General features: G+C 41.0%; 2 protein-coding genes across 5 annotated transcripts in view; both read left to right on the top strand.

Annotated features, from left to right (window-relative positions):
• The first annotated feature begins 590 nt into the window (after positions 1 to 590).
• On the top strand, positions 591 to 49,845 carry dennd4b (DENN/MADD domain containing 4B). Of its 4 annotated transcripts, XM_080425600.1 has the most exons (31): positions 591 to 870; positions 18,268 to 18,606; positions 23,138 to 23,393; positions 24,361 to 24,430; positions 24,656 to 24,825; positions 25,763 to 26,004; positions 26,363 to 26,429; positions 29,026 to 29,084; positions 30,467 to 30,611; positions 30,964 to 31,139; positions 32,170 to 32,270; positions 32,823 to 33,038; positions 33,680 to 33,825; positions 34,154 to 34,287; positions 34,643 to 34,757; positions 36,307 to 36,510; positions 36,796 to 36,924; positions 37,614 to 37,758; positions 37,986 to 38,141; positions 39,388 to 39,628; positions 40,326 to 40,617; positions 41,062 to 41,166; positions 41,349 to 41,524; positions 42,003 to 42,159; positions 42,904 to 43,146; positions 44,133 to 44,229; positions 44,406 to 44,444; positions 46,392 to 46,560; positions 47,642 to 47,700; positions 48,070 to 48,248; positions 48,959 to 49,845. In XM_080425600.1, the coding sequence occupies exons 2-30, from the start codon at positions 18,287 to 18,289 to the stop codon at positions 48,213 to 48,215; spliced, it is 4,575 nt and encodes a 1,524-aa protein (XP_080281726.1). In that variant the 5' UTR covers positions 591 to 870; positions 18,268 to 18,286; the 3' UTR covers positions 48,216 to 48,248; positions 48,959 to 49,845. The 4 variants fall into 4 exon arrangements, with proteins under 4 accessions (XP_080281726.1, XP_080281724.1, XP_080281727.1 ...); XM_080425598.1 differs by having other exon boundaries at positions 48,070 to 49,845; XM_080425599.1 differs by lacking the exon at positions 591 to 870 and adding an exon at positions 10,610 to 10,734 and having other exon boundaries at positions 48,070 to 49,845.
• A 6,300-nt stretch (positions 49,846 to 56,145) lies between these two features.
• Positions 56,146 to 60,858, top strand: part of kiaa0319 (KIAA0319) — a gene marked incomplete at both ends in the record, with an annotated part of 11,564 nt that continues 6,851 nt past the window's right edge. Inside the window, 5 exons of the mRNA XM_080425878.1 lie at positions 56,146 to 56,850; positions 58,018 to 58,183; positions 58,555 to 58,653; positions 59,318 to 59,395; positions 59,668 to 59,763. Coding sequence (XP_080282004.1) covers positions 56,146 to 56,850; positions 58,018 to 58,183; positions 58,555 to 58,653; positions 59,318 to 59,395; positions 59,668 to 59,763 — 1,144 coding nt within the window. The remainder of the gene's footprint in view (positions 56,851 to 58,017; positions 58,184 to 58,554; positions 58,654 to 59,317; positions 59,396 to 59,667; positions 59,764 to 60,858) is intronic.

Below are 60,858 nucleotides of genomic sequence, written 5' to 3'. Positions count from 1 at the left end.
GTTTCCGCGGACTTCTTGTTCTTGTATTGTATATGTTTTACTGAGGAATGAGGATAAGGTTAGAAATACGTTTTGGGAAGTTGGCAACTTGGCATAGTTTTACTGAGGTTAAGTTTAGGGATGAAGTTAGGTTTAACTTTAGATATAGTTTACTGAGGTTACTTTTAGGAATAAGTTTAGGTGTACCGTGTAGGCATAGTTTACTGAGGTTACGTTTAGGAATACAGTTTCGCCAGAGTTGCCCCGGGGCGACTGTGTTTTGGGGCGAGCGTTTTGGTATTCACCACGACACATCGATACATTACATACATGCACGGTAACCGCTAGGATAAGTGGGCACTGGGGACTTATGGGCACCTCGATGTAAAATTGACTATTTTGTCCAAAATGTAAAAAAAAAAAAAAGAATTTATTTTATAGTAAAATCTATGACTCGAATATGCACGCTACTTCTGGGCGTAATGAAAACAAATACTCAGCAGTTTCCTTCCTACTGTTTTTAGTTTGTCTCCTTTCCTTCAATATCGTACGAGCCGATGGGTAAACAATTATCACGCATTGTGAGCTTGTAGATTTGCTATTTATTTACTGAGTGAGCACGACACCGGGCACACAACTTAAGTATAACTGAGGCTTTATAGCTTGTAGATCTGTTCTTTTTGGCAAGCGAAACTCCTCCCTTCCCTACGACGAAAGCAAGAGAGAGAGAGAGAACACGCTTCAGTACAGCGACATCTGCACTGGCTCTGCTCACACAAACCTGCTGGTTCACCACAACTACACAACACAACCATGGACGTCGTATTTGTGAACATGACCTAAACATGACACTCCCAGTGTGCTGTCGGAACTACCAGCAAAGACTACAAGGTACGGTCGACATTATATTCAGATGTTGTGCAGTTATTTTGGTGCAAGATATCACCAGCTAAGTTGACGAGCTAACGTTGACTGACCCCCATGTAATCACAATTGCGTGCAGTGCGCTCCCCGCAATGGTGGGACATTTTTAAATACCCAACAGCTAAACAGTGAAGCCATCCCATTAACAGGGCGTTTGGTGAAGTCAATATTTAATGTGGTGATACTGATGTGTTCCTTTTTAGATAAGGACACGAATGTGTATTATATATCTAACACCAGAGCCGTTATCTGCATGTTAAGGTTAGCGACGTTTGCTAACGGGGGCAAGGAACGGAGCTGAATGGGGGTGTGTGAGCTAGCTGGAGTATTTTCTCAAGCTAGCGACTGTAACACAAGAAACTAACGGATTTAAAAATGCGTTTGTTGTAGTCCTTGTCGAACCAGCGTTCTGAGATGCTATTTCTATATTGACCCACCAACACTCTCCTCCAGAATGCTCAATGCGTTTCAGTTGATTGAACGTGACCGCTTCTTAAGGGCCTGATTGCTGCTTCAAATACAACAAATGTAAACTAATGTTGAAAATCACACAATTTCCCCGATAATGTTCCCATCTTGTGTACAAAGCAGCTCTGGATATAGTACTGTTATTTGAACAGTGGTGTCATGTGTGTGAGACTTTATTTTTCCTGTCTCTTCTGTGCTCCACTTCTCTCGTCTTCACTTTGACAGTTCTGTGAAGGCAGTGATGATATTGTTATGTTATTTCTGGCTAGAGGGAATCTATACCATAGGTTAACCTTCATTTAATTGTTGAATCTGTTAAATTGGCTGCAAGGCCAAATGCATGAGAACGTCTATTAATGCTAGTTTGGATTGCAGATATTTAGAACGCCTTCTAATTTAGTATTATCTTTGCTAATATGGTTGCTTTTAGAGAGTCAAGAGTCTAGATTCTAGACTCTAGATCGATAGAAGTGGGGTCGGGGAACGGGGGAAGCCCCAGGGGCCCTTGTGAGAGTTCCAGTGGGTCTCCACTTTTCCACCAAAATGAGGAACGAGAGGAATGAGTATTATTAGCCCAATGACACAATGCGCAAGATTGACTATTCAGATCACAGGTTGGTTTCAATACCCCACCTACCGTGCAGTATGCAGTGGTATTCTGTACTAAAACATTGTAAATGGGGTGTATGTTGTGCGAAAGTTTCCTCAGATGTTGTCATGAGTGAGACAAAAAACTGCATGTGCCATGAGTATATTGATTAAACTTACCTACTATATATATATATATATATATATATATATATATATATATATATATATATATATATATATATATATATATATATATATATACTTGTATAGCTAATGTAGACCTACATGCTTCACATGAATCCATTCTTTTTCATCCATTTATTTTGGTCTTTTTACCACTGAGAAATGATTTATCTCTTAGACAGTCGATCACTGTCAGCCACCCACTGCTGCAAAGACAGTCTTTGAATTTCTATTTTTCTTCTGTCACAACTCACAAAGTATTTCTATGCAGGGAAAAGACAGAAAATAATGCTGCTCTGAGTCTGAATACGTTTCTCACAAATTATGCATGGCCTTTGATGATATTGGATTTAGTATTGGGGGAAATACTATTCATTATTTAGGCTAAACAGGCCCTGTATCCAACACATTTTAACACTATTATTGAATTTGTTATCATTTACTCAAGTATTAATTCTCTGTCAGTGGTGAACACAGCAGTGCACTACTACTATGAATTATGAAATATGTCATCTAGAAGAGAATAGCTTTAGTTTTTTTCTTGGGGCCCTTTTGTGGCATAAAGATAATTGACAGCAATTTAGTCAGTGACTGCTTTTTAAATTTCCATCATCAATCTCTGGGAGGCAAGGGGCTTAAGCATAATCCATGGCCTTGTGCTACTATGGAGCTCATCAAAACCAACAGGTCACACTTTTTAATCCCGAAATTGTCTAATTTGTCTAATTTGACAGACAACCAGCTTCATTTGTAACCTGAAGCTGGTTACATTTGTAACCAGCTTCAGGGTTCCTACTTGTAGCTGCCCCTACACTCTGAACCTTCTGAATAATTGTGCATCTTGGAGTGATAGCCTGCATGAAAAGGTTGTATACTTTGTGGAATATGCCATGGCTATTGAATGTGCTAAATTGATCATTTTTTTCACGTGCTTCGTCTTATAAAAACTATACTGTAAGTCCACCCAGTGAATTTGCCGGAGAGTAGTTTTTCCAACATGCAGGCCTACTTCTCAGTGTCTGCTAAATATACTACTCTCTGGCTGTCACTAGCTTTTATTTTATTTTTGACAATTTACATGTCTACTGATTTGTCATGGTGGCACTGGTGTGAGGACACATGGTCTGCATAACTGACATATTTTCACAGTACAGCACATGGTACAATAACAGGATCTCATCTGCAGTGCATAGGGACAATACAAGACATGCTTGTTTGAGCAGAGTGCCTCTATTGCATGTCTTGGTGCAGCTGAGAAAGCTGTCATGCTGGGACTTGCCATCTCTCTTTTTGTTTTTTGATACCTATCACTTCTCACGGGGGAACTTCAGTTTTCAGCTTCACCCAGTGCTGCCCACAGAGGAGCATGGAGGGGGGAGTTCAGTGTCTTGCTCAGGGACACTTTGCGCTGGAATCGTACCTGGGATCTCCATGGGGGAATGGGCTGAGCACAATAATGTACGGTATGATCAGGAATTGTTAGGTGACTGGGTTCCAAAACCAACCAATACCAGCCCCTAAACAAATGCTGGACGGTAAAAAATATTTACTGGTGAGTGTGTCTGTTTTACCAGCCACTATGAAAATTGACCACCAGTTATTGTTTGGAGGCCATCTTCGATTCTGAAATAAAAGTTTAGAATCTAGCAGCTACTGTAACTGACGATTGTTAAAAGTTACCAAACTGCAGCCAACAGCAGTGTGACAAGCCAGGTGTCTGTAATATCAAAGGCCAAGTGTGATATAAGCTATTGTTGGTTATCTCAGTTCCACAAACAGAGTTTCTGTTCAGGTATCGAACATCAGGTTGGTTCGGTTGGATGGTGGTGGTGGTGTCACCTCAGGCTAAATTGGTATTGACCATAGCCTTGCCACTAGTTGCCACTGCTGCTCTGTGCTCACCACTGCTGCTCACCAGCTGTTGGGTTTCAGAATTGTCATGCAAGGAGATGGTCAAGTCACTGAAAGAAGGATATCTAGGACCATACCTTTTTCTTTCACCACCAGTCATAATGCATTACAGAAGTCACAATTTTAAACAGCTGATTTATAGAATACAATAGGATATATAATAGGATGCCTCAATGGTAGTTTTGTTACCTGCCACAGAATCCTAGCCCCCCCACCCCCTTTCATCTAAGTTCCAGTTGCAAGGGGTTAAATTAAATGATTTATTGAATGCTCAGTCATGAAATAACATGTCTAGTCTCTGAACCTTTCCTCTTGTCTGTTGTCTTGTCTCTTCCAAACTAGTTCCTCAACATTCCACTTATAGTATTTATTTACAATGTCTCTCCTGCTACAGTGCTACAGTAGTTACCCCAATCTATCAGAATTTTGTTCTTTGGATAGATGTTCTTAGGAATGTGCTCAGCCTGGATGTTATGTAATTGCTGGATATTCAGCCATTGGACCCTCCACATTCCACCCCATCTGATTGCTCAGGGGTTCCCCAACCAATCAAATGTTTGCAGCTGGTTAAGTTTAGGCATGGGTTTTGTGTGGTTAAGTTTCAGATTAGGTTCTCAAAGGAGTTTTTAAGTTGGCTCATAACTTAAATTTGCAATTGAAGTTACAAAGAAATTAGACATACATTTAGCTATCAAATGTTGATCTCATTTAGGAAGTAAAGTCTTCACTTCCACAGCACAAGTTTAGTTTATTTGGAAACTGTCCAGATGCGATTAACGAGAAAACAGATGTGTTGAATGAGGAACTAAGACTTTACATTTCACACACATCGGAAAGTTCAACAATTAGGGGATTTGTCACAGATGTCATTTTTCTAGTCAAAAGGACAATAAAAATGTTTGTGCAACTCATATTTACATGCAACATACTTTAGATTTGATATTAACAAAAAAGTTTAAACCTACTTTATCTAAAATGTACTGACATCAATATTTCTGTGATTCCCTCTGCCTGGGGATGTTTCAGGTCTGTCTGCAGGCACTTACTTTTTTCCTGGATAATTACTGATCAGACACAAGTACAGTTTAGTTGGAAGTGGGCACACTTAACCCTGGTTTCAAGTTAAAGTTGAAGAAATACATTTGATTTAATACCCAAAGTGTTTGTATATAGATGTGGATTGGATTTTCATAAAGTTCTCAATGTGGAACAGGGAGTAGGCTGACCGACCTAAAGCTGACACAGCCAACAGTAAGTTGTACAAAATGATGTCACACAGCAGAGACCTGTTTTCATCATTGCCATGACCTTTGGCACATTTTCTTTACAGCTGTTACATTCCCAACCCCCCCACCTTTTTACATTTTTTGTTTATTATTGTTTTGTTTGTAAACAATTGACCTGCCTGTATGTTAGCAGACACAGTATTTCATGGTGCCTTAATATTGGTGACTGAGTATGTATGCAGGTACTGCAGAGTGACAGCCTGTTTATGTTTGCCCTGTCCCTTTGTACTGTGTGAGATGCTGTTGTCCTTCACATGGCACAAAAGTAAATATATTTAGTATATAGTGTATATTTGTGCACTACAGTGTCTGTAGTGTGGTATTAACAAACTAAAGTCTTGCTCCATTGGCTAAAGACATTTAGTCACCATCCATCTTTGGCAAAAATATTTGTACATTTCTAGTCTTCAATTTTGCCTTGCTTGCAACTTGGCTACTTGTGACAAATACATTGTGTGGAATTATTTGCAGCTACATTAATCCTGTATTGTTCACATGTGAATTCTGTAACACACATAACATGCCATCATGACATTAGTTGCCCCAGTGAAAATGGAACCCATATCTTAGTTTTTAATGTTAGTGCGGTCCTTTAACCATGATGCTACAGAAGAATAGAGCCCGTAATTAAGCTAGACCGAAAAGAGAGATGTATTATTCAGAGAGTATGTTTGTGTCTGTTGTTGGTAGGAAGTTAGAATTGGGGATCCTGTTTAGAGTGTTTAGAACTTCAGATCTAGCAATTTATGTATACCTGGATATGTTACACACACAGACCGACAGACACCTTGGTCTACGGTTATACTTGTCTTTTCAATATGACTTTTGTGATCGATTGCACCAAATCAGAATTATACGGTGTCCTCATATTGCTTCCTCACTTGACCCATCACTGTCTTCAGATTTGTGATATATATTTTCAAGGGAATGGAATGCAGTGGGTGCCATGGGGCTCCGCAGAGGAGTTGCAAACCACCCTGTCTGTGGGGGTCACGAGGAGGCCTACTAGTTAGGTCACGCAGAAGGGGATCTGCATCTTCAGGAGTCTCCAGTCATGTTGGCTGACTCCACTATTTATGACAGTCAAATATTTTAGTTTTCTCTCGTTTCACATCGATGTGTGAACCGCTTCAACTCGGTTTTAAGGGGGCAGTCGGAGATGATCTCCTCCATGATGATTATGATTTTTCTATTTCTATTTCTATTTCTATTTCTATTGTAGCTGCTAAGTAACGTTACATTCCATTCCCACGAGTATAGGGATCACAATAAACTACTGAAGCTGTTCCAAGCGAGGGTCTGTGACTCTGTGTTTTCTAAGCAGGCTTTAAATAGATGTGCCTGGCGTAACCATTTCTGTGGCGCAGCCAACAAGCCTGTACCAGGCCACGTGGGCCTTTCAGACACAGCAGAATCAACACTTTTCAGGACAAGGCTAAAAGGGATGGTCCCGGTGGCAGCATGTTCATCACAGCGTACCTGCCCGCACTGCACCACTGGGGCTTTGGTTTTGCCAGAATGTTCTGTCGTCTTAACTCTGGACAGCGGTGTGTCACACTTTACTCTGAGCCGGGTAACGCGAGGGTCGGATTTCGACACCACTGACAATATTGTGGCACTGCCTTAGTTACAGGAGACTGACGATGCGGTCTGTCTGGGATTTGTTCTTGACCTCCCCTTTTGCTTTTACCAGCCTTGGGAAGTGAGAGGGAGAGACATGGCTAGGAGGAGAAAGCACTGTGGATGACGATGGTATGAAACTAAATAGTGGTCTAAATAATCGATTTAATCGTTTATTAAACGGTTATACATTTTCATAAAATCTAATTTGAAAATACTTTTGCTTTTTTTTGCTAATGAAAAGGAGTGCTATGGTTTGTGAAATTAATTGAAAGCTTATCATAAGCACAGTCATTGTTTAGTTAAGTTGACTGTCTTGATTGATTAAAATAATTATTATTCAAACATTTGATTCTATCAGTTTTGTGACTGCTGTACAACTTTTTCAGTACATCTATATTCTTCCTCAAGTTAAACAACTTTCTGTCTGGGGAAAATGTAACATCATTGACTGTGCCCCCTGTCTACACGACAAAACTATCTCTGTACAGTACACACACGTAAACGCAGAAACGCATTATAAATGGGAGCGCATTCCCGATCAGAAGCAGGTCAGGAATGCTCATCTGTTAAATTCGGCACAAGCTGTCAGAAAACCAGATTTTAAAAGTTTTTTCACAACCGTTCTTTAATTTATTATGCTGTCTTTACTAAAGACGTCGGAACAGTCTTTAATATTTTTATATAACGTTAGGAAACAGGTCAAAAATAGACTGTTCCGCCCGTCCCCCCAATTCTGGATGGCAATGCTATGTGACGGAGTCCCAGAGCTGCGCGAAGCTACAGTGAAGAGGGAAGTCACAGATGGAGCCATCGTATCTGGCAGACATTAAACAGCGAACGCCGTGGACTAAGTAATATTGGGTGCAGCAGATGCTTTTGCTCACCTGTGAAGTAGTGCAGTTGATGCAACAATGTTAAGATATGAACGTGTAAATGGTCCTAACAGCGCTAAACAAACATGAACAACCCGATAGATATCCACCATCGTTGTTGTAGTTTCCAGGCACAAGCAACAATGGCCAGGCACAAATTGAGCTGTGACATCATCATTTGGAAATTATTCACTTTTTTATCCATTTACAAAAATGTCAGTTTTAGTGTCGGATGAGAGGCCCAAACGTACACAAAAATTTGCATTATTAGAAGAATATCCATATACGTGTAGCCCGGGCCCTATTTGTTTCATTTTCGTAAGAATGACTTAACCATAATAGGCATTAGATTTCATCATCAGAAATAAGGAGGGTTGTTGGCTGGTTGTTTCCAGGTTCCAGTCTCTGGATGAAATTATATGATAGGTTTGCCTAGTCTTGTTTTCTGAAGTGAGACTTGTCATCAGGGACTGTGTGGATGTGGAAGAGAGCTGCTGGTAGCAGCTCTTTCTGCATTTCTGCATTGGTGTCTAAGGTTATGGACACATTTTAATCCATTCTTTATTTAGGCTTAATCATCTGATCAGTGACATATTAAGTGACCAGTAAATCTCAGACACTGCTCACTCAGATATCTTACATTTGTATCTGCTCTTCAAAACTAGATATGGCATTGATGAATGCCGGCAGAAACCGTGGTGAGCATTTGAAGATGAAGTGTGAATGCACTATGATGGGATCTGATAAAGTCTTTTAACTGTTGCAAAGATAATATTTTGGTGGTTGCGCACAAGGATACAAAGACCGATGTGTCACCATGTTTGACACAACTCAGAGAATAAGAGCCAAGCTTCACTCCAACAAGTGATGCCTGCTGCTGTCAGAGAGCGAGTGCACTTGTGATCTGCTCATTGGCTGACCACATGGAGTGGTACTACCATTGTGTGTGTGTGTGTGTGTGAGTCAATGTATGACCCTAATGTGGTCATGTGCTGTGTCCCTCAGACCAAGGGGAAGACAGAAGGACATTGTGCCTGCCCAGCCAGCCCCTGTGTTTGGGGGAGACATGGTTGGTGGCAGGGCCTTTGGCCTAGTGTGTGACACTGTACCAGCTAGCACATCTCTGCACCAGTGGCAGTGTGTGGCACACACATGCATGCAAACCTTTAGACTGTTTCGCAAAAGCCCCAAAACTATACCTGTCCTGTTAATGCTGTTGGCCTCATTTATCCTTTCCGCAGTACCTGTGGAAAGTCTGGTTTCTGTTCAGTGCTCAAATCCAGTCTAGAGCCTGCCTACTGTATCTGGTAATTTGCATACACATACACGCATGACTGTTTCCATATCGGATCCGCCAACTGCAAAGTGAATTGATCTGAGTCAACCTCATTTAGTCTAGCCGCCCTCAGTACAGCAGTAAAATCCACAGTATTAATGTAACATGTAAACATTTACCCAAATGGACTCTTACAGCAACTGGAAATGGTTAGAATGAATGTAAGCTTTTCAGCAGCTTTCTCCCCCCTGGCCTGTCAGCACTTTGTCAGTGTCTTTCCCATTGCATTCAGGACAGGAGGGTCACTCCCTCTCTTCTGTTACATCCTGACAAGAAATAAATGTGCATATTCTCCCCTCTCTAAATGACATTCTTCTTTCCTCTACATACCTGTACTTTAGTTAAAAATGTAGTTCTACAGGGGGTGAGGGTAGCCAATGTCTACGCTCCCAACAGGGACTCTGTAACCAGACCACTGGTGAGATTGCAGAACCCTTATCTAGAGCCAGCACCAGAAGTGTAGAAGGGTGGAGGACTCCCATGTAACAGTCTCCAATGACACTTAGGAACACACACACACACACACACGCACACACACAAATCATTAAATTAAATGATTTGTTTATGTCCATACACAAGTATGCCAAGGACATAAACACGTGATAAATAATGCAATTTGACATTGTAGGACAGTCGGTTGCAGAAGTGCCTGATTGGCAACCAGGAAGTCAAATACTGACAGGATGATGGCACACATGATGAGAGATAACATACAGTAACCACGTCAAGAGTACAGATAGCGGCGTCTCCTACAAGTTGAGTGGCTACCAATAATAGCAGAAACTGAACAGTACCTCACTAGCTGTTTGGCCTTCCTCTTAGGGCAGTGTTTCCCAAACCTTTTATCTTGAGACCCAAAAGAGACATTTATTGTCTCCCTGGGACCAAAATGTACAAAAATACATTATAAGCCCTATTTTTTAATAGTTTTTTTTATGGAGGAGGCAGGGGGCTAGTAAAAGTTGGTCTGCGACCCAAAAATGGGTCATCACAACAACCCAGTGTTTGGGAAACACTGTCTTTGGGAGAACAGCCAATCTGGAGTCCCCTCACAAACAGTTTGTGTACATGAACCACGCTGCCAAAGATAAAAACTAAAGTTTACACCTGTATGTATCCCAGTTGTGAAATGGTCTGCACCAGCTGTTGGTTAGAAAAGTACAAACAACCTCACGCACTAGTGACTCACACATACACACCTTCACTGTCAAATACAGTACTTGCTAATCTCCCCATGAAAACCAAACCGTAGACACCAACCGGTGAACAGTTGGTTTTCTCACAATCAGAATAAAAATGAAACGTGGTGTTTTTTCTCTCATATGCCTGTTGACTTCCTGTGACAGTTACCACTTCCTGTCATAAACCATGCCTCTTTATTCAGAGGAAGATTAAGGTAGGCCTCCATAAGACAAGACTTACCAAAAAGAAAGATTCCTCATTCAGTGAGTATGTTTGTTTCTGTTGTTGGTAGGATGCTAGAATTGGGGACCCGTTAAAGCTGTGTATCCCTTTTCGACATGTAGAAAACACTGTGGTTGTGGTGGATCCGTGCATACAGGTAAAGCCATATAAAATTATTTTTTCACTGAATTGCCTTTAATCTCTTTTCCTTTTGACATTGGGTTCTAAACTTGAATCCTGAGTGACAGCAACTGGACGCTTTAGCCATGTATTGATGTTTGGTTTGCATGCAGATTTGACAATGGATGTATTGGTTTTGACATAACTCTTTTTAGAAAAAGGCTGATGCACAGCACACCTCAAAGGTTGGTGACAGGTGCGTAGGACAAAAAGTGCATATGTTCAGAAGGGGATCTCTGATAATGACATCAAAGAAAAGGACCTGCACACTGTCTGGAACTTGCAAAAAATGTTTCTCTTTATACAACGTTTCGGTCGTTAGACCTTCATCAGGACAGACATGTCTGCTTATTTGCGAGTTCCAGACATAACTGTCTTGACATATTAGTGTAACAGGTGACACCTGCGGGGAGGGAACTAGCTTTCTGCACACTGTATACCATTTCAGCAATGGGCTTATGAAATCTTCTTATCATTTTGGAAATAAATTGTAAAAAATCTTTCCCCTGCAATCTGCTCAAGCACGTGGGTCCCATGCCATTAGTCTGACGGTCCATTGATTCGATTGAAGTACCATTAGTCCGATGGCGCGCATTATAACTTAAGTCTAACCCTAACCGTAACTTCACAAAAAAGTAAAACTATGCCCAACCCTAACCTCACACTAATTGAACATTTGTCTCCACTTATCGGAATAATGGGTGGCCCTGGTACCCGGTACGGTACACTTGCATTAGTGTTACATTATACACATCTGTGTGATCCCCCGCAGGATCTAGCTATCTATGTACGCCTCTGGATATATTAATGTGATTTACAATTCAAATGTACGGCGTAGAAAGGAATGACGCTTATGGTCACTCTTGAGGGAAGTGAGATAGAGGATGTTGTAGTACTGTACCATATCATGGTTCGAGATATCCTCCTAGATTGCAAGGTTTTGAGTTCAATCTCAGGTGACCCTTCTATAGATTTGCTTTGTTGAGGTGTCCTTGCGCTACTGCTCGTCTGTGTCTGTCCCTGCAACTCCCTGTGGAGGAGGACAGGAGGATACACTGATTTCCTCTTTGGACATCAGGAGAATCTCACTAAAAGCACTGCATCTCGACCTCGTTTCGAGGCCTCTCACTTGACACTCATCTGTCACACCTGCCAGTCTTTCAGATCAACAGCGAAATATGTTTCCATAACTGCCATGTGTCTTTTCAGAGTGTCCTTGAGCAAGACACTGACACTACCATCTCTCTTATTGTTTGTTGGTCTGGATTATGACCCCCCCACCCCCCATGACAACGGTCTTTCGCATGTCACAGTTTGTCTAGTGTGTCAGGATGTGTGCAGAGAAAGCTGAGTTCTCTGTACCATCTGACAGAGAAAGCTGAGTTCTCTGTACCATCTGACAGATTGATTCCCTGCTCTGTTTGGCTGACTGTAGGCTAACTGAAACAAACATAGAAACTGTATGTCCAATCCATGGGTCAATCTAGTGCATTTCAAAGGGGTTTTCCAGTGTGAGTGTAGTATGTGAACGCGCCTTTGCACACGCATGTGGACACGTGTTCATCTGCCACCCAAATTGGCCACTCTCAAAAAGAGGAACCAACCATGATGACTTTAGCAAATTCAGCTCAAAACATGACCTTGCTAAAAGTCTATTTAACAGTTTATTAGACTCCCTGACTGTATCCTGGATGAACAGTTCAGGAATACACTGGATGCTGGATAAATGGCCAGTAGGCATAGGTTACAAGAACCTCATTGGCGATATGACGTGATAAAATAATTTTTTTAAGTGTATCCTTTCAGTGTCTTTCTGATTGTACATGTTGACAGTTGAACAGAATAGGTTTTAAGTCTGAGCAATGTTTTTTATTTGAATACAATTTCCCCCCCGTATCTGTGCCTAGTATGAGCGATCTGCTCTGTACCAGGACTGGACAATATGGACAAAATCTAATATTATTGTGGGGGAGACTATTGGTGCTTCCACAAAATATTTACACATGAGACATTTGTTAAATAATCATCTGTAACATCTAGCTAATAATTAAGTGGGTAAATGCAAATGATAGCTATTTACAGTCAAGGAAGCTATACAGCACTATATTTATATAGCATACATATTTACAGCACTTTACTATAATAATGCAGCCTTTTAAAACCAGGAAAAGACAACTCTCATGCCATATCACAATATTACAATATCCAAAATCCCAGACAAGATCTAGTCTCATTTCACAATATCAATATAATATAGAATCATTGCCCAGCCCTACTCTGAGCAGAGCAGATATGATTGATTACTCAAAAAGGTACAGATTTAGAGGAAGAGACACCACCCAAAGACAGAAACAAACTGTCTGCGTTCCCTCATAAAAACAGAAATAAACATCTTTGAAGATAAGCATATACAATAGGTACACTTAAGCATTAAACTTATTTTCCATGCTTTAAGTTAAAAGCTTCGTCTCTAAATTGCCATTCTACCATGTCTTCATCCTTTAAAGGAGTAGTTCACCCACAAAATTACTTATTTTCTATCAATTACACACCCCATGAAGCCTTGAATTCACTGAGATTATTTAGTTTTTATTGCATTCCTAAGCCAATAATTCGATGACCAGCGGAGACTCGTTGAGTCTCCTACTGGAGAGACCACCGGTCATCAAATTATTGGCTTAGGAATGCGATAAAAAACAAGAAATCTCCATGAATTCAGTGCTTCATGGGGTGTGTAATTGATAGAAAATAAGGGGTGAACTACTCCTTTAACCAAAATAAGCAATAGTTCAGTACTGTACTCATTGTACAGTGTAATAAAAAGTTTTTTCAGTATGTATTTATGTACATAATGTGTATTATTGTACCGTGGCATGTGGTTCTATGCCAACATTGCTGCCTGTGATATCAACACTGTCTTCTTAGTACAGATATTGTAACGTACCTTCATGGAGGTGTAGTTTAATATCTCAGGGACCTGTGTTATTGCCAAACTGTCATCTGTTCCATCATGTCACTAGGAAGTTACCGAGGACCACTGGGAATGGAACAGGAAACAGGCTGCATGTACATTTCCTGTTTGCTGATGATCATTGAGTCCTGTGCCTGGGTAGTGGGTACACTTCCTCCCCTTTCACTCTGTCAAAATACTTTTTAGCAGCTGTTTAACTTTCACTTTTTAATAGTTAATGTCAGTAACTGTGAATGACTTACTGACTCCCCACTGGCTGCCCCACTTCCTCCTGATTCTGCATCCTGACAAACTCAACATGGAAACTCTCCATTATCCCACCTCCAGCCATGTCCACGCAGTTCATACAGTATTTTTTTTAAGTTCATTCACATCAAATGGCCCATTAAAATCTATAGTTGACCGGAGTCCCATAGGGTTGTAGCTCCGCTCCTTTTTTGGCAATGCTAAATAAATGACATCCGTCTGTCTATTAAAAAGTGACCACAGGTGGCAGAATTGATCAGTTTGTAATGCAGAGGAGTGGAGAAAGTAGCTAGTTGTATATACTGTATTGATTCTACTTGGTACAATATTGGGCCTGTTGGCTAGACATTGTAAATGTATAGCATTCAAAACCAGATATATTTGCAATGTTCTGGAAGCCTTCTACTGCTAAATATAACATTAAATGTATATATTGATTGATGATAAAAGTGCCCCTGTATTTGTTGTGGTGTGGTCAGTCAGCAGCAAGGTAGTGCTACTTCCACTCCTGATGAGAATAATGGGATTGGGAAATGTTGGTGCAGGGAGGATTTAGCTGTTCAACCACGATTTCCTAAATGTACTGCATATAATATAATATATATTATATTATATAATCGTTGCTGTCCGGTGGAAACCTTGTATGTCTAAAACCGTTCCTTTTTTATTATTAAATCAAATATCAAATCAATGGAATCAAACTAAAAACAAATGAGATTACACAGCATGTCTAGGTCCAGTGAATCACAGAACATGGCATCCCCCTTTTAATTTCCCCCAGATGTGCCAATGTGTACAACAAGTACTGTAGTGTCAGAGGCACAAAGATCATAATTGACCACGTGTCTCTTTAGTTTGACTTCACTGAGTCCAATCAAGCAACTCAACAGTGGACTATCACCAGCCATAGTGGCAGATGGAATAAATGTACCTGCTACAGCCTGTGCAACAGAAATTCCCTGCTAGTGGTCACTGTTCATTTCCCAGCTCTTATGTGTGGGCGAGCAGTAGGGATTTACATTAATCCAAGGGTATGTACTTTAGACAGGATGTAAAGAGATTAGGGGAATGGCACATACATGGTCTTCATAAAGCAGGAAAGTGTATTTATTTATTCATTTGTTTTAGATTATTATAAATAACACCCAGCAGTATCCGGCAGCAGTTTGACGTAGGTTTAAGTTTTGGTTCCTCATCTTCCCATGTTCTGGTCTGTTCAATCCTAGATATGCTCATACTGCGCTAAAACATTTTCATAATTGATAAAGGCTAATACATTGATTGGTCAGTTATTTGTCAGATTTGTGTGTGTGTGTGCGTTTGTGTGCGATGAAAACGGATGAATTACTAGGATTATTTGATAACACATTTTCTCGTTAAGTAGTTCTGGTAATTGTGTTGTTGTAGTCACCCGGCACTGCTGAATGATTTAGAGTGTGTGTGCTCCTCTGATACTAAATGGCTTTTAATTATTTTTAGTCCGCTTGACACTTTCATCCTCCTTTAGTTCATGATCTGCAACCCACTGTCTCTCTGCTCTCCCCTGTGTATCACACCAGTCAGTCATTCAGTCTCCTAAACTCTCAAACTCTCTCTGTGTCATTCTCAGTTCCTCTGTCTCCTCACTATTTGCTCCCATTGATCCTCAGATCTAGCCTGGTAAACCACCCGGTCGTGGGTGGTTTACCAGGCTGGCTCAGATCCACTGTAGTTTATCAAAGAAGAACTGAGCAAACCTGAGGTGCGTATGTGCACATAATGTGTTCCCTGAGAATCTGGAGCTGGAGGCTGCTGAGTGAGAGAGTGAGAAAGAGATGGAGAGATAAAAAGATAGACTTGAACATATAAAGATATGAACCTCGAACCTCTAGTATCTTTATAATAGTTTCTCTATTTTTCAGTACACAGTGAGAGAGCACCGGGAGATGACAGACACACCTAGTTCAATTCCGACTGGAGCCCAGAGTCCTTCCCCATGTTTTTCTCCGCAGTTTCCAGTCTTTTTCTAAATAAAGCAAAGACTGGCAAACAAATAGAGAGACCAGGAGAAGCCGAAGTTTTTTTATTAATTTTTTTACAAATAAAACAGAGAGTGCCACTGAGAAAGAAAGTGAGAGAGTCACAAGGAAAGATAGAGAAATGAAATGTAAGTGATGGGTGAGAGAGAGTTAGACTGAATGAATGAGGGACTCAGAAGGAGCAAGAATGTGAAAAATGTGAGCGGGGGATATAAGAGAAATTGTCTAAAGGGAGATAGTCTTCCACGTTACATAAGTGTGCTTTTTCTATGACGACAGCACGTTTGTGCTCACACACCACTACTACTACCATCATTCTTCTAAGTGCGATCCCAACTGACCTCTGCTCTTCAGTTTAATTACACATTGATTTGTAACACAGCAATGTAGGGGGAATCCAACTCACTGTCCCTTATCTAATTTTCTCCCACCTCCTCTCCATCTCTTTCCTCTTCTTTTTCTTTCGTCCCCTCAGCCTCAACACCCTCTTTCTGTGTTCATTGTGTCTTAATGTCCTCATTTCTGTTTTTGCGGTGTTCGATCCATCATATAAATGTGTGTCCTGACAGTTTAGGTCCCATTGGGATGGGTGGAGGAGGTTAAGGTTAAGGGGAAGGGAGGAATGATATCAGCTTACCATACAACCACTTCCTTTTTGATTGGATGAGGAGTGTGTGGGTGGTTAATCATGGGATGGACAGAGCAGGGGATGCGTTGGCTGATGGCTGACCTCCAGGCTGACTTACTCGCCAGAGTTGCTTAGGGGCGGAGCGGGGTGGCAGGTGCAAAAAATGAATGACTCATGCTGTGTGTGTGTTTGTCTGTGTGATACTGTATTAGTGGAACTGCGATTCAATCAGAATCTCCATTACTTTGCCACCAGTCATTGTTGCAAAGCAATCAGAAACAATCAGAAACAATGTTATGTTGTGTTCAATCAGAAGACCAATCAGCTGTTACAAAGCAAGATTCACAATAGTTAATGCGGATTCATGCTAGTCTGACAACATGGAAATATGTCTGCTTTAATGCAGTGGAGGTTAGGTTAAAACAGCCAGAGATGATGTCTTCAAATATCTCATAGAAAAAGAAAAGGGGGCACAACACACAAAATATGACTATTTGCAAAATATGCAAATCTTTCTTTAATGTTATGATGATGTTACAAATACTGCTGCTACTGTACTGTATGTGTATACCAGTAGTATAAATACAAGGAGGCTACATTTGCTGCTATAGTATATTCACAAGGTTTCTGCACCTAATGATTGTGCCTTACGTTGCACAATTAAAATATACTTTTTCTTTCTCTCCCTTCATTGTGTTGTGCTGATGCTGCTACTGCTAAAGGCTTCTTATTTTGTCTTAGCTTATCTTAGTGCAGTTTGTCTCTATGGCTGTTTTGTATGTCTCTGTGAAACCGTGTTTGATTGATGTTAATGGTTTGTTTCATTGACGTTTACTCCTGACCCAAACCACAAGTCAGGGCTGAGTCTTTGGACTATACATTTTGTCTGCCTTTTGTGTGCATGTGGCAAGTTACCAGGTGATATGTCTGAGTGTGTGAGTAGTCAATTTAGCCGATCTTTCCTGTCGTACAGTTTTTAAACAGCGGTTTCTTGTGTTGAGATTCTGAATCCTTAGTTTGTGCCCCCAAAAGGCCAAGCGGCCTTACCCCTGAAATGAGGAAATTCCAGTACTGACAATCTCACAATGCTACACATTGTGAAAAAGTGATCTACTATTTCTGTTAAACTGTTTGCAGAATATTTTAAATGATTTAGATTTTTTTTGTTTTTGTTGAAAAATGTTTACATGCCCAAAATAACCACGTATGGCTGAAAGTGGTTAAGATAGGTGGCCAGAGGGGACGTTACATGCTCCCTGTGCAGGCAGACTAAGTGGCATAACTGTCATGTTGAATTGTAGAGGGTGGCTGAGGCCAAACCCATTTTTAACTCTCACTGATTTGCTCTAAATGAAGTAGAGCTTTTGTGGTTATATGAATTTAGAAGCTTATTTAGTTTGCCATCTGCTTATACAGTACCAAGCACCTGGATTTCTAAACGGATCTTGAACTAACTGCAGTAAATGCTAAGTTATCACAGACCAGCCACGTTTTCCTCCCTGTGAGACAGAAATTGCCCCAAATTACAAGCTAAGCTTTGTAACTCTCCTTCTGTTTCACTTTCATTCTATCCTTTCTGCCTTTTGACTCCCAATCTCTCTTTCTCCCTCCCGTCTCTATTTCTTTATCTGTTTCTCCATCTCGTAGTGGTTTGCAGACAGGCGGCATGACAGAGGAGAAATGCCCGCAGCTGGTGGACTACTTTGTGGTGGCGGGGCTCGACCCGTCGGGCTCCTGGACACCCCTGGACGAGGATGGAAAGAACTCCTTGTCTTCCTCCGGTTCGTTGGCCAGGGCGGTGGACTCCATCACGGACCTGGCTGTGATCGCTCGTGGCCTTGGAGAGGAGGTCCCAGAGGGCTTCACCTGCATCGAGAAGACCCCCAATGGACACCCGGCAGAGCTGAGCGCCGGCCTCATAAACAACCCTCATCTGTACCTCTGCTACCGACGGGGTCGAGACAAACCACCCATATTAGATCTGGGGTAACAACAATGCACCCACACACATTATTGATATCGTATTCAGATGCATGCAAACAGGGCAGTTGGATGTGCTTGGGTAGGGTTATATTAAAATGAATTATTGCAGTTGTAATATAAAATGAAATGCACACGTAATAGAGGACGTAATTCCTTCTGCAGCACTAAGGATATCTGTTTCAGCTTGAAGATGTGGAAGAAATAGATAAATGATATACTCTTTGCTTTGGTCTTGTACACTTTAATTGAGGCATGTGCTGTTAATCAGAAATCATTCTCAGTGATCATATCACATATCATATACCTAATCAAAATAATATTAAAGAGCTAATTTGAAGAATTTGCATTCGGAAAAAGATATCAATGATTGCTGGATGCTGTGTAATGAGGCAACTTATAGTAAGACTACGCAAGCCTAGTTCAGCTGGACCTTGGAAGTTGAGTCATTATTTTGACTGAATGAATTAAATATTACGTTACAAGTAAGACGCGCGAACGCGGGAAGCGAACGCAGCCCTATTATTTTTTTTGTCTTTTTAAAATTGTTATGTTGTGTATTTACGGACTTGTAATCCGTGTTATTTCACCGTGATGGGGAGAGCGTAGAGAGAAAGTCACGTGACTGCCTTCGCCTCGTATTGAAGTTAATGGGGGGGGGGGATATGGTTCTCCTATGCACGGAGTTTCGGAGTTCCTAGTCATCTATGCACGGAACCTCCACTGTGAGATCTGTCAGCAGCCAATGAGAGCGTGAGTCACATGGGGGGTGCGGCTGCACACATACTGCACACACACAGACAGAGCCTCACACACACAACCCGAGCACGGTTTCATAGTAAGCTCCACTTGGGCGGAGGCGCGGCGAAATATTACGTTATGAACAAAGCGTCTATCTTGCCAATGCCAAACTGCCAATGACTTCATTCTCGTGCAATTAGACCGCTGAATTCTCTGTCAGGCTAAGATAGAGAGAGAGAGAGAGAGAGAGCATGAGTGGAGCTCTACTATTTTATTGAGGCACCAGGGTAAGAAAAGGGGACTAATTACACATTTGACTGACACATTGGAAAATCGAATGGCAAAATCTGACCAAATGAGAACATTCCAGAGCCCTGTCTCTGTTCTTTCAAGATCCAGGGAAATGTAATGTGGTTTAATGCTACAAACACAGGCTTAAGTATATAACCTAATATAACCTAGGGCTACTTTGGCAAAACTACAAATATGTGCCATGACTGAATTAGGTGTTGCCATTGTGGTTGCTGTAATGTAATTACACAACTAACACAACATACAGCCAATCAAGTGCGTATAAACCACACAGCTGGCTTGAAAGTACAGTGCAAGGCACACAGGCAAAACAGGAGTAAACTCAGAATTGGAAAGCAAAGAAAACCTTTCTTACTCCCCTTTCATGGCTTTCATTTTGTTTACCCTAACACACTTTAAAACATGGAAATTCAAGGAAAAGAGTATGAAAACTGTTTTGTGAGAGTACTGAGGCGAATGCCTCTTCTACTCCTTGCTGTTGGATGCCTGCAGTCTTGGTGGTGTAGGAATTTAAGCTCATACATTTATGCTAATTGAAGTTGTTCGATGTTTTAAGTGTAACTTAAATGCTTAAAATGTAGGTGCCTTGTGTCTCAGCCAGTTAATGCAAATTTTAATCCGCTTGGACCCGAGTTTGAATCTGACTCGTCATGTCTCGCATGTCTCTCCTCTCTCTGCCCTTCCAAGGCCTGATTTTTTTGGGGAATTGCGCATATTTCAGTTGATTCCTGCAAATACAACAGTCATAATGTGTGAGCACAAATGTACTGTACAGCAATGTAATTAATATAATTGGCCAATGAATGTGGGAACGACTGGCCAGAAGCACTGTATCATTCCAAACCATCTTCCATGGCACACTCTCTCTCCCTTGAAAGCTTTGCCGCAAACGACAGGTTATTCCTCCGGATCCTGGACCCCGATTCATACTTTGTCACGGTGTAGCATAACTTAGGCTTCAGATAGATGAAAAGGAAAGTAACTGGTGCAAATTACAAGTGTAGTTGTAGCCTAGTTGTAGCCTAACTGGGTCAGAGCATGGCAAGTGAGCAAAGACTTAATGTTATGTGAGCAGTTTTATTTTATTATATTTTATTTATAACATGAAGCGGTCCACAGTGGAGTAGACGGCATATTATAGTATGTAGTCCATACAATTCTGTCTGATGTCATGTTGGTGCACCGGCCTACTCGAGAACGATGCAAGTCGGGAACAATGCATGTCCAATACCCATTGTGCCCGTTGTCAGAGTACCCCTTGTACCCGTCTGTCTCTCTGTGTCCATATATTCCCATATATGGATATGTCTGTATCCGTCTGTCTGTCTGTCTGTCTGCCTGTGTACCTTTTATGCCCATATATGGAGATCCCTGATGTCGTCAGTATATGGCCATATAATATGGGAAGCTCCGCACCGCACTCCCTCGGGTCCTTGCCGATGCACGTGCCGTTTTTGAAGTTGGGCGGTTCCATATATTCCGAACTGTTCTCGAGATATGCGAACAACAGAAGGACAGACGGAAACATGGACGGATAGAGAGTTTGTGCATTTATAGTAGGACAATTATTTTCTAGAATTAATGTTGATGGGAGCATTATCCAGTGTGCTGACTCTATTATGATTTTTGTTTTAACAAAGTTGTTAATTGGAAAGACATGAAGCAGAGGAGACAGAGTACAAGAATAGAGCGTGGAGACAAGAGGGAGCTACGAAAGACAGAGTAGAAGGAGAAAGAGACGGACAACAGCATAGTTAGAATCCCTTAAGTTGGAACAGAGCGACAAAATGCAGTCTGAGGTAAGAATAAGACAACGTAAGACCTTTAATTAAGCTCACAAGTTGTATCTCCCCCCGCCCCCCCAGTGTATAACTCCCCCCTATGTGAAGCATATAGGGGGTGGGGACAACAAATATTTTAGGCCCTGACTTGGTTTCTAAATAATTAAATTCCAAAAATATTACTTAAAAAAATAAGAAACATTTTCGATGTTAGTTCAAACTAAAACGAGGTTAATTTATATAAGTAATAAGCAGAAGCTGAGGCTTCTGAACTAGGCTGTCTCTGACTGTGTGTTATTGTGTCATCACCATTGGGCTTGCTGGTACAGTAGCTAGCTTGTCACACACATTACAAAGCCTGCCCATTGTGTCAGTCATGCATAGCATTTTGGCATCCTGCCCTCTACATGTATGGTTAAATCTATTCAACATTGTAATTTTATACTTATAATCACTGGTTTGATTTAGTGGCCTGTTCTGCCCTTTTAACGTGGCAATGCATTTATCTACAGAAATCGAAGCAAAACAAATCTCATACAAATAGTATGCCTCTTTTACCGATATATTGTGTACTATCCAGTTATGTTCCCCTTTATTTTAGTTTACACAGTAGACTAGAGCATATGCATGTTATGTTATTATGTATGTTTATTTTAAATGTGCATGCATATGTTTGCCTTTGCATGTGTGCAAATGTAATCTTCTCTTTATAATATTGCCAGCTCAGAAGGCAGTCAATATACTGTATGATATTTTCCTTGTTCTTCACAAAACAGTCCCAGTGTGTTCAGTTCATGCAATGCATAATAGAGGTTTGAACTTACGTAATATTGGATTATGTAATGCTGGCTGCTATGGAAGAGAACAGTGCTGGATGCTATCATTCCCTTCAGAGTGCAGATGTTGCCTCTGACTGCCATGGTTATATTCAACAGCTATACATTATGCTCACTAATGGGTATCTATCGTCAACCATCATACACTCTTGTAGCTTAAGCTTATAAATAGGCTGAGCAAACTGACTAGGAATCTTCTCATAACACTTATCTCATCTTATTAGTAATCTCTGAACATGTGAGAACGTGATGAAATGAGGCAGTGTTATAACAGCCATGTTCCTCCCTACGTACAGTATAACCTGACACCTTTTGTTGTGATAACGTAGTCGCTTCCCAGATCGATACAAAGTGCTTTCAGGAGTAATGTAGTGCAATTATCCTGCTTATAGTGTTACTGACTGAGAGACTATCTGTAACTGTAAATGTCTTTTTGATTATAAAAACAAATATTATGGTCTAGATAGAATCCCTGGAAACCCTTTGTGAGTAACTCAATCCAGTTAAATAAAGTAGGCAGGTGGAGTCTTGTAGTCACTCAGAAGGCTCAGTCAGCTGCACACCATGTAGTCAGCATGGCGTGGTTCGATATTATCCATTGTTGTTCCCATGTACGCACACATTCTCACACACACACGCACACGCGCACGCGCACCCTCACACATTCTTCCTCTTTCCCCTGCACATGGTTTAATTAAACAGAAATACCATACAATACAGGTATTGCAAAAACTGAGTATGTTCACAGATGATGGGTAGATTAGATGAGGACTGAGCCTGGCATACAGTAGATATATGCACTGACAGATTAGCTAAAAGAGGTGATGTAGCTAAGTTACAGAATGTTAACCAACGTTTCCCTCCCAGGGTGCTGTATGAGGGTAAGGACCTACTGAAGCAGGGCTGGTACGTCATTGAGACCACGCCCTACAGCCGCTCAGCCAGTCTGAGCACCGGAGGGGGTCCCGCTGCCCACCGCGTCTTCCTGACCTATCGACGTGCCCCGGAATCCCAGGCACTACACACACTGGGGGTCACGGACATCTCACTGCTGCTACCCAGCAAGGGGGAGGTGGCCCCGCACACCTTCTGTCGTGTGGACAAGAACCTCAACACGGGCATGGTGAGATGTTCTAATTTGTGCGTGTTCTTTGCATAGTTTTTGAGTCTTTTGTTGGTGCAATATTTCAGTATGTTTTTAACGTTTATCACATTTCATTTTCATCACAGCATTTTTTGGTTCGTTGTTCATGGCATTAGAGTCGGCGTGTTTTTTTATAATGACTTGTTACTTGCTAGTGTTAAGGCCGTTTCAGACGGGGAGCGATTGACGTGGGCGTTCTCGCTTGGATCAGCGGGATCGCGGTGTGCCCCTCATGTGCAGACACAAACACACGCATAGCGTGGAAAAATAAGCTGATCACAATTGAGCTCTTGTCGCCCGCGGTGTGTCCATGAAACGAGCGCGAGAATTTCACGGGACCGCGCCTGCTTTCTCTGAGCGCAAATTATCTGAGCGTCCCAACTAATCGCCCGCCTCTCATTGAAAAGGAATTACTAGGCGTGTCAATCGCTCCCCATCTGAAATGGCCTTAAGACTGACATAAGATTTGAGCTTTTGCCTTGTGCTCTATCTATTTTTCCCTCCTCTCCCATTCAATAACTTTCATACATTGTCTGTGCTATCCTATCACCTCATATCATTTTTATAATAACATTCTCGGTGTATTTTCAATCACATTTCTCATCTGCACATATTTTCTTCTCCGTCGTCTTCTGCGTCGTCTCCTCTCTAATTTCATTTTTAATTTTCAGGCCTTTTAGATCCCTGGTCTCAGATGATGATGAATATCTGTAGTGTGTAAACTGATGCTATTGCCCCTGATGTGATGAAACATTAGCCACATTAACTCACAACGTGTTGCATTGTGAGCTTGTAGATGATCTGCTATTGTCGCAATTGAAAAAAAGATATGACATCGAAATATGGACAACAAGTTGAAAGTGGTTAAGGAGCAATGGTGAAAAAGAATTAGAAATCACAGAACAGACCAGATGATTGATTGTGTTGTGTTGTGTTGTGTTAACAGTGGGGACCAGCTTTATACTTGTGTTATAAGAGAGCTGTGGCTAAAGCTAATGCCCTCGTCTATAAGGCAGGTGAGTTACTATGGATGCCAACTGATACAGATTCATAATTGTAGTACATCTTCCCATTATGCAGAATATTATTGTGTGCATTCAGGATTTGTTTACAATCTATACATGTGCCTATCTGTGATTTGTAGGTCAAATCAAATCATTCCCATAGTATCTTTAAGATTTTAATAGACTGTCCCTTTTGCTGTGTGTGTGTGTGTGTGTGTGTGTGTGTGTGTGTGTTAGATCTATTAAGTCGGTATCCAGAGGAGGACTTGGAGTCGTTTCCCTTGCCAGAGTCAGTGCCAGTCTTCTGTCTGCCCATGGGCGTCACCGTGGAGAGCTGGCCTCTCAACACCAAGTACCAGCTGCCTGTCTTCTCTACTTTCGTCCTTACCTCTGCCACGGCTGAAAAAGTGGGTTCACCAGGTTAACCCCATCCCCCTGTCATGAGATTATTTTCTCATGACCAGCTTTTTTCCAGTCCATTAACACATTCCACGCCAGAGTTTAATATCATAATGTACTCACCAGTGCCAGCGATTTATTGTAGTCTTTTAGTTTTTTTCACGTCGCCGCAGACCTCGCTAAATACCTTAAGATCGCGCGTTAAACTGTTTGTAGACACACAGGGTAGCTGTGTGAGTGGCCCAGAGAAGACCGTTTCAATCGGCGACATTCCATTTTGCAGTAGTCGCGGTTTATGTTAAACAGCGTTCAGCGAGGAGAAAAAAAAGTCAGAGATAATGGCGGATTAGGGGAAGATTTAGAGTGACGGCGGGTGGGAACGTAAATCTCCGGATACGGATATTTCCATATCCGGGTGTGCTACAATGAAATGTGTCACTGCGAGGGAGGCCTACAATTAAATGTGAACCTGCGAGAGAGAAAAAAAAAAAAAAAAAAAAAGACCACTTCGCGTAGATCTACGCGACTGGCACGCTGCGCAATTATTTAGGCTCGCGTAGATCTACGCGATTGGCACGCAATGTGTTAACCTGTGGCTTTTATGGCTGCAACTATTGATTATGTTCTTAAGGATTATTCTATAACGTTTTCGATTCATCGATATGTAATATATATATATATATATATTACATATAGATTTTATAAATCAAATCTATTAACCACTTAAGCACTATTTTATACTTCATCGGACAATGGTGTGAGCTTGTAGATCGGCTATTTCGGCAATTTTTCTCCTAGAATGACTTGACCAAAATAGGTTTTGACTTAATTAATCAATTATTTTATTCAATTATTTTTTTCATAATCGAATAAATCAATTACTTCGATTAACTGTTGCATTGGCTTTAAGCGTCCATCCTAAATCCTACTGGTTTCCTCCCTCAGGTGTACGGAGCAGCCATCCAGTTCTATGAGGCCTTCCCCAGGGAGGGTCTGTCTGAAAGGCAGAGCATCCGACTGGGTCTGCTCAGCGTGGTAGACCGACGGCCCATCACCAACCGCACCCTGCAGGTCAAGAAGAGCATCTGTGTCCTCTCATCCTGGCCCTTCTTCACCGTCTTCCAGAAGTTCCTCACCTTCGTCTACCGCTACTCCATCTCTGGACCCCACGTGCTGCCCCTGGAGAAGTAAGTAGCTCTGTCTATGCTGCCACGTGTTCTATGGAGAGGAAAGAATGTATTATTGATCTTAGTGAGATGAAGAAGTAGTTTGAAATAAATAATTTCTATCAGTGAGCAGGAAACAATCAGGATCCTGTTGAATAATCAAAGAAGGGATATTTTTTATACTTCATGTCATGTAAGTGGCCCTGTATACAACATTCATACATACATTAGTATATACAGTTTATGTAACAAACCTCAAATTAAGCGTAACAGAAGAAGTCATGAATTATCCAGGCCCTGACAAATGTGTTCTTGCCATTTGGATTAAACATAATGAGTGACATGTTTTGTTCATCCCAAATCTCTCTTGTCTGTCCAGACACATCTCCAGCTTCATGCACAACGTCCCGTTCCCCTCCCCGCAGCGGCCTCGCATCCTAGTGCAGGTACTGACCACAGCACTGACCTCCCACTTGTCCAATTTAACCCATTAAGACCTGAGGCCAATTCAAAAAATTTAGAATTGAAAAGTTTTTTTGGAAAAATATAAAAAATATATACAAATATGTTGTTCCAGGGAGCCCAGAAGCAAAGATTTGAGTTACAAATGTTCGCTTTAAAAGAATATATATTGAACGATTTGAAAAAAAAAATCATGATTTTTTTTAAATAGCAGATCTACAAGCTCATAGCACGGCACTCGGTGCCGCGCTATGAGCTTGTATATATCTGCTATTTTTGAATAGCCAAAGAAACACAGATGTGTTTCTCGGTCTTAATGGGTTAAAACAAATGTACAGGCATTTACTGTAGGCGACGCTTTCATCCTGACTGACTTACAACAGACACGGTAGGAAAAGTTTAAACTCTTAGGGGGTGATCACACCGAAACGCGTTGCTACAGGCACAGACTCTTCAAAAGTGCATCAGGCAAAACGGCATGGTGTGGCTGTGGAGGGGGCCTGCGTGCGTAACCGAGTTATCAAATAATGAATCACAGGGAAGAAATTGATTAACCACTTACACCCCATATGGTTGAGCGGAGTCCCTCTGGGCTCTATGTTAGTGTCTTTTCTGTTTCCGTTCTTGTGGGGAAAGGTTTTGCTGGAAATAGCCGATCGACAAGCTTACAAAGCGTCAATCTGCTATTTTCCTGACAAAGCTTTCCCCACAATACGGATGCTCGGGTTTAAGTGGTTAAAGCAGTGTCTATCAACCTTTTTTGTGCCAAGGCACACCTGGCATAGCCAAAAAATCCCAGGGCACACCTAGATATATGGTATATATATATATATATAATTATATATATATATATATACGGTATATCTATACACACACTAGGGGTGTGCCGATACACTAATTTCACGAAACGATACGATACGATATTGGGCACACAACTTCAATACGATTTCGATACGATACGATACGCACTTTTTTATCATGAAAATATATGGGGGAGAAAAAAAGCAAATGCAAACAAATATTTTAGTTTTTGCATTATTCAGACATGCAAACTTGTAGCTTTTCAGCTTCCACTAGCCGTTTTGAATCCAAATAGGGCAATAGTGTGACACCTGACCCGAAAAAATACAGCATTTTGTCACCCTTTTCACCTCGGGGCTGTTTGCATGCCTGATTATTATTATTGTTTATTTTTATTTTTTTTAATGATATTTTTTCAAACCTTCTTCAAACGGCGCGGCACACCTCAGCAGTAGCCCCGGCCCAAAATTGGGACGTTTGCCAGGGTTGATAAACACTGGGTTAAAGCATTGAGTAATATTTTTTGTCAGCATTTGCCATTTTCACATGGTTCCTACCACATGTGTACAGGCAGTAAAACAGAGAAGGAGGAGCAGTCCGAAAATGTGAGAATATTTTAACTTTTATCCATCTGCTGGCGATGCGTCTAACAATGCATCTATTAGTGTGATCACCCACTTGGATGTTTGGTTTTCATTAGAATAATAAAAGCCCATTTAACAAGTACATTTATTACTGTATCTGTTTTACTGTTTGTTCTGTTGTGCTGTGTTTTGTTTAATTGTTGTTGTTTTGTTTTTTGTTTTTTGTCAAAGAAAAATCAGACCTTTTGTTTTCATGATTTGAAATTATACCTTGTCTTTACTGTCTGAAAAAATTATAAAGAGATTTGTAAAAAAAAAAATAATAATAATAATAAAAGCCACAGTCCAGACAATAGATGTGATATAAAACAAACAATGCATTTTCACATCCATTGTCTGGACTGCGTACGTTTGTTTTGCAACATCCACCTTTTGCAATGGTGCAGGGAAAAGGTTGTAGGGTAGATTTAATGCAAACTATTAGGCACAAATGACATCATTTAGTTTGTCACTAGTTTAACCACAGTCTAGTGAGTCAAAAGTGAATGAAGATAATGTGATACTGTACTACGCACTTAAATGCTCCACTTCCTCCCTCAACAGGAAATAAATGGGGTGTTGCAGCCTGAAATGGGTAACACAGGCCTGTACTGTCATTTCACAATTGTGGACATAATCTTTGCAATAGGAAGTAGAAATGATTGGCTAATGGGGGATTTTCTACTGTGATTCTACAAATCAGTCACTGAAATCAAAAGCATGGGTGAATTGCTTTTTCTTCTGACCTGTACTTAATTGTCTTTCTGTGTGTGTGTGTGTGTGTGTGTGTGTTTGTACTTGTATTACTATACTTTTGAAGGCCACATGTCCCCACAAGTATAATAATTGTCCTTGTCCTCAGAAAATAAATGGTGTTTTTTATGATTATTGAGTTAGGTTTACAATTAGGAAAAGATTCAGATTGGGGTTAGGGATTAGGCATTTAGAGGTTAGGTTAAGGGGTTGGGGTTAGACTTTTCCCTATTTTGTACTTAGTTTTGTGCCGATGTCACACACTGAAAAATGGCCAAGCTCTGAGCTTGAAGATTGCTATTTTCAATGCCATCCTAAAGCGTTGATGTCCTCACAAGTATAGTAATACAAACGTGTGTGTATGTGTTTCTCATACTGACTCCTTCTCTTCCTCCTCTACTAGCTCTCCCCATATGACAACCTGGTTCTCTGTCAGCCTGTCTCCTCTCCTCTACCACTGAGGTCAGTGAGACCAGTTTATGTGGATCATTTGGGATGTCTTTCTTTGTGTATATTGGTATTTGCAAATCAAGGACCATGTTTATGACAGCATTTCACAATTTTAACCATTTAACCGTACAGGGATTTGGTAATCGGCGCAGAAACGTTGTAGGTATCGTTTTGGTATGTGGTGGGAAAATGGCCCCAGAATCACTCCTGAGGGATTATTCAGGGCAGGGGCTTTTGGATTTGAATTGATTGGGATCAGACTCTGAGAGATTCCAGCGTGCAGTATGTAAGCATATCAATTATTGACATAGTTGGGGAGCTCCATAAGTGAGCAAGATTCTTCTGTAAACAACTGCTCTAATAGAATTCATTCATTATTCAACCCTACAAGAGCATAGATACACATTCATTCATACGCAAACAGTTCTTGTGGTCACAACATGTTGTGACAAGTTAACGCATTAAATAATCCTTAATGATACTGCTTTTTTCCATAATCATCCTATAAACTGTAGGTTATATTCATGGTTTAAATGGGATATACAATATACAGAAATGTAAAGTCCCACGCACATTTATACACATGAGTTGTAGTTTTTTGTCCAGAATGCTGCCAGTCAAGCAAAATGAACAGTTAACTCATTCACTGCCAAGGATGTAATCAACATAATTTTTTCCAATTACCAATTCTGCCACAGACGTAAAAAACATATATATTTTTTAATTAGATTTTTATAAAGGATCGCACTGTTCTTTATCATCCGCAGTGACTACTTTCACTGTAACTCACCCGGATACGGAAATAACGTCATTTGAAGATTTCCGTTTCCGTCCGCTCCCTGTTTACCTTCTTCATTAGAATGTCTCGTTCTTGAGTGCCTTTTTTTTTGCCGTGTTACGCAAGGCGCAGCTGTTTTGAAACTGCTGCTACGGGAGAAGGGAATGTCGCGGATGGAATATTTTTTCTCTGGGCGACACACACACGTACTGTCTGTGTTTGCAAACAGTCGGACACACGATCATAAGGGATGTACATTTTCTGTGGCGAGCTGAACAAGTACGAGAACCGTGCATTTTTGTCGAGAAATTGTGTGTTTACACAGTAGCCGATCCAATTGGAATGTTTGTTGTCTGGGCGACGTGCACGGATAGCGTGTGTGTTTACAAACGATTGGACAGGGGATCATAATGAATATACATTTTTTGTGACCTGTTGAAAGTAAAAAAAAATTAAAAATTGCTGGCAATGGGCAAACACAGCCAGAAATAAATCTGGCAGTGAATGAGTTAATAGATAAACGTGACGTGAAGTTTTTTGCTAACAATACATTGTAGAGTTAAGCTCTAAAGTGCAAAGTTTGAGGAATCATCACATTTGGTTTCCTTCCTCACAGCGGTGCCAGTTTCCTGAAGCTCCTCCAGAACCTGGGTCCAGAGAACGCCTGTACGCTGCTGCTCGCCGTGCTCACTGAATACAAACTCCTGCTACACTCCCTCAGACCCGACGTCCTCACCTCTGTCAGCGAGGCGCTTGTTTCTGTAAGACTCTTTTCACAAGCTGACATTGCTTCTGTTTACGCTAAGTGAAAATACAATGAATCGCAATTGAATTAACCAAAAGGACTTTCCTATTATTTTTTTGGTTAGGGATTTTGCTTTGGTTCAGGACATTGTAAGGATACTCACTCGCACACAGTAAAATCCTCTGTGTGTGTGTGTGTAATGTTGCGACAGGTTGTTAGCTTGTAGATTGGCTATGGCCAATTGGCTATTGGCTAATGTCCACCCCAGAATATGGATGCTGGGGTTCATGTGCTCAATAATATCAGTAATAATCTTATTTATAATGGGTTGTTGTTGATTGTCATTATATAACTCCCTCCTCCTGCAGATGACCTTCCCCCTGCGCTGGCCCTGCCCCTACATCCCCCTGTGTCCCCTGCAGCTGGCAGACGTGCTTTTTGCCCCCATGCCCTTCATCGTCGGCGTCCACTCCAGCTACTTTGACATGCACGACCCCCCGACCGATGTGGTGTGTGTAGACCTGGACACCAACACTATCTTTCAGTGAGTACTGGCCTGGGGCTGCACCTATCGTTTAATTTTTTATATAAAAAAAAAACGGATTAACCACTTATTAAGTGTTATTTTATCAGTTTGTATTTATTTATAGTGCAACATCACCTAAGGGGTCTCTGTACACTTCACAACAAATCATGTATGATAGCAAGAAATACACACCTGTCTGTGGGTTTTATGAGTGTTATACTTTGTCGCACAATGAAGTCATGCAAAAAGTTTAAATAGCAGATATAGAAGCTCACAACGCGTCTCACTGCATCACGTAGTAAGATTGTAGTTTGGCAGTTTTCTCTATTTTAGACTTTTTTTCCTTCTTTTTATCTCAACTATGTTGACATGAGCAAAATAGGGATCTATTAAATCGATTAGTTCGATTAACTGTTGCACCACAATGAGTACCCTGCAACAGAGGAAGTCTAGTGGCTTCAACGTTCAAACAGGTTCAAAGCATCTGAGGTGGTATTTAACTGAACAGAGGAGAGGAGGTCTAGTGGTTCCTTTATATTTATAATTAAATGCAGTAATGGGCCACTAACATGAAAAGGGCAACCACCGTTAGATTAACCATGAGACTAAGTAGGCCACCACAGATTCTTTATAAAATGTCTGTTCCTACTTGTGTGTTCCTACTTCTGCATAATTCAAACGGCCCAATTGTACTTGTGTAAATACATGTCATACTGTGTAATCATGACACACTATGACATGTATAGTTGGACATTCAGATACTTGAAGGATATTTTAGTGTGCTTCTTTATCAGAAATCACCAGTTTTTGGCGTTAAAGGACGAGTCACTGTGTGTGTGTGTGTGTGTGTGTGTGTGTGTGCGTGTGCGTGTGTATGTGCGCGCGCGCGATGACTGCCACGGTGTGTGTGTGTGCCACTTTATGCTGGCCGTGGTCCAATAATTTAACTGAATAGAGCATGCAGCAGTTGATAGATGCACTAGTTTGATATTGACAATTGTCAAACATGTCACACACACATCTTACTAATGAATTCTTTATCTCTCAGATCAGAGGACAAGAAGCCGTTGTCGTGGCGATCTTTACCCAGGAAGCATGGCAAAATCCTGTTCAATTCCCTGACCAATCTCCACAAGACCCTGGAGAAAAGTGAGTGATACTTCATGCTGTCCTGTCAGAAAAACAGACTAATAGTAAACACACATGCATGCGCACACACGTCACTGTCGGGGAGAAACCGAGTATTTGATCTTTTTATGTTTTTTCATAAATGAATGCCCTATTTTGTATGACAGTGTCATGCAAAAGTAGCAAAAATAGCCATCTACAAGCTCACAACTCATCGCAAAGCTTACAGTATCTGCTATGTTCACTATTATTGTAAAATTCTGAAATTCTTTAGTTTTCACCTTTAATGACATGCCCAAAATAGGGACGCCATGTTGAAAGTGGTAAATATTGAATCAGTGAAAAGTTTTAACAAGAGCTCATGACTAAATAATTACATTGGATCCATTGGAACACAAGTTCCCATTTCCTGAAAAGTAATGATCTTGGACATCTTGGATTTCTGCCCACCAGCAGTGACATGCAAATTGATGTAGATTTGTCACATCTTCTCAACCTCTCCTCCCCGGCCTCTTCCACCCCTGTTTGCCTCACTGCCTCTGTGCTCTGACCCCTGTGCTCCTGTCCTCCCAGTCTGTACTCCCGGTCAGGAGGAGGCCACCCTGGAGTTCCTGCTGACCGACTACGACCAGATCTATGGCCGCCAGAAGCAGCTTGAGCTGGAGATCCAGGAGGCATTCCTGCGCTTCATGGGCAGCCTGCTGAAGGGCTACCGCACCTACCTGCTGCCCATCACACAGGCCCCTTCTGACAGGACCACTGACTGTAGCTCACTGTTCAACCTGCAGGGTCAGTAGAATGGGATTGGATGGGTGTGTTATATGACATAATGCAACATGTGTGTTGATGTATGTTTGTATTGAGGAAATCCAGTAGATCTAAAACATATTGTCAGGAATAAAAATGTGCATCAAGGGAAACCACTTGGATTAGATTTTCATGGGCATTTTTACGTTGTGGCTCTGGAGGAGTCAAGCCGTCTAGAAATGGGTCTTGTCTATGAGTGTAATTGTCTGTCTGGGGCTGATCAAACATCCTTCCATTATAACATTAAAGTAAAATATTTCCCAAAATATACACTATATGGAAACAAAACCAAACCTTCCTTTGCCTACTGGCAGCATGCACACGAAACTGATCGGTACAGCCATTTGAGAGATTAGCCCCCATGTAGTGGTGATTTTCTTTTTATTCCTCCATGGTGCCTCTGGCTTGGCCTGGAGCTCCAACGGCCATACATAATACATACACACATTCGTTATGCCCACATTCATTTTTTTCTGTATGAGTGCTTGCCCTTATATTTACATTTGTCTCAAGGGGTCCAATCACGCATACTGCACCCTGTGTTGTATTATCAAATTCTAAGCTAATAACTCTCAAATTATAGTTTCATATTATTTCCGTGGGTTCTGCGTGTCATCCTGCAGGCTTCCTGAAGTCTCGGGAGCGGACACACCAGAAGTTCTACAACCAGCTGACCCGGACCCAGATGTTCACTCAGTTCATCGAGGAGTGTTCCTTCGTCAGTGACCGCCACGCCTGCCTGGAGTTCTTTGATGAATGCGTCCAAAAGGTAAGAACCAGCCTCACTCTCCACAGTCAGTCTGACATACTTTAAAATATGAATGAGAATATACAAGAGTATTCCTTCCTTCATGTAAGATCCTTTCAACAGTGCAGAAAGGCTCACAAAGGGCAAGAATAGCGAAGGTCAGAGAATTTCCCTGATACTAAAAAGCTAAAACTGCTGTGACGTGAGATATCAGAGAAAAACACAAAGTGACTTGATTTACTGTCTTTCATTTCTCACAATAAAAGGCTAAAAGTCAGCTGTGGTCTACTACTATTACTTTAAAAGCCGATCTGACTTGTTTCGTCTGTGTGTGTCTGTTACTATGCAGGTGGATGTGGAGAAGCCAGAGGAAGTGAGGCTGATAGACCTGGATGAGACCCACGGTGGAGAACATACGGTCTTCATCATGCCCCCCGAAGAGCCCCAGGAGGCTGATGGCTCAGAGTGCCCTGCTCACTACAGGTAACACACACACACACACACACACACACACACACACACACACACACACACACACACACACACACACACACACACACACACACACATATTGGGGTTCCCTGGTGCTTCAGGTTAATTTGCAACACTGATGTATGACAACAATGTCGTCATTTCAACTGTCACTAGTCTCATCGACAGTTCTTTCCGACAGTTCTTTCTGTTGAAATTACATCAGTATAAATTCAACTTCCAACTTCAATTCCATTCAAATTCGTATTCGGCCTCAAAGGGAACATTTGTTTACAGACAAGTTTTCCAGCTCCAACATTACATTGAGATAAAGTTCATCCTAAGTGTTTCCCTTGTGTCTGTCCAGCTATGAGACCTTCCCCATTTTGAGGGTGGATCTCTTTGACCGCCCCTTGGACCAGCTCCGTGTCCCCACCAAAGGCAGTGCACCCAGCAGCCCTGCACCACGACGCACCAAACAGGTACAATACCATTCTGACAGTTCTGCTGGTTACTTCCCTCATAATGGTGTAATTGGTCTTGGCAATTAACCATGAACTTGATGAAAATGGCACATAATCATTTATATTATATCACTGCAAATATTATATTCACGGTTAATCTTTTGTTATATTAAACATTATAAAATAATTAGTTCTGACCAAGTAATTTGATTAGACAAGAGGCATTCCAAGAGTGCTCATATAGAGTATGAGAGTACTTGGACTTTTAACTGTATTTATCACTCAGATGTTGGTGTTACAATAATCGTTACTTACGATGACTGCCACGGCTGAGATTATCTTTGTGCCTACAACCAAATCACAGCTGGGCTGATATACAGCAGCACTTTCCTGTGATATTGCATAATTATTTTGCCATCTAAAAGCAGTCTATTTTGCAAGGCGCTAATCGGTAAGGTTTTGGTCTAATTCTCTTTGTGGTTTCAGTGGGTGAAGATTCTGACCCAGTTTACCCTTATGAATAAAGGACGAGGTTTGCCTTTACTGTCACTGGTGCCATTGTAAATGAATGACTATTAATATTTCAATGTCCATTCAATATTGAAAAGCCACAGACACAGTGTGTGTGAGTTTGGGTGCATACACCAAACACGTCAGTTTGATCAGATCATTCTGACAGGGAGGGAAACCCACACTTTAACCTGTTAAAACCGGGAAAGCATCTGTGTAATTTTAGATTTTATACGTTGGCTATTCAAAAATAGCAGATATACAAGCTTGTACATCTGCTATTTATGAACTTTTTTTAATTAAAGTGTGTGAACTAGTGATTTAGAAGGCATTTGTAGAACCAGCCTCAGTTCTTAATGGGCGATTCTGAAAACATTGTGAGGGTTTCTCAGTTTCTTACACTGAGCATTTCTGATTGAATGGTTTAAAAGCTGTGACTGTAGTAGTCCTCATTTGTATTCGTTCAATGAAATGTGAAATGGAACGGATCACCTTTCTCTCCCCGTTAAATATGGCAACATGTGAATAGTCCAAATATTATTTTATTTATACTATTGCACTATAGTAGTATAAATAACGACATCTCTGTACAACGGGTACATAGTACAACTTTTATACTGTATATGTGTCTACTGTATAGACACGTCTTTGGACTATACAATGGGCACATAGTACCCGTTGTTAGAGGTTACTATGTGCTACTGTATGACATCAGTACCCGTTGTCAGAGTACTTGGAGAAGTGTACTATGATGTCAGTACTGTCATTCATCTCTACTACGTCATGTATGACACACCAAGTTGGTAGAGTTCAGCGAAGCTGATTGAGAGATAGACATCCAGACAAATACAGAGATTCCTGGAATTTATAGATGATGGATGGATTGATAGATAGACAGACAGACAATATATACAGTATACATACTGTATACTATAATTCTACATTTTGCCATTACTTTTTACATGCCGTATACATATCCTAAATTTCTCTTTCGGGAATATACATAATCTTTTCATCAACTCTCTACCTCTGTCACTGTATCTCCCCCCCTGTTTAGGAGATTAAAGTGGCTCAGAAACGGGCTCAGACATACATGAATACAGACATGTGGTCGAAATGCCTGCTGGGCCACTGCTATGGACTTTGGTTCATCTACCTGCCAACGTTTGTGCGTGCAGAGAGCGCCAAGGTGCGCGCCCTGCACACGGCTTACGACGTGCTGAAACACATGGAGACCCGCAAGGTGGTGCTGCCTGATGAGGTGAGCGCTTCACGTCGTAAATATGAAAATGTCTACTTCTGCAGAATTTGAAGCCCATTTATTTAGGTCCAGCTCTCCTTATTCTGTGTTTTATAAATGTTCGAAATATCAGAACATCATCAACCGTGAAAAGAAGTTGCGGGTTGAAGCTTTAGATCCTGCTCTGTTTCTGTGATAGGTGAAGATGCAGTCTGTACCATTAGGTGTTTGTGAAATCTCAACCTTTGTATGTGTGTGTGTGTGTGTGTGTGTCTGTCTGTCTGTCCATGTTTGCTGTATGTCCAGGTGTGCTACCGGATCCTGATGCAGCTGTGTGGTCAGTATGGACAGCCTGTCCTTGCCGTCAGAGTCCTATTGGAGATGAAGAAAGCGGGGATCACACCCAACACCATCACGTATGGCTATTACAACAAGGTGAAAAAGTGCACCGTGTTCTTAGGTGTTTATTATCCTACGTATTATGTGTCTAAAGAGCAAAGAAAACACATTGGTGCATATTACTGTACATTCCATTTGTACATTGTCTCTGTCACAGGGTTATTAAGCACTTAAGCCTTATATACTTTGTGGTATGACGAATAGTGAAAATAGCAAATCTACAATGACATGCCCAAATTAAGGACGCCAAGTTGAAAGTGGCTAATACTGAACAAAGAAAGATTATGTATCGTCTGACAAAACCAAATGTAGCGTTTCGCACACCAAGCTGGAATCGAAGCCTGGTCTCCAGCTCGGCAGACAACCCACTGCCTGAAGAGAGCTAGCTCGCTTGGTGGAGCGAGTTACGGTCTCTTGCGGAGACGCTACACAAATATTGTCTTATTTATCAAGAGCATGGTTCAAAAATAGTTTTTCCTTTTTCTTTTGTTCAGTACCTGCTCTGTTTGGGGAGGTAAATTTTTTTTAATGCAGCATGCAGCACACTTTCATTTATACATTTTTTACAAAGTGTAGAAAGTGCAGAATAAGTAAGAAAGAAAGAAAGAAAGTGGAGAACAAACAACCTCAGTGCAGCCAACAGTACTGTATACAAACCACATAAGTGATTTTTTGCCTTACTTGGTCATTTATACTGTGACATAATTAGATATTTGTCTCCTCAGGCAGTGCTGGAGAGTAAATGGCCCTCCACCAATCAGGGCGGTCGTCTCCTTTGGGCTAAGTTACGGAACGTCCTGTTAGCCGTGGCCCAGTTCAGACAACCAATCAAACGCCGGCAGAAGAGTGGCTCAGTGGGTTCACGAACAGGTCAGTATCATATTATGAAAATCAATTGGGAGGGGGTCATAGTTCATAATTGATTGATTGATAACGTGGGACAAAATGTCCCACGTTTCCGACATTTATTTGCAGACTCAAGTATTCTTGTAACAAGTATGTATTCTTGAGTCAGCCTATTGAAAATGCACAACATATCAAGTCTGGCTGTCAAGGGTCTTCATTCCCCTTTCTTTTTTTCATTTTTTTCCACAAAGATGTCACCATGGACTGTCTTCAGAGGCCTCGCCCTCACTCAAATTTGATTCGCCAGTCTAGTTGGAGTGGGCTGAGTGAAAGCTCCAGCCACGAATCACTGACTAGCCCTCTAATGAAGAGCAACAGTATGAGCAGCATGAAGGCCTCCACTGACAGTAAGTTGCACACCTACCGGCTAATTTATAAAAACAAGAGTGAGTACAGTACAAGGTCCAGCGTTCATTAAAGCAGCACTATGTAACTTTCCTCTTCTACCCCGGATTTGAACCCGGTTTTTACCATTGAACAAATCGAGCCTGCCTGCATGCTCAGGGGATAAATTGAATCTTGACCATCAGGTCAAAATTTGTGTCAGATCCTGTGTCTACCGTAAGTGAGACATGCCCTTTGACAGGATCTAAATGTCTAAAAAAAATGAGTAGGGAGACAAAATACAACCACCCCAATTGTATAAGTGATATTGTATTAACATACTCTACCACACAGATTGGACTAATTTAAACAAAAAAGTTACATAGTGCTGCTTTAACATGTGCATTCAGTGGTCAAATAGTCCATAATCCTGTTTTTAAATTAAATTTAAATGTAAAACTTCCATTCTGATAAGATAGTTTAGTCATTTGTAGCTCTCGCCAAGATGAGGATGCAAAAACATTAAAAGCACTTTCACCAAATACTGCACGGCACTGGTAGGCAACAGGCGGCCTGTGGGCCAGAACTGGCTGATCAGCAATAATATCTGGCCTGGCGTATTAGTTTGTAAATAATTTACAATATCTAACTGGCAGTCCCACATATATAGGCTATAATGTCCAAATAGAGTCTACCCCCACCTGTTAATGCTTACTATACTTTTATCCATGTTGAGAGTAAAAGACAAGCACGTGAATTGTAGCGAGGTGCATTATGGCGCTGAACTCCTCATAGTGCAATCAGCAGACTGGGTAGGATGAATGCATATTTCTCTTTCCATTCTTTGAATTCTCTGTTTTCGCTGTCAACTTGCCTATTTGGATGAACTTTTCCATTTATTTAAAAAAGAAAAAATGGCTTCACATGCCGTTTCTCTCCCAAAAGAGACCTTGAACAATGAAAGGGCTCCTGTTCTATGAAAGATCTCTCTGTTCGAAAAGGTCTGTCTCCAGATAGATAAATAAAAATGTTTTTCATTAACTAAAATGTCCTCACATTCGAGGATGTAGCCTGCACAGAAGGATTACACAGGAGTTTATATCTGCACCTGTAACGTTTGATTACACACACATGTTCTTGCCTATCATCTACAGTAATGGCATATTAAAAGATTGGCCCGAGGCCAAACCCATTTGCGGAATTGTGCATGTAATCCAAGTTCGGAGACACTAAAGGTTTATCATCATCATACATCTGTCTCGCCCACAGAAGTGGAACTCTGCAAAAAGACTGTCCTTCGTAACGCAACGACCAATGGCTGTAGTGACCCCGCCTCCCGCAAGCCCCCTGTGGGGCCGCGAGAGGCCTCGACACTTCCCCCAGGTGCGTGGCACCCGCTGGTGCCACGCAGCCAAGTCTGCCTGTCCACCTTCTACAAAGACTGTGCAGAGACATGCGACTCAGACCCTGACCCTGACTGCAGCTGTCATCCTGGAGACAGAGACGGCAGGTGAGCTAGTCAGTGTATAATATATATACACTATGTCTCAGTGGTGTAAAATAACTAAGTACATTTACTCAAGTACTGTACTTAATACAATTTTGAGGTATTTTTACTGGAGTATTTTCAATTTTTACTACTTTTACTTCTACTCCACTACATCTCAGAGGCAAATATTATACTTTTACTCCACTACAATTGTTGGAAAAATGTAGTTACTAGTTACTTTGTAGATTTTGATTATTACAAAACATACATTACCCACTTCAACCCTATATACATTTCGGCCATTTGAAAATAACCGATCTACAAGCTCACAATGCAACGCATTGTGAGCTTGTAGATCTGCCATTTTCAAAAGATTTTTTTTACATTTGAAAACTTGTGAAATGGGACATTCTGCATAATGAGTACTTTTAACTTAAGACTTTAAATATATTTTGATACAAATACTTTTGTATCAAACAACAAGTACATTTTGATTACCACACTTTTAGTTTTTCTACATTGCAGTATTGATACTTTTTTCAAGTACTAAAAACATTTAGTACTTTTTCCACCACTGGTATATCTATATTACACCTATTTATACACTTATAATATTATAATGTAATGTATAAATAAGTATTATTACATCTCAAATGTACCATTAGCTGGGGGCTAATGATCTCAGTTAAGTGTCCCTTTGACCATGGACCCTCCCCAGGCCTCCAGGACGAAGCACTGTGGGACGCAACAAGGCAGTAGACGAGAACTACAACAATGTGACCTCCCCCAGCAGAGGAGGCCTTGCGGGGAAGCTTCAGCAGCTCCTTACTCCCACTCGACACCGCACGTCTGTCCGTAGGGCTGCCAGCGTGGACGACAGGCGCCCGGGTGGAGGCGGAGGAGGAGGCTTTGGGAGCCGCAGGGTTTCGGAACAGAGGCAATCACGAAAAGCGCAGGTGGCTGAGACCCTGCTGAGAGCCAGGGAGAGGCTGGTCAATGCAACCTCAGAGGTAAAATGTTGGAATTTACTATTGCTGTACCTGTTGTCAGTGGGTACTATGGCGTCAGCACCTGTTGTCAGAGTAGTCTGGACAGATCGAAAGGTTTAACTGAAATTATTTATCTGAAACCAAGCATTAATGTGTTGTTGGCATTGTTGTTTTTCTGAACAGATGCATTTAGTTTGGAAGTGGGAATTATCTACTCGGAAATACAGCTATGTAATGCAGCATTAGTAAAACTATATTTATAACACAATTAGCATTATTAACATTACTAATTATGTTTGGGTAGTTTGTATGGGAAATTCTGTTGTCCCAGTATTGTGTATTGTGCTACTACTATGCAAGTCATTCACTATACTTGTACATTCTGAATTTGAAATGCTCACAAATGGTGCTTCTGTCCCATCCACCTATATAGGATTAATATGATCTTTTATAATCTCTTCATAGAGCTCTTTGTCTGTGGGCAGTGACATCGACTTGCCTGACACGCCCAGCATGTCCTATCCGCTCCCTAGGTCCTGGGATGCCAACCAAGAGGGCGCAGGACTAGAGGTAAAAATGACAGCCTCGTGAAATAAGGCTTCCTCTCCTCTTTACATCAATACTGAATGCCGTCTCCATTTTACCTTCTGACTCCATCCGCTCTCCCCTCCCCCACCCATGTTTCCACGGACCTCTCTCACACTTCCTTTCTGTGTTGACCTCTGACACCTCATCTTCCCTGCTGTGCCCAGGTGTTGATGTCCAGCTGCTCTCTGTGTCGGGCCTGTAACTCGCTGGTTTATGACGAGGAGATAATGGCTGGCTGGACATCCGACGATTCCAACCTGAACTCCGCCTGTCCTTTCTGCTCCACTTCCTTTGTCCCTTTCCTCAGCGCTGAGATCTGTGACCTCGGTCCTGTCAGCAGGTAGGATGTTATTTTATTTTGTGTAAAGTCTGTCCTGACACCCATAGTACGTACAAAATTCAGAGCTGCCCCCACCCTCACCATGTTTAAAACCACACTCAAAACCCACCTTTTCAGACTCTCATTCCCTACATAAAACCCCAACCCCGCCCCTCCCTTTGTTTTTGTTTACGTTTCTTTTAACTAGTTCTTATTAATAAAGTAGTTTTTATATCTGCTCTGTAAAGCGACTTTGAGTAAGACTGGCTGAGGTATGGCTAAATGAGCACAGTGACAGACATTGGGCTATGCTCCTGCCCTGTGTTGTTACTGGGAATTTGGTAATTGATTCAAATTGAACAATATTTTTTTTTTGTCCTGCATCTTGGTAATCGGCAAGATTATTATATATATATTTTTTAATTTTATTTCATAAGGCTACAGTTTCGATCCCATTTTAAATATGCAGTCTCAGAATATCGCTGCTCTTTCTGTTCAGTCTGGAGCGTGGTACCTGGAACGCTGAGGATGAAGTGGAGAGTGCAGTGAGGCCCCCCAGTGGTCAGGAGTCATTCCCGAGACACAACTGTAATGGTGTCAGTGAAGATTCCAGCTCAGAGACCAGTGGCCACTCTGAGAGCAGCGGCAATACTCAGGTATCAAACACACACATTATCTATACAGTTAATCACCAATACACCAGCTTTGATGTAACTCAGCCTTGGGGAGTTTATTGTGAGCGCCTGCCTAGAAAACCAGGCTTGAATGTTGAGTCAAAGTGTTTCGATGACAGTGGAATCACAGAGTCTGACCGCTCAGAAAAATCTGCTACGGTGATTCAGTCCTTTAAAGAACAATTTTCTAATTCTGACCCATGGTGTTTTGTTCAATCCCTCTGTATGAGAATATGTATTTCTTTCTCCAATATATGTATTTATTTATTTAATTTGTTATCTTATTTTTTATTATTGTTACCATGTCTCTCTACTCTATGATCCATTGATCATAAGAATCTGAAGACAGTACTTTACGTTGTTGTTTTTTTTTGTTTCCAGAGGGTTAGATCATCTTCTTTACATCTGCGTTTCTGTATCTTAACCATCTTCTTGTTAATAGTCTCCCCCAGGGACATTAAGGAATGTTTCCTCGTAAATCCCTTTTATATCTCTGTACTTACTCGTGGGAAAATTCCATCATAAGCCTTCTGTACCAGCCACTCTAGCAGGCATTCAGCCAACAGCCATTCTGTTCTAAAAATATTTTTGGCTGGTAAAATATTGAAAGCTGCAATGTAGTCGATGGATCTTGCAATGCACCAGTCACTGTGGCCGTGGGCAAAATGTTTCCTTGTACGGCTGCCAGTTAACAGCCATCTGTCCTTTTCATCGCTCTCCCTTCAGGGTTCATCGGTCAGTGGTCCCCCTCTGATCACAGTGGCTTACCTGAGCCCCCTGGTACTGCGTAAAGAACTGGAGAGCCTGCTAGAGAACGAGGGGGAGGGAGTTCTGGCCCAGGCTCAGCTCCTGGAGAGCCACTCCATCATCTTCTGGAACCTGGTCTGGTACTTCCAGCGCCTGAGCCTGCCCAGCAATCTGCCGCAGCTAGTGCGCTCCTCGCAAAGTCTGGCCAGCCAGCTCACACAGGTAACTCCAGGCCCAGGCTTGACCTTTTGGGGTCTGATGGTCAGTTAAATTGTGAAACCGTAGAGGTTAAAAGACTTGAGTTGAATTGCTGAATTTACATTTCAGTCTTCTTATTTATTAGATGGTGCATAGTAGGTATGGGAAAGGGTGAAACATTGAATTGAATAATTGTTTTAATCAACATAAAATATATCTAATACAATTTTAGTGACAAATTATAATATGTGCTATTTACAACTTCACAGAAATATCAGTTCTTGTCTTTGCGCTTTGACTACCGGGCAAACATCAGATAATGTGTATCAGATAACTTATAAAGAGCATTTAATAAAATGTATTACCTTATTTTATGGTTATTCTATGGTCTAAATTAATAACGAATAATCAAAACAAAATCTTTTACTATACTTTTGTGGTTGAAGGTGCTGTAAGTGGTATTTTTGTTAAAAATATATAGCTCTATAGTTTGATCATTGCTATAGAGTGTTTGCTCAAGTGTCTCCATCATTTAATCCAATCAGGAGAGAGAACCCATTCATTAGGTTAAAATGTATAGTGTTCCAGTTCCAATTGTGTCTGATATTTATGTTGTTTCATCAATTCTAATTTCATTTGTTTCATTATCATGTATCTTGTATGAGTTCTCTCTCCAGAGGAAATTGTTATACCGATCTGAAAGTTTATTTTCTGTTTATTAAAGAGCTGGAGAGAGGGGGAGACCCCTGTTACAGAATTGTGATCGGAATATACAGTTATTTAACACTTATTTTAACAAAACAATATCACTTACAGCACCCTTTAAGTGGTTAACATTGGGGTGGGAAATGAACGCTGCTCTCTAGACAAATAACAGTAGGTAATGCCGTAGGTTTGTACCAGCTGTAGTAGTTGGTAAACCTTCAGGAATTCATGTACATCCAATCCCATCAATGAAAAGAGCAGCCCAGTAAGAATCTTCCATCTCTGTCTATTGTGTATTCCCCCAGTCTGAGAACCCAGCGGTGCGAGTGAGGCTGTTGTGGGACACTCTGGCCCCAGACATGGACCACTGGCCCCCGCTCTATGTGATCTGGCGGATCCACAGTAAGATACACTGCCATGGCCTGCCCAGACTGGTGGCACAACACCATCATTCATTCTCTCGTGTTAGGGACAATGACATGTGGACATTTTGTTTTATATTTGTTAAAGAAAAGAGACAATTGAGATTAGTTTAGCAGAATGCACAACTTTTTCACAGATTCTATTCATTTTCACAGAATCAGATTTGTATCCCCACCTCATCCACCCACCCACAGGTATGATACAAACCAAAACTTTAACTGCAGTACAATATTCCCCTACGTGTGGACATTTCTATGACCACTGTTGTTTCAACGTGGTGTCCTTTGTGTGGGTTGAAATGCACTTTTTGCTGTCTTATAAGAAAAGTTAACTTTACAGACTTGTTTTCATAATTGATTCTGTATCAATACTCACACTACTCAGCGGTCCACAGTGCTTGGCATGACTCATTAGATCAGCAATACTAACTGCTTAGCAGTGATCCAACATAACTCCACCTATTAACAACAATACTGACTGCTTAGTATGTGAAACTGATTATCCAACACAACTTCACCTATTAACAAGGTGCATGGAACAATCAGGATGATTGGAAAACCAAAGGATGCCACACTTTTAATACTACAGTAGGAAGATATGTTTTTTATTATATTGGCTCACTGCCTTCATTCTAGCCTGGTAAACCCTCCCTCCGGAAATCTAATTTCTATTTGATTCCAGGAGTGAGTCTGGCCTTATCGCCCATTCTGCAATATTGGCTGTGGGCTGGAGTTGGGCGGGAGTAATACCGTTGACTGACAACCCCTTCAGCCAATGATAATTTTTCCCCTTCAGCCAATCAGCAGTTCACCAGTCTAATGTGACGCAACGGGACTTTTGAGACGGCGAATGCCCAAAATGGGTTGCCTTATTCGGATACATGGGTGTCCCTGCCTGCCCCTACCGGTTCTCTAAACATTTTTTAAATAGGCTTTGTCATGATTAATTGACCACATGTATGAAGTTAAACAACTAAATTCTATCCAAACGATATCTTATAAGTAAATTCCGTGCCTCAAAATAGAAGTTAGAGAGCTTTTAGAAGTAAAAAAATAGCGGAGATTATAGCGCACAAGAAAAAGATGGCTGCCGTTCGTGTTTTGGGCTCACTCGAACTCGCCACCTGATTGGCCAACGTAAGCTGTCAATCACAGAACAATGAGCGACGACGCTGATAGGCTCGGCCGTTTGGCACAGGTTTGGCATACACAGCCAATATTGCAGAATGGGCGATAAGGCCAGACTCACTCCTGGAATCAAATAGAAATGAGATTTCCGGAGGGAGGGTTTACCAGGCTACCTTCATTCAGGGTCATACACAAGTGTAGTAAAAGTCTGTTTAAAAACATCACACATAATCACACAGATAAAACAACCAATCACATAGAAAGACCAATCTTGTCAGCCAATAAATACACCCCACTGAGTCATGTGACTTTGGGGAAATCAACACATTTACAGAGTTGGCCCAGTGTATACAAAATTATGTATCATAACAGTTCGCAATAAGCTTTTAAAATAAAGAAAACTTTTTCTAAAAAGATCAACGTCCGTGCCCCTTTTGACCAGTTAAGTTCCTATAAAGTAGAATGAGGAGATGTTGTCATATGAGAACTAGCAAAAGGGTTAGTTTGGTCATGTCTTTTGACAGTAATATACATTCTTATAGTGGGATGTTTTGCCATTGTATCATATAGATAACTTTTTTAGTTTAACCTGTTATGAAACTACCAATTGCTACAGTCCCACATTAAAATGACGAGAATGAAGAGAACATTTACCTGTGTACTTGGGAGTATTCTCCTTTGGAAGAAATTCTCTTACTATTCTGTCTTCTACAGTATGTTTCTGGACCTTTTTAAAAGTAGCCATAGGAGGGTTTTATAATATTCCTTTAAAATGTTTACTTAGATTTTAGGCCTTGGGAATCAATATGGTTCTTCCTAGTTCTACAAGTATGACAGTATTTTCTTTTCTTTTTAATAATAAAGTATATATATATTTATTTTGGTTTTATTTATTCCCAACAGAGTTAATGGTTCTTTGACCAGTCAGTGACATTGCATTGCAAATACTACCACACTGCTCATTCTGCAGGGTAGCTCACGGTAAACAAACAGCCTCCTCCTCTCACTTCCTAGGTGGTGTGCCCATGCGCAGCTACAGCTGGAGGAAACACAACCACCCCTTCACCCTGGCCTTCCTGGAGGAGGTGCTGCGCTGGGTGGGCATGAACGAGGTGCACAAGGCCATCACCCTGTTCCTGGACACTCTGGCCAAGCAGCCAACATCGGCCAACAAGACACAGAGGTACATGAACCACATGAATCCTACCGTCCCTATTCTGGGGGGAACACTGGCCAACAATTGCAGATCTACCTAGCTCACAACACATCACAATGCGACACGGCAATTTTTGGGGAAGAAACTTAGTGTAGATGGAAAAAAGTGGTCCAAGTACAGTGCCAACTCAGGTCCAGTTTACTAATATACCGGTAAGTCTAGAGGGTTTAAGTGGTTAACGGACGACTTCACCCATTTTCAACCTATCTTTATATAATTGGTCCGCACTAATGCGTATTATAATATGGTACCATTTTTGTCTACCCTGTCTGTTCAGAAACCCGCCTACCAGTGACATCAGTGATGGGGAATCCAAGCTAATAGAAACTGCAGGCTTTCTATTCCTGGAAAGTTAGAATGCTATAATGGTAGCCATTGTTCTCGCGTTAATAAAAATACAAATACAAAATTTGAAATCTTGTTGTTGAAAAATAAAACCTGCCTAATGATGTCACTGGTAGGCGTGTTTCTGAAGTGTCCACAGTCCTCCTCTGAGACGCAGACAGAGTACAAAAGAATTGAGCCATTTTGTAATGAGCATTAGTGAGGACCAATTATATGAAGATAAGTTGAAAATGGGTGAAGTCGTTCTTGTACCACATGAATCCTAGCGTCCATATTCTGGGCCAAGTACAGACCCCTGAGGGACCCCGATTGTCAAGTTCATAGGGTTTAAGTGTTTAACTCAGGGGGTTCTATACTATACTTCTATGTTGTACATGTCATGTTGAGAATAAATATCTAGATTTTATTGTACGTTAGTGAAAGTTACAGTACTAGGTTTCTGGTAGTTGACTATCCATTATCCTTACTGTACTTATTTATTTATCCATTTCCTAAATGTTTTTATTTACATTTGTATTATACTGTATCTATTCTAGTTATGCCTTTTATGCTACTTCATAGGGCATTTTTAATCATTGATTGATGGAATGCAAAACATATCCATATGAATGGACAATAAAGTATCATCTCATCATACATGTTTTGTATGTAATGATGAGATTACAGAGGATGGGTGAAGCTTACAGTATCTTGTCTTTAATAGGAGTTTGTACAGAGAGATGCTCTTCCTCACGCTGGCAGCGATGGGCAAAGACCACGTTGGTAAGACTCCGTCCTACCCAAATGAAGTTGATGCTACTTTACTTCAAAACAGAAGACTGAACTATATATAATGATATTAATACTTGTTTAAAACTAACAGACAACTAAATGACAATCACAATCATTTATCCACAAATGTACAATAAGTGTAGTAAGCGAATTGTGACAGTGAGATGTATTGACAAATTAGACTTTTACAGCACATACTGAGATTCCTTGTAAACGTACAAAGGCAACATACAATGTAATACAAATCTAATGCAAAATATCACAGCAATGATTTTGTGTGAACATAGAAATAGCACAAGGATTATGTTCTTAATCTGTTTGTATTTGTATTCTTCTGCTCCCCATGTCTTCTTTTCACAGCTGCCTTTGATAAGAAGTACAAGACGGCCTACTCCCGGCTCAGCGGCACTCTGACTCGTGACGAACTCCGCAGGAAACGAGCCCAGCCTCCCAGTACCAAGGCTGTGGACTGCCGACGCAGCTTTCACCCGCCCCTCGAGTGCTGATTGCCCCTTACAAACCCCCACCCCTAGGAACAGGTACAAGAATGCTCCCACTTTGCTGTTGACACCACCCCCTGTGATGTCATTGACACCTGTCCCAAGAAGGTGAAAAACATCTGTACCTGAATCTCCGCTGCCTTTGCTGATGCTCTTGGCCTTTGTGCTGCCCCCTTGTGGATGTTGTGGACATTACACTCCCTCCTTTCCTCTGCACCTCTCTAGGCCTTGTTTGTCTGAACCCAGCATCAACAGTAACCACAGCAACCGGTGTGCACCATTTATTTTCCATTTTGAGGATGTTGCTGTAAGCACCTACATATTTAAAATGTTTAGCAGTGGAAGCTGATATACCAGCCAAATTGGACTATTCTCATTGCTGAAGTGCTCGGTCTTGCCCCCCTGCCTGAAACTATCTATTTTTATGAGTGGAAATATTGCAACATAATAAGGGTGTAATATACAAAGTAGTAATCTATGCATATGGTGTGACCATATAACCTGCATCCTTGCATTGCCTCAAAGCAAAAAAGGAACACAACGGTTTGGATGTGACAAGAGTTCTGGAATTTTAAGTTATGGAACCTGCAGAGATGGTTGATCTTGTAAATGCTTCTTGAATTTGACCTGAAAGTTTGCTTAGTGTTTTCCAGACTTCAAAAACACAAACCACTCATGCAACCAAACAAGAAGTTGAACCTTCACACTCCCTAAACTGCGTATGTTTTATTTTCCTTTCTGCTCATAAGGAATCATCTCATAGACTGACTCTGGGAAAAGATTCACTTGGGGCTACAGCAATATGAAGCTACTGTGAACATGGGAGCCATTTGGGAGATGGACAAGGCTTGAATTATACTTCGTTGCTGATCTACAAGCTACACAACGCATTACGGAGCTTGTAGATCAGATATTTTCAGTATATAAATCAGGCTTAAGAGTAACCGTCCTCACTTGGTCAAGTGGATAAACTGTCGAGTTTTTAGATCTGCTTTGAGAGAATATTGTTATTTTTTAAAACTGTACATGGAGATATTATTTTCAGAAGAGGCTGCTGATTCTCGCTGGGGAAGAGTGGAAGAGGATTTGAGATCAATTGAAAATGACATCCATGCTGACAGAAGGGAACCTAGTTTGCGGGACTGTTTTTCAAGGATGAGAAGGAGTAGGATTGACAACATTGAGGAGATGGCCTGTGGAATGCCACACATTAGGCTACAGCAGTTATGGCTTTTCTTTTTTTCTAAATGTCTTGTTTTTGTCTCCCGTGGGATTGATGATTCTGTACCTCTGTGAAGAGGGTCAGTCTGACAGTGAGCGATCTCAACTCCAGGAAGAGACTGTTACTGGAAAAAAAACGTGTGTGTGTGTTTTCACTCTTAAAAGGGACATGCATATGTGTAGTTTGGATTTATCTTTCACCAGATATAAGTGTGTGTGTGTGTGTGTGTGTGTGTGTGTGTAAATACATACATGCATGTATGTGCGTGTGCGCTCGTGTGTGCTTTCACTCTTGAAAGGGACATACATACTTATGTATAGTTTAGATTTATCTTTCACTGTGTGTGTGTGTGTGTGTGTGTGTGTGTGTGTGTGTGTGTGTGTGTGTGTGTGTGTGTGTGTGTGTGTGTGTGTGTGTGCATACACTGAAATGCAGAACGTAACATGACTGAGTGTTGTCCCAAACTAGGCACCCAGTTGTCTTGAAGATTACACATCCTTTTGTACGGTTGTGTGATGTCTTGTGTGTTCCTCCCTACCTTATTTCATTGATATGTACCTCATATGACCCTTCTGTTAGCCAGAGTCTCTGTCATCGCTGTTCTTGTGTTTCTGTAGATGGTTTGTCCATTGGGAAATGCCAGGCATGCTTTATGTACCCCATGTCTGTGAAAGACCTGGTTTTATTTATCCAGGAAAGGCTTACTCGGCATGCATGCACAGCAATACGGTACAGTACACATTCAGGTACAACCACAGTCTTTTACTATTGGCCACTGAACAACGGAGCAGTTTGGGTTTAAGTGCCTTGCTCAAGGGCACCTCAACGGTGATAATAGACAGAAGGGTGTTTATTTGATTTCCCAATTTCTTCCAGCCAGACCAAGTTTACAAACCAGCAATCTTCCGGTCACTAGATCACTTCTATGGTCTGTAGGCCATCGCGCGCCCCCCTATTTATCTAATTTGCTTTCTCCTCCCTTCAATGAATCTATTAGGCCAGTAGATTGATCAGTATTCTGCACCAGAAGTCTGAAAGAGGGGCAAAAAGATAAGGTAAATTCTACCTCTGTGGAAATGTACTGTACTGTTTTCAAATGGTATTCTTTATTCCCTGTTTAATTGAAATTTTGATCTATTTGTCCTGTCCATTTAGTCAAAATAATGACTGCCTGCCCAAGCATGTATGTATGGTAATTTATGAGGACTGTGTTCTGGTAGAATTACTCTGAATTCAGGCCGCTTTCAATTACGACATGTAGCAATGCTAGTACAGAACTGTCTGCTAATGGTTCAAGGTCATAAAGCACATATTGTCACTGTCGTGCGGAAACCTTGTGTGTCCAAAACCGTTGCTTTTCAGGAAATGGGGAAAAAAAGAACCTGTGTTCCGAGTGGATCAAATGTAGTTATCATTTAGTCATAAGGTCTTGTTAATACATTTTATGGGTTCAAAATGTATGAAACCCATAGACAAACTGAACTACTTTCACTTAAAAATGCAAAGATTTCTACATATATCTACAAGCTCACAGCGTGTGCGAGCTTGTAGATCGGCTATTTTTGCTGCTTTTGCGTGACACTCTTTGTACGACAGAGTAGGGCATTCATTTACGAAAAAAACAAACGTTTGAAATATGGAGATGCAAGGTTTCTCCCCGTCAGCGACGCTATATTTTCAGCATAGTCAAAATATAAAACTAGGCAACTGCTCTCCTCTCTGAATGTAGTGAAAGTGAAGGGATTATGAGTAACTGATTCTTTGCATTGCTGGCAGTGAAGCCTAGATGATAGAACAGTAACGACCACATTAGGAGGGTGCCGCAAGTAACACAAATATAATCTCTAAGTAATGCTGTTTAATTTCCAACAATGTTATCAAAGCAGATGCTAAAATCAACAGCATCTATACAGTAGATATTACAGTAACACCGTAAAGAGGTTTTTGTTTTTGTTTTTATGGAGATTGTGTTGTCTCCTTCGTAATCACGTACCCCTTCTATCTAAGTACATAGCTTTACTCATTTCTGTCAACTTGCATATAGCGTTCTCACTGTTGCACCTGTTCTGTTCAGCAATCATTGTTTTTGTGCCGCAGAGAGAAGGTTCACCTCCTAGGTTTTGTTTTTGGGGGTTTTCTTTTGTGAGTGTGAAAAAATGGGAGATGAAAAGTAAGAGCTTGTCTGACCTGATCAAGTGAATCTATGATCACGACTGAACTGATTTCACCGCGGAGACGTGGAGATGTTAGGGATTTTTCTAGATGTCTGCAGCATTCTGCAAAGTAGCTGGGGATTCAATGTGAGAGTAATGCCCACACCCCTAGTTGAGGTCTTCAGCTGAGCATGAGGTAATTCTTAATGGCACTGAATAAAAGTTTGGGAATTAACCGCCAGGCTAATGGTGATGGGTGAATTTTATTTCTGGGTGCTGATAAGCAGTACTGTGAAGATGGTAAGGCTGAATTAACCACTGTTTCCCTGATTCCAGTTTTACAGATAAACTAATAGGGTTCTGTTTACCCAGCCATCACTGTATATATTGAAATGCACCGGACTGCGAGCAAAGATAAGGGAATTCCACCATCTCTCATAGTTTCTTAAATTGGTTGAATGATTAAAGAGCTGAACGGAGATGTGTATTTAAGATATTATTGTGTTTGCTGTTGTAATTTATATGGCTGTGATTTCTGTTGTAAATGTTGTTTTTTAAAAAAACATTTAAAAATAAAAATACAGATATGACCTAAACATTTGTGTGCTTTGTTTGTGTTTTTTTGGTAGATAGAAGTTGTACTTTAAAAAAAAGATTGGATGCACCGGACTGCGATATATTGGATATACAAGAGGCAAATATCAAGTGCAGTTGTAATCATTTGGGTTACAGTTACATGTAGCATTATGTCATGTATTCACAGTTGTTCTACATGACATTCTCAGCATCACACCTGGGATATGCATACCAAAGCCACTGACCATCTACTGGAGCACCTAGTTGTTGCTGTAATAAAGTGGACAGCTGTTGTTTGAGGGAGGAATTATTTCAATTCACCTCTTTTATCATCACTTTCCTGACCTTAATGTCTTCTATAGCCTGTGTTCTTGCAGGGAATTACTAATAAACATTTGTAGACGGTGCCATTAAGAAATGAACAGAACCATGAACCCATGGCGGCCAACTTTACCCCATTGTCCTGGACGTCCATCGTGTTAAGACACAGTACATTTACTTAAGTACTGTACTTAAAGGTAGGGTAAGTTATATTTTTTGGTTAAAACAAAAAGTATTTTGTTAAAATGTTAAAGCACTATATTCTGATAGTAGTCATTGCTATAGAGTGTTTGTTCAGTAACAGGAGTCTCCCTGTCTTTCCAGCTCTTTAATAAACAGAAAATACATTTTCCAGTAGGTGTCAAAATCTCAGCCAATCAGGAGAAAGTACCCATTTTTAAGCTTCATTTTTATAGTGTTCCAGTTCCAATTTTGTCTGCTCATTTCTTTTTCCAATTTCACTTGTTTAATCTATATCCTGATTGAGTTCTCTATCCTGATTGGATAAAATTGGAAATGAAACTGAAACTGAAACAAAAATGCATTTTCTGTTTTATAAAGAGCTGGAGAGACAAGGAGACTCCTTTTACTGAACAAACACTCTATAGCAATGTGTACTATCAGAATATAGAGCTATTTAACACTTATTTTAACCAAAGAAAATCACTTACCCTACCACCTTTTAAGTAAAATGTTTAGGTACTTTTACTTTACTGGAGTATTTCCAAATTCCAATTCTATTACTTCTACTCCACTCTCAGAGGCAAATGTTGTAGGCCTACTCTTACTCGGCAGTCTCCACTACAATTATTTGAAAACTTTAGTTTCTAGTTGTAGGTAGATTAGATTTTGATTATTATTACAAAACATACATTTACCACTTCAGCCCTATTTAAACTTATTTGAAAATAGCCGATCTACAAGCTCGTTTTTTATATTTTATAGTTTATTTGTATACATTTTAGACATAATGATAACTTGTGAAACGGGACATTCTGCATTACGAGTACTTTTACTTTTGGTACTTTTGATTACAGGACTTTTACTTGTAACAGTGTATTACAGAGTGTTTCTGCATTGCAGTATTGAGTAATTTTTCCACCACTGACACTAATTAAGATAGACATGAAATGCCAATGCATTAATATGTATACAGTAGCCTATGGCCAGGAATATGGACTACAGATTATAATTAACTCTCTACCTAATTCTTGTATACACTTAATGTATACAAGACACACACACACACACACACACACACACACACACACACACACACACACACACACACACACCCCACATCATACCTAGGGTGCGTTCGGAAATTACGCACCGGAGCACACTCGCCTATTAGTTTGTATTGGCCAGTGCGCTCAGTGCTGTATTTTCGAACGCGCCCCTAAAGAGCATCCATCCAATGTATGGTGGCTCCTGCGCCTGCGCGTCTCTCCGCTCCGTCAGTGACACTGCAACTATTTTCATCTGCACATGATACAGTAACAGTGTACAGTATAATTCGGTACAATATAGTACAGTATATGTGTAGCGGCCTCTTTGATGTTTAACCCCCTGGCGAGACACTGAAGAAGACGTTCCGCCCACATGGTTCCATCTGTCCTGGTTTAGGCTGTTTATTTATCCTCTAGAATCGGTGTGTGTTGAAGAGGAGGAGATGCTGCAAGCGCTGACGTGACAGACTGGAGACTACAAGGTGGGCTATTTTTAGCTGTGTGTGTGTGTGTGTGTGTGTGTGTGTGTGTGTGTGTGTGTGTGTGTGTGTGTGTGTGTGTGTGTGTGTGTGTGTGTGTGTGTGTGTGTGTGTGTGTGTACATTAATGTGATGTAAATGATAATCTAGCACCAACTATACGGAACGATTTGAACGCATATGTTCCACACAGCTTGCTTGGGTGTGCTATTGGATGGTGGCATATCTTTCTCGCATCTATACCGATACAACGGGGGCTTTGGGCAAGTTTATTATTCCTAACAAAGTGTTGTTAACCACTTAAACCCCCAGCATCGGTATTGTGGGGAAAGCTTTCGCTGAAAATAGCAGATAGACAAGCTCACGATGCCAGGCGTTGCGTGGCATTGTGAGCTTTGTCGATCGGCTATTTTCAGCGAAAGCTTTCCCCACAATACCAGATAACAGAAAAGACACTAGTATAGAGGAACCCATATGGGGTTTAAGTGGTTAAGGTTGCTAGTGCTACATGATGTCACACTGGCCTGTTTACTCTCCTAACATTATGCTGCTGCTGTGTTTGTGTCCTTATAAAGTGTATTGTGTTGGCCTGTTGGGTGGTGCTGTCCACCAGCGTGGTGCTGAAACGCACGTTACATTTTATGAGGGAGCGACCAATACAGTGAGCTAAACTGTGAACACACGAGCAACATTATAGGCCTATGGACGACAGACTGTTATATTTTTAGTTCTCATGGAAGTATAGCCCTGCTCATACCGTTATCACTTTATTGTCTACTCTACTGCATAGGGCCACGTCTCAAATATAATGTTGAACACCTTCTAACTCAGTTTGAAATTATCTTTGTGTAACGACATTGTGACTGATGTGAAATATGATATCCATTGTTTTGGTCGGTTTAATGTTGTCATAGTACTACCCCTGCTTTCTCATCTAGCTACTACTTCTAGTATTACACTTGAGCCTAGGCCTATATTAAACGGTTTAGAGCTACAGTCAGCAGGTTGAAGGCAGTAACTCCTCCAAACGGTCTACAGGTATAGCCCATGTATCTTGGTAATAAAGGGCCTTGTCATCGCTGTCAAGACAGTGGGATGTAAATTCTGCTTTGTGTGGTAGATGAAGTAAAGTAGTATCTTGAGCAAAGTAAAATAATGAAGAATTATGCATAAAGTCATTGTAGATTGATATTCATTTGAATCTGTATTTGGAAGAATTGGAAAAAAGAGAACACGTGCAAGCTGTTTGAAGTCTCAGAAGTAAACAACAACAACAACAAATGTTTCACATGATTTATCCCATAGAGCAGAGAAGATAAATTCATTGGTGGCACAGCAGGCCAAATGGTAGCATGACAATCCATGTCACAGAAACACTACAGACATGGCGGCTGAATGCCGGCATCATCGGCATGACATTAAACCATCTTCCACTTTACCATTTATGACATTAATGATCCTTATTCATTAACAGAGTGGATAATAATAATGCTCTTATGTTTATATTCTGTATTTCAGGGTGAAGAGTGGCCATTTTGACAGAGGCATAATGTGGGAGAAAGTGCCTCTTCTCTTCTGTTTGGTCCTCAGCAATGTGGGAGGTCAGAGCATATTCTATTCCCAGTAATAACAAACCATTACATTTTAACTTCCTAAACCCTAATTAGTTGACTGGAGTCCCCCAGGGCTCAATACTAGGTTCACTAGTATTTTCTTCTTCACCAAATCTCTCCCAAAAATAGCCGATCTACAAGCTCACAATACATTCCAACAGATTCATATTGCAACTTACTACCTAGTAAGGCATTGAATTGTATAGTAAGTAGTAAGTACTCTCGTAGAATGCAAAGAAACTAAGAACTATAATAGAAAGTGGGTCGCAAGTATCACTTTCTATTCTTTCAGCATCAAATCACTGATTGCACATTGTTAAATTCATGTTGATCATTCATTGTCTCTTCTCTTGGCCACAGCTGCAAAGGCATCTCAGTGCTGGCAAGGGGCAACCTACCCTGAGACAGTGGTCTCCCCAGCTGTGAGGAGCAGCAGCATCTTACGGGTGCCCACCGTAGCGTCCCTGGCCCAGTGTGTGGCAGCCTGCTGTGATCTGCCAGGCTGTGACCTAGCCTGGCTGTTTGAGCGCCGCTGCTATATCCTCCGCTGCCAGCAGAGGGAGAACTGCCGGCCCAGAGAGAGACCCGGGGCAGATTCCTACCTGGCCTTCCTGCGACGTGGCCCTCCTCAGACCCTCGTGCTGCAGTCGCTGGTCCGAGGGGAGCCCTACGCTGGCCGATGGAGACCCCAGACCCAGTCTTCTGAGGCCCCAGGGGACCTGGAGGCGCTGAAGGACCTTGCCCTGTTTGATGAAGCTCGGCAGGACTTCGCTGACCCTGGCATGGTGGATCTGGAGTATCCAGAGGGAGGCCCGGAGGAGAAACTGGGGGGTGGCACAGGTGGCGCAGAAACCGAGCTGTTTCCTGACTGGCCAGACTTGGAGAGAGAGATGGGGTTCAACCAATCAGAGAGTGAGGATGGTCCAGAGGGGGAACCAACAGAGATAAGTGTTGCCCAGAATAGTGCCTCCTCTGGGGCGAATATCAGCCTGGCATCCCAGCACAGCGACACAGAACCTACGTCAGCCCCTACTCCTACAGAGAAAACAGTAAGTGTCTAGAGGGTTTCAGAATTAATTAGCAGAGTGGTTAAGAGGGAGAGATAGATCTTGTCTATACAACATTATTAACCTACTTATAAATGCTTTATAATCTGTATGAACTCATAAATATGTATATGTTTTATTACAATGATAACACATTATACAGCATTTCATAATTACTTAAGGTCAAGTATCTTCAGAATACTTCAGAATTGCTGGTCACTCGCTGACTTTGTTTGGGCAGGATCATAATGTATTATAATTCTCAGTAGTAATACATACAAATAATTGTATAATGCATTATACGTACTGTTATAATTCATTATGAGGTGAGGTGAGGTGAGGTGAGGTGAGGTGAGGTGAAGAGGAGTCTGAAGAAATGAGTCTTCCAATCAGAATAGAAAACTTGTTTTAGCATCAATATTTTAGTAATTATCTAATTATCTATCTGCTCTTTTCCCCCATCACTTCCTATTTCACTTGTAACTCTAAAGAAATGATTGCTAGGAATCTAGAGCTACTGTATTAACACTTATTTTAACCAAAGATATATCACTTACAGCCCCTTTAGGCAACACGATGATTGTAGTTAGTTGCTCTGCATTGCTTAATTGTGATATTTCACATATTCTGCATGGGGTCAGTAATTTAGCAATAGACCCATCTGCCAAAGGAGGATAACGTCAAATAGAATTGGTTTAGATAGTAGAGAGACATTCAACCAAGGGCAGAGAGAGGTAATGACACAACCCAATCGATCCTGGGACGTTATGATTATGTGGTCGCCGCAGTAACTAGTTATCTACTACCACACCCCAGCACCAGATTTTAATGACAAGACATGATTAACAATGCCCAGTTGTGTAAATGTGTTTGTGTGTGTGCATGCTAACTTGCTGACGGGACAATTCCCTTTTTGATGCAATGCTGTCTTTTTCCCTCTCTCCCTCTGTCTCTGCCTCTATGCCCCTCGTTCCCACATTCAGTATATACATATACATATATACTGTACATACACACAATCTAACAAACAGGCCTGCCCTTCAGAGCAGGACAATGATTGCATTGGAGTCAATGCAACTCTGTCTTGACCCCAGCTTGATTCTTGATCAGACCTAGGGGAATGATAAAAGTGCTAAAGATTTCACCTTGTAAGTGCTTTTATTTTCACAGGACAGCAAAGTCCAGAGTGTGTCCCTCGCCATCTCTGATTCCACATCAGTGATATCCCCAGTAGAAGAACATGCTCCTGGGACCTCCCAGAAAAGCCATATGAGGCCTTCACTTCCTACTGATGCCACACCTTATCTGTCTAACAACACAGCCATGCCCACAGCAGGTAAGCATGCTATAATGGTGACTTGAGAAAGTTCACGTGCTAAAACTCACTTTAAGGATGAGTGCCTGTGCCTCTCAGACAGGGACCACAGCAGCATCAAAAATGAAAAAGCTTTTTGCACCTATTAAAAGTTTTTAAGATTATTTGTGTGCTCCAGCATTTTCCTTCTTGATGATATGATGGAGGTTTGCCTAGAAGCATTTATATTCATGCACTCCCACTCTGCATATTCTGAATTTACTTTGGTGAGCTAACATATAACATGAATTCAGTCAAGTTCACAGTTGTATACAGGCACAATGCACATTTGAATATCTATCAGTCGCTCATCAGCTAAGTTGCTTCTTTCCTTATTCCGTATCCACCTTTAGCTCAGCCCCTGATGGTGTCCCTTGGAGAACCTATGGAGCTGACTTTACCCATGGATACAGTCAAGATAGAAGCCTCAATCCACCCAGATCCCCAGACAGGTACAGTATGTAACAGTGCCCTTTTAAAATGAATTCTTAGGAGATATTTGTATTTACTTGGTGTGCTGAATGCACAGAACAAAGTTGAATGATCTAAATACATGATTTAATAGCAGTTGTGTTAATAAACCCCACCAATCATATACTCTGACTAGCTTAAACAAACCACAAGAATACACTCATATGTTTATATAATTAAATAGAACTAATTCACCTTAATGTTCCCAGAATCAACATACAGCTATGAATGGCATTTGGTGTATTCTACTGATGGCCACAGGGAGGCAATAGAGGGCGAGCATAACAAGTCAATCCAACTCAGCAGAGTGAGTCTCCCTGTGTCCTTGCATTACTCACTGACCTGAGTCTTGTTCATTCTATGGTGTGAAACAATATTTATGCATGTGTATATAACTTTCTAAAACCTATAATGATATCACATATCAAGCCTCTACAGAGAATGAAGTGGGGGGAAATTGTAAAGGTTTAATTGGAGAGAATCCTGGGCCTGGAATACTTAATAATCTAGAAAATTAAGGTTTGTTTTGGAATGAAGGTGATTTGATTAAAATGAGCACAAATAAAACATGCAACCACAAAGTCAGGATTAATCTATTATCACAATATTTATATCCTTCCATTGTTTGTTTCCAGCTGTCTGCAGGTCAATACCTGTTGACGGTGGCTGTGTCTGGACTTGGTTCATATGGAGAAGGTTCAGTCAACATCACAGTGAAGGAAGGTATGGGAAATGCAATCAGTTAGAAGCTAACAAAGCTAGAAGTAACTAACTAAGCCACAAACTATCAGCCTTAAGTCATGTCATAAAATATGTGTGACCTACAGTAGTATGACCTATTTATTTAATCTCCTCTCCGCCTCTCCTTGTAATTACTGTGTTGCCTGTGTAAGGCTGATAAATAGGAAAACTAGAGGAAATAACTAAAGAGAAACTGCCCCAAAAACCTTTCTTCTATTTTCTTCTCTTTTCTTCCATCCTTTTCTATCCTACAGTAGCATCGAGATTGAGCAAGCCACCGAAGGCTGTGGTTTTCCCTCTAACCCAGGTCCTGTCTTTCCCGTTCACCGAAGCCATCATAAACGCCAGTCGTACGTATGACTGTTCATTCACAATAAAATAGTCACAGTGAGCACATAAACGTAGCATTCATGCCTCCACCGAGGACATGTTTGTTTGAATATCTACTTTGTTACTGTTGTCTCTGCACTGTGGTGTTGATCCTCTCTTTAGTTTAGTATAGAACGCAACCAATATATACCAATGCAATGTCTGGCTGGTCGTTATTTGACATTTTTCAAGTTCAAGTTTATTATGTCCCAAATTGGGCAATTTATGTTACAGCAGATAGTAAGAAAGTAAGAAACTCCAACACACAGTAAACATACATACACAAGACACACATAGACATAGACATAATCACAAGATCCAGATAATAATAGCTACTCATAGCTACCTCCTCCTGCTGCTATTATTGATGGCACGAATGGAAGTAGGTACAAATGAGAATTTGTACCTATTGTTTTTAGCTGCAGGGGTCTTTAACCTTTGGCCGGAAGGCAAGAATTCATATTCAGGATTTAGGGGGTGAGAGCTGTCTGCCATAATAGAAGATGCTTTCTTAAGCACCTGCTGGTCATATATATGACTCAGACAGCTAAATTGTACCCCCACAATCTTGCTGGCCCCCCTCACAACCCTGTTAAGGGTTTGACGACATTAGTGTCTGCAATTATGCAGCTGGTGAACCCTGATTTTAACCACGTTTTTTTTGTGATGCTTCGTTAGCTTATAGATCAGCTACTTTTGAATAGGGCTTAAGTGGTTCAATAAAATAAAGGTCGGTTTGTGTATTTTATATTTACTTGTTTGCTTGTTCATCATATAATTAAAGTTCAATGTTCTATTCATATGTTGAAGCTTAATACGTGATATTGTGTATATTTTGTATTTCTTTGTTTGCTTATAAGTTAAATGTTCTCAAATAGAAACCTTAATAATTTTTTGAAGTTTTTCAAATTGATTGGAACATTTTGTACTTTTTAACAAACATATCAGTCAAAACATCTATAATCGCTTGTCTAGGATTGTGATTGGCATCGGATGCAGAAATCTGGTCGGGCTCTAGTTTACTGTGCTTAGGAATTAAATAATGCTATTTGTGGGTTTCTCTGGTTAAGAGTATT

The sequence above is a fragment of the Gymnoscopelus braueri genome, assembly GCF_963280865.1.
Source record: "Gymnoscopelus braueri genome assembly, chromosome: 4".
Lineage (NCBI taxonomy): Eukaryota > Metazoa > Chordata > Actinopteri > Myctophiformes > Myctophidae > Gymnoscopelus > Gymnoscopelus braueri.
The sequence above is the reverse complement of the archived record's forward strand: the minus strand, read 5'-3'. Positions and strand labels throughout refer to the sequence as shown.

Coding starts and splice junctions, on each gene's coding strand:
- dennd4b (XM_080425600.1), top strand. CDS start 18,287: ATGACAGAGGAGAAATGCCCGCAGCTGGTGGACTACTTTGTGGTGGCG. Junction 34,288..34,642: donor GAGTGCCCTGCTCACTACAG/GTAACACACACA, acceptor GTGTCTGTCCAG/CTATGAGACCTTCCCCATTT. Junction 37,759..37,985: donor CTCAGTGGGTTCACGAACAG/GTCAGTATCATA, acceptor TTTTCCACAAAG/ATGTCACCATGGACTGTCTT.